Source organism: Xiphias gladius, chromosome 21 (assembly GCF_016859285.1).
Source record: "Xiphias gladius isolate SHS-SW01 ecotype Sanya breed wild chromosome 21, ASM1685928v1, whole genome shotgun sequence".
Lineage (NCBI taxonomy): Eukaryota > Metazoa > Chordata > Actinopteri > Istiophoriformes > Xiphiidae > Xiphias > Xiphias gladius.
Window position 1 is genome coordinate 1 of NC_053420.1, and position 71,405 is coordinate 71,405.

The 71,405-nt window shown below is 40.4% G+C and overlaps 4 protein-coding genes across 17 annotated transcripts in view; 2 read left to right on the forward strand and 2 right to left on the reverse strand.

Moving 5' to 3' along the window:
- The first annotated feature begins 130 nt into the window (after positions 1-130).
- khk (ketohexokinase) lies at positions 131-10,599 on the forward strand. 2 transcript variants are annotated; one of them, XM_040115448.1, is made up of 8 exons: positions 131-297; positions 1,422-1,538; positions 2,680-2,814; positions 5,324-5,396; positions 5,824-5,970; positions 9,259-9,347; positions 9,551-9,708; positions 10,022-10,599. In XM_040115448.1, the coding sequence occupies exons 1-8, from the start codon at positions 203-205 to the stop codon at positions 10,123-10,125; spliced, it is 918 nt and encodes a 305-aa protein (XP_039971382.1). In that variant the 5' UTR covers positions 131-202; the 3' UTR covers positions 10,126-10,599. The 2 variants fall into 2 exon arrangements, with proteins under 2 accessions (XP_039971382.1, XP_039971383.1); XM_040115449.1 differs by lacking the exon at positions 2,680-2,814 and adding an exon at positions 2,993-3,127.
- A 1,765-nt stretch (positions 10,600-12,364) lies between these two features.
- Positions 12,365-41,209, reverse strand: LOC120807518 (phospholipid transfer protein). 8 transcript variants are annotated; one of them, XM_040159673.1, is made up of 17 exons: positions 38,095-38,192; positions 36,971-37,147; positions 35,818-36,815; positions 35,384-35,641; positions 35,075-35,174; positions 34,856-34,984; positions 28,378-28,533; positions 27,878-27,941; positions 20,557-20,712; positions 20,295-20,471; positions 19,887-19,946; positions 18,805-18,969; positions 17,650-17,717; positions 15,446-15,488; positions 15,137-15,200; positions 14,959-15,035; positions 12,365-13,493 (listed from the first exon to the last, which is right to left on the reverse strand). In XM_040159673.1, coding segments are annotated over exons 4-17 (1,365 nt in total). In that variant the 5' UTR covers positions 35,385-35,641; positions 35,818-36,815; positions 36,971-37,147; positions 38,095-38,192; the 3' UTR covers positions 12,365-13,388. The 8 variants fall into 8 exon arrangements, with proteins under 8 accessions (XP_040015607.1, XP_040015609.1, XP_040015604.1 ...); XM_040159675.1 differs by having other exon boundaries at positions 35,475-36,815; XM_040159670.1 differs by having other exon boundaries at positions 35,384-36,815.
- Positions 41,210-44,037: 2,828 nt separating this feature from the next.
- On the forward strand, positions 44,038-57,552 carry ddx27 (DEAD (Asp-Glu-Ala-Asp) box polypeptide 27). Of its 2 annotated transcripts, none has more exons than XM_040159667.1 (21): positions 44,038-44,317; positions 45,120-45,269; positions 45,657-45,716; positions 45,800-45,983; positions 46,273-46,325; positions 46,400-46,486; positions 47,566-47,671; positions 47,751-47,924; positions 48,045-48,195; positions 48,320-48,419; positions 48,825-48,966; positions 49,074-49,227; positions 50,357-50,438; positions 50,903-51,080; positions 51,320-51,426; positions 53,534-53,630; positions 53,865-53,956; positions 54,937-55,057; positions 57,102-57,195; positions 57,284-57,343; positions 57,418-57,552. In XM_040159667.1, the coding sequence occupies exons 1-21, from the start codon at positions 44,234-44,236 to the stop codon at positions 57,446-57,448; spliced, it is 2,307 nt and encodes a 768-aa protein (XP_040015601.1). In that variant the 5' UTR covers positions 44,038-44,233; the 3' UTR covers positions 57,449-57,552. The 2 variants fall into 2 exon arrangements, with proteins under 2 accessions (XP_040015601.1, XP_040015600.1); XM_040159666.1 differs by having other exon boundaries at positions 44,039-44,317; positions 57,099-57,195.
- Positions 57,553-57,742: 190 nt separating this feature from the next.
- The window catches only part of LOC120807516 (potassium voltage-gated channel subfamily KQT member 2), a 44,867-nt gene continuing 31,204 nt past the window's right edge, over positions 57,743-71,405 (reverse strand). For 4 of the 5 annotated variants that reach the window (XM_040159661.1, XM_040159660.1, XM_040159665.1 and 1 more), the window contains 6 exons: positions 65,239-65,286; positions 64,009-64,117; positions 61,952-62,083; positions 61,661-61,781; positions 61,352-61,527; positions 57,743-60,850 (listed from right to left, as the gene is read on the reverse strand). In XM_040159661.1, the coding sequence (XP_040015595.1) occupies positions 60,211-60,850; positions 61,352-61,527; positions 61,661-61,781; positions 61,952-62,083; positions 64,009-64,117; positions 65,239-65,286 (1,226 nt within the window). In that variant the 3' untranslated portion in view covers positions 57,743-60,210. The remainder of the gene's footprint in view (positions 60,851-61,351; positions 61,528-61,660; positions 61,782-61,951; positions 62,084-64,008; positions 64,118-65,238; positions 65,287-71,405) is intronic. The other variant, XM_040159663.1, reaches the window with a different exon arrangement.

Sequence of the window (71,405 nt, forward strand, 5' to 3'; positions counted from 1 at the left end):
GCATTTGGCAGTAATGCGTTTTGTTAAAAAGAAGAAAGATGAACGCAGGCATTACTGGGGTACCGAACAGCTACTGTCTGTAAGGCTCTTATTTTATAATGTCTAATGACAGGAAGTGGTGCGTCTTATAGCTGTGAGACGACTCGGTGGAGATGACGTCTGTGTGTCAAAGTCCAGACTACAGCTGAGTGTATGGATCAACATGGAGCAAAAGAAGAAGGTTCTTTGTGTAGGCCTGGTTTGTCTGGACATCATCAACGTAGTTGACAAATATCCCGAAGAAGATACCGATAACAGGTTAGCACTAACACATGATGCTAACACAAGCTGATGCTAACACAGACTGAAATTAACACAGGTTTATGCTAACACAGGCTGATGATAAGTGACATGGTCAGGCTGGAGCTGATAAACAGTGTTTGTATTAGATAATCGATAATATGAATACAGAAACAGAAATATCTGATCAGTTACTGATTCTCGTCAAACTTTTTAATTTTACTTTGCTTATCTGAGCTCACAAACACACTGACTGATCCACTGTTTACTGACTGTGTTCCTGTACTTGTTCTCCTGGTTCTGCTGCAGAACAAAGAACTGTTCTGACAGCTGCATTGCTGTTCAGAGACGGAGAGATTTTTAAGGAAAACTTCCTTTACTACCTTCACCTGAAGAACAATGTTTAGATTTTAAAATGGTAACATTAGTAAAGATAATCCTCTGGGAAAGATATAATATTGCAACATAAACTCCTGCACTTTATTGATCTTTGATGCTGATCTGCAGTATTGAGTGTATGAATGAGGAAACGAAATGTGTCTGACCGCTGCTCCAGTATCTGCAGGACAAGACACAGCTCAAGTTTCCATCAAATTACATTTTCACCTACAGTCTGACTTTCTATTTGTTTCATGTATAAATGTGAGGAAGACTATAGTCTCTTTATTTACTGTGTTTACACTCTCCTTTTTGCTCATTTGTATGTTTTTTCTTTTACTTTGTTTACACTAGTTTTTTTAAGAGCAAATTGAAAATGTTAATAAAAATAGGAGGATGAAACTCACTTGAGGTTTGTTGAAGAAAATCATTCTCCTCGTTTTTTTACTGCTGAAACACAGCAGTAGAAAGAGGATTTTCTTCCGTCAGTCAAGTTTGTGGTGGCAGGGCCTCAGTTTACATCTGGAACACTGATTGGACCTTTTAAATGTGTCAAAGTCGAACATCATCCATGTTTAAAGTCAATTCAATTCAATTCTGTTTTATTTATATAGTGCCAAATCATAACAGAGGATATCTCAGGAATCTTCAGAGGATTTAAAAAATGTGACGACTTTGTAACATGTTTCTGATATTGAACATTAATAAATGACATTAGATATTGAACAATGGTACAGTTTCATCATCAGTCTCTGTACTTGCAGGTGTTTATCACAGCGCTGGCAGCGAGGAGGAAACGCTTCAAATTCCTGCACGGTACTGTCGCTGCTCGGAGCTTCCTGCGCCTTCATGGGCTCACTGTCTGCTGGACCTGTGGCTGAGTGAGTACCGATCAATACATTCATCAATAGGTTCATCAGTACATTCATCAATATATTCATTAATATGTCCATCAATATGTTTATTACTGCATTCATCGATACATTCAGCAATACATTTATCGCATAGTGATATACGTTTGTTAATAGATTTATAGGTAAATTCATCAATATATTCATCAATACATCATCATTACGTTAATCGAAATGTTCATCAATAGATTCATCAATATGTTCAACAATAAGTTCATCAATACGTTCATTAGTAGATTCATCAATACATTCAATGCGTTCATCAATACATTCATCAATATGTGAATCAGTACATTCATCAATATATTCACCAATAGGTTAATCAATACGTTCATCAATAACTGACAGTGCTAGTATCATGTACACTTTAATCAGACTGTTTATTTTTCCTGTGATAGTTTAATAATGTTCACTCACAAATGTATAACATAAACACTGTTAATGTAAATAGTTATGTTTAAAGCAGGTAACGCCGATCATTATTGATTGTATCCAAGGAAACAGCTGAAGCCTCATTGATCATGTTTATCAGAGTAAAGTCCACAAGTTTTGAAGAGACAAAACATCGACGTCAAAGTCAGGATGAGAGGAAACGCTGTCATCTCCTCATCTCCTGGGTCCTCATCTCCTCTCTCCTTGTCTCTTCGTCACATTGTCTCCTTGTATCCTTGTCTCCTGTGTCTTTTCTCTTCATTTCTTCGTCTCCTATCTCCTCGTCTCCTTGTATATTTGCTTCCTGTCGCTTTTCTCTTCATCTGCTCATCTCCTGTCTCCTCATTTCCTCTCACCTTGTCTCCTCGTATCCTGTCTTCTTGTTCCTGTCTCTTCATCTCCTGTCTCCTATCTCCTTGTGTTCTTTTCTACTCGTTTCATGTCTCCTCATCTCCTGTTTCCTCACTCCTCGTCTCCTGTCTCCTCTCTCCTTGCTCCTCATCTCCTGTCTTCTTGTCTCTTGTCTTCTCTCTCCTCATCTCTCCTTGTTTATGCATCTCCTCTGCATACTTAATGTCCTTCATTTGGAAGAATCTGATTAGTTTAAAGTTCAGGTGATGACAGACTGTTTGTAGTTTTATTTTGGAGAACAGAGATATAAACAGTTTCCTGTCTGTAGTTTTATTATGGAGGATTTTCAGAAGTTCCACATTGACGTGTCTCTGGTGTCTGAACACACTCAGTGTGCCCTTCCATCCTCTGTGGTCATCAGCAACATCAGCACAGGAAGCCGCACCATCCTCCACATGAACAGGTGTGAACAGATGTGTGTGTGTGTGTAAATAACTGCCTCTGTTTCAGGAACTCCATCGTCGTAGTCCTGGAGCTGCTCGGCCCCGCTTCTGTTCCACCAATCAGACCACAGCCTCCTGTGCGTCTTTTGTTCTATGTTGAAGGACAGAGCTGATGTGTTTTCTGTCTCTCTGGTTTAGTTTCATCATGGCCGACTTTGCGTGCCATGCAGTTGACATGTCAGCAGTGGTCTGGCAGGTCAAAGGTGAAACCCCTTGTGCATGTTGTGTGGTTTGTCCGTCCAGCGGATCTCGAACTGTCATTCTCTCCGACACGTAAGATGAACCAACGACCGGCCAGCGTAAAACAATGTTCACTAAATACCTCTTTAGCAGTCAGACCTTGTTACCATGAAGATGGGCATGTCACTAATCTCATACATCCGATAGAAAATCAATCAATAAGCAGATCTCTATTTGACCATATTTAAATTCAAAACCTCACAGAAAAAAGTACACATTTTTCTGGTCCTGTTAACCATTTAAACTGGGCTGTTTTAATAGATGCTGCGAATGCTTGATAGTTATGTATTTATTATCTCTTTCTTGACCGTAAATCAAACATAAGATCTACAGTTACATTACCAACGTGTCTCCAGGAAGCTACGCTACAGCAGTATACCTGTTTAATCAAGCAGATTGGAACTATCAGGACCATCTGCACCCTGTAGTAACAGGCATTACTTCTCACTTTGTACCCATCTAAACAATAAGGATAGAGAGACTGTGCTCAAATTAATATGATTACATATTGATAAATCTTCCTTGAACTAAACTTTTAATGTTTGAGCTCTTTTTAATTAGTTTAAAATTTGTTCAGGGTTTCGTTTTGCTTCTTTGTCTCAGCAGCAAGTTTCTGCTCATCAGTTAAAATACAAAATCTTTAATTGAAGTTCCGCATTATCGACAAACAGTACGTTGCTCCAAGCGCCGAAATCAGTGTTTCAGGTGAACCTTGTTTGGTCTGAAAGTAAAATATGTTCACTCTGATAGGCCACAGCCCCTCCACCAATCAAAGAAAAAAAAACCAATGTGGTGTAAGATCCTCTCATCTACTGCTGCAAGTCTATAAAATAAACACTCTGAGGTGTTTAGTGAACATTGTGTGACCGCCTGGAGGAAGCATGAACACCTGATCCTGATCCTGAATCTGATGTAATCGCAGCTGGTTACATGAGCCACTGCAGAGTGAGACACTGAGGCCCTGAGCCTGAATGGGTCCACCAAACACACTGAGTGGAGGTTAAGAAGAGGAGAGGAACTACATGAATGCTAACAAAATACAATTCTATTAATGGGTTTATTAAAAGATGAAGGTGTTTTTTTACTGAGGAGTCCTGGGATGCAACGGTCACAGTTTTAATCAGTTCTCAATTTTAGATCTGTGTTAGTACATTTACAGAAAACTGACAACAGTTAAACCATTGTGTGTGTTGTTTTTTTTTAAAGAGTTTCAGTTCAGTTAAATTGATATATTCGGGTTTATATTCTGTTCAGTCTGAGATATGACTATTTTCACTGATTCTCTCCTGAACACTTTGGCTGTTGTCACTGAGATCTCTTGGTTTAAATTATCATTATTTATCATTTAAAGAGACAGTTCAGCACATTTTCAGGGAGTGAGATGTTCAGATCTTGTGCTTGTGTTTGTCTGTGTGTTCAGTACAGATGTATGTGGTTATCTTAGCTTAGTTTAAAGACTGGGAACAGGGAGAAAAAGTTAGCTTAGCTTGGCATAAAGACTGGAAATGGGGAAACTGTTCACTAGGCTTCATCACAAACTCATTGGTTTATTTTCAGTAGGTTTGAGTCTCTGCAGTGGTTTTACTTTAATTCATCTTCATCGATTGAGTTAATTTCCCTGATGTTAAACAACCACATTCACACTGAGATGTAATGAAATTTGTTCAGTATTTACACTGTTAATCTGCAGTCTCTGACAAGTTTACTTCCAAAATAATCAAAACACATTTAATAAACACACCTGTCCAGGTGTTTCATAAACTTCTGTTTCAACTTCACAGATACTGATAAGAATAAAAGACAAAAATAATAATTTCAGTTTTCTTCTGAATCTCGCAACAAATAAATGTTATTTACAAATGTTCCTAAATCCCCCCTGTAGATATTGAAAGTTTATTTTTCTTTTGGTAATTTTGGAAGTCAACTTTTCGTAATAAAACTCTGTGAATGTTTGATTCGCAAAAAAATTGATTTAATTGTTTCATGGTGAATGTTAAATAAGCGGCTAATTTTTACATTTTCGTTTCAGTCTTAACTGATATAAAGTATACATAAAACAAAAATATTATTCATAAAAACCACATTCAGATCAAATAAAAAGGATCTACTCCTCATAATTCAGTCTGATCGATTGTGAGTATGATTGATCGTTCATCAGTCTGATCAATCATTCATCAGTCCGATGGATTAAACAGAGATACAAACTCATCATCACTACCTATTCATCAGGAACCTTCCTGATGTCACAGTGGAGGATTTTTCCAAAGTCGACCTCAATCAGTTCAAGTGGATCCACTGGGAGGTGAGCAAGGAACCACACCACCAAACCAAAGCACAACAAACCTGACAAACTAAACTAAAACCAACAAACATGACTGAACCCGAAAAACTAAACAAACACTACTGAACCCAAAAGACTAAATTAAACCCGACAAACTAAAAGCAAACTCAACTAAACCTGACAAAGTTGACAAAGCCACACTAATCTGACTAACCAACTTGACCAGACTAACTCCTCTTTCTTGATCTGAATTTACCCTGTCAAAGATGCCTTATTTCAAAGGGCTGTAAAAAAACATCTACATTAATTTCCAAAACTAACATAACAGTTTTTACCACAGGATGTGAACTGTGTCATTACTAGATTACAGCACACAGAAATATACCAGTATTATCTGGTGTATTAGTTCTTATATGTTTTAGAGTTGTACTTTTTTTAACAACTGCAGGGCCGAAATGCTGAGGAGCAGGTGAAGATGATCCAGCAGGTAGTGATATATAACAGCACATTACCAGAGCAACAGAGAATCACCATCTCCGTGGAGATAGAGAAGACCAGAGAGCCACTGTATCAGCTGTTTCCTCACGGCGACGTGGTACGAGTCTCTACGAGTAGTTTTTAAGCTGGTTTAACTTTAACATACAGTTCATGTCTTTAACATGATTAAAGAACTTTAATTTGCGTCTTTAACATGATAAAGACCTTTAAAGTATATGTGTTTAGCTTATGATTAAAAGATACACTTGGACATACAATTTCCAGTGCGCTGCTCAGCTGTTCTCTGCATCCCAGTATGCTCCGTATCCTCCATTTGTGTTTCTGTTTAAAAGTTGTTTAAAGTAGTCTAACTTGTCGCGTCTGAAAATTCTCTTGGTGTAAAGTGTGAGATGAGTGTCCTGAAAACTGTGCTTCCGATTCTGTGGATTATGACCTACGTGGACTGTGTCTGTCAGTGCAACTTCCAGCATTACACCTAATTTGCAACATGGTAACAGACATGTGGGGTGAGGAGCCATGGCCTGTGTGCTCCTGCAGCTGAGAAATTCTGTTTGAGCTGCCATCCAAACTGACTAAGGAGATGACATCAAGCCACTTCTACTGTTTGATGTTGGATAATATCCCCCGGGGAACTATTTAGAACTAAAAAGAAAATAAATGAGGAAGGAGAGGGGGCACCCAGAAGTGCCTACAGCAGAGATTCAATCAGCCACCCCTTCCATCTATTGTTCTTACTAATCTGCACTCATTGAGCAACAAAGTGAACACAATACGGACATCCACAAGGTACTGCAACGAATTTTCTGAAGCATTTTTGTTATGCTTCACGGAAAGCTAGCTACAATCTGCTTTGCGTCGCTCGCTTTCTAGTGTCCCTGGATATACCCTTTTGTAACCAGACAGGGAGGTAGATTCAGGGAAAACTAAGGGAGGCAGTATTTGCATGTTCATAAATGATCTATGGTAACAACTGTACTCAGTAAGATGTAAGATCTGTGATCCCAATGTAGAAATTTTCAGTATGACATTAAGACCTTTTTATTTACCAAGAGAATTTGCATATATTTTCTGTTCGTTGTGTACACGCCTCCAAACGGCAAAGCATCACAGGTCGCTGGCACCATAGCCTACTGTGTTCACAAGTTACAACTTAATTACTCTGATGCACTGACAATAGTGCTCGGGGATTTGAAACAGTGTCATTTGGAGACAATGTTACAGAAAAAACAATACTCTAGACGTGATTTGTAAATGTGAAAGGTACGTATGTGACTAAGTGTAAACCACCCATACTAAATTTTGATCATAATGTTTTGCACGTGATCCCAGTGTATAATACCAAGTTCAAGAGAAGTAAACCAGAAAAGAATGTGATAAAGACATGGACAAATGAAAGTAAAAAAAAATTGGAAAATCTTTCAGGAGGGTTCACTAGATGAAATAACTGCAGTTACAAATTACTACATTAATTTCTGTGTACAGTTGGTTGTCCCCACAAAGGAGATTAAACTCTATCCAAATAATAAACCATTTGTGACTACTACATGAAAAACAGTTACAAGTTAAATACAAGGAAAGTGCAGTTGAAAAAAATTAATCCTGAGTACTTAGACAGAATAAGAACTGAAAATTAGATTGAGGGAAGAAAAATTGGCACACAGACAGCATCTGAAAGATGCCTATAAAGCCAAAAACCTCAAAAGGGTGTGGGATACTGTGAAAACCATGACCGGAATATCTCATCCAAATAAACCTATCATGACAGACAATGAAATTTGTTTTGCCAATTATCTAAATGCTTTCTTTACCAGATTTGAACCTCTGTTATGGATGCTACCAGGTTGGATAGTTTAACTCTCACTAGGTGAATGGGCATTGTTGACTGGGCTTAGCTGACTTTACTTAGTGTCTGTTAGTAAGGGGTTTCGCTTGGTTATTTTGATATACCACCAAAGGTGATAATGTTTTTGTTTCTGCGGTTACTACATGTAACTCAGGGAATTATTGTTCCCAAGTAGGTTTGGTACCAGGGGAATGCGACCCTTTATGGCCTCAAATTTACCTTGGAAAGTTATTTGCTTTTATTTTTACTCCTTGCCCCCTCTTCTTTCATTTTCTAGCTTGTATATCCACAGGCAGAATCGTATTTAGCAGTAACATTTACTGTCTACCTGAGTCTTAACACTTTATTTGGTGACCTGTGCCATTTTTTGGCTGAGAACTGGTGCATTTTACACTTTCTTGCCGCTGACAGTGTTATTTCTATCACAATGCTTTACAGTTGGCTAGCGTCAATACAAATGGGCATAATAATCCAGTCAAGCGCACTGCTTGTTTAGACTTCTAGGCAGACATCAAGTGGATGGAGTTCATACAGGAACCTCATTTTAAAAGCAATGATGTCCATCAAAAAAGTAGAGATCTTTGCTGTTCTGTGGATGACATTTGCTGGTTAATAGTCTGGAACAATTTAGATGGTACTTCCAAAAAGCCCAACCACAAACTGATACACTTCAAATTTCTGCATAAAATGTACAGTATCTCATTTCCAGGAAGGTCTATCTGATGATAGAGCTGTGATGGAGACACAGGTTCTTTTCTATACATGTATTGGAATTGCACCAAAATCCTTCTTGCTTGGAGGAGGGAGAGAGAGAGAACTGGCATATCCGCCCCTGAAATAGAGGCTATCAATCAGGAGGAGTTGTTTCAGGTGTGGTTCATTCCGACACACCGTTGCCACTCTGACTGCATCCTGCACTAACAGGAAAAACACACACACAGGGAGCCCCAACAGAGTGATAGGGGTCATCACAGTGTGACAGCGGCACATTCTCTGTCCCGTAATCATTGGCTATAATCTTTATTAGATACAGCGTATATTGAGTTGACAGTTGCAAGAATGCATAATCCCAAACAATTAACCATCAGTGCCTGGAATTCCTTTAATGACAAAGTGAAAGCACTTCTATGAACATGTACCAGATCATAGACCCTATATGGTTATTGCTATGCAAATAATACCATAAATCTATCTTTGAATTTAAACTTCCTTGTCATATAGCCATCATATTTTTCCACTTTTTTTCTCCTAATTTCTTCTTTTTCTTCTCCATTTTGATCTACTAAAGCCAATTGTAATGTATATTGGGTTGCTGCAAGGTGTGGGAGTGGGGTTAATTGTTGTGTATTTCCTTGTGTATGTTTGTTTGTTTCCCATGTTGATGAGAAAGCTGATAAGAAAAAAACATGATAAAGAACTTTAAAATGTCCTTAACATGATGAAAAACCTTAACATGTTTTCAACATGATAAAGTCTGTGACAGTTTGTTCAGTCTGACAAATTTCAGAATATCGGGTGTTCTTGTGTCTTCCTTGGCTTCAGGTGTTTGTCAGTAAAGATGTAGCTCGTCACTTTGGCTTCCAGTCGGCTGAAGCTGCTCTGAGAGGACTCTACAGCCGGGTCAAACAGGGGTGAGTGGTCAAGGGTCAAAGGTCAGCAGTTCTTTGACCATTCTCTCTCTCTGACCTTTCTCTCTCTCTCTCTCTCTTTAGCCTGTATTTCTCTATCTGACCTGTCTCTCCGGCTGTCTCTCAGGACTGTTTGTCTCTCTCTCTGTCTCACCCCTCTCTCTCTCTCTCTCTCTCTCTCTCTCTCTCACCTGTCTGTCTCTCAGGGCTGTCCTGGTGTGTGCCTGGGGAGAAAAAGGAGCCGATGCTTTGGGTCCTGACGGTTTCATCGTTCATTCAGACGCTTTTCCTCCTGAAACTCTGGTCGACACTCTCGGAGCCGGAGACACTTTCAACGCCGCCGTCATCTACACACTATCCAATGGTGAGAAATTATAAATGTCCAGCTATGAGACATTATAATGTCCAATGGTGTGACATTATACTGTCCAACAGTGAGACCTAACACTGCCCACCACATTACTGTTCTTCATCACTCTTCATTGTTCTGTTTTCACTGGTCTTACATCTGATTCTGATCTTAAAAATCCCGAATGTTCTCAGATGTCAACCTGCAGACTTAACACGGATCAGATTTGTTTTGTGCTCTGAATTCTTTTGTAGTTCATTTATTTCCAAAATGTCTGTCTGTAATTTTTTTAAATAAGTGAATAAATAAATATATTTTCCATCTGTAGGTGGACGTTTGCAGGACGCTCTGACCTTCGGCTGCAGAGTTGCCGGCAGGAAGTGTGGTTTCCATGGTTACAGCAGCATCTGCAAAAATTTCGCAGACAAGTGACCAGAGAGTTAAAAACTGGTTTGTTTCAGCTCCTAACTGTGGCTGATTTACAGAACTGAAGCGAAACTCAGAGAAGAAACTTTTATTTTTAATGACTGAAATAATAACAAAGTATGACATTATGTTTAACAAAATCTAAATAATTATCAGTTTGAAAAGTTAAGCTAAATAAAAAACTGTGACAAATCTGTTTATCACATCAACTTGTGAAAGAGCTGTTTACAAGCATGAACTGATATATAACTGATTAATAAACTGATAATTAACTGATAGTTACCTGAGGTTAAGTGATAAATAGCTGTTAGTTTACTAATAGCAGTTGATTATCAACTGATATATTCATTGATTTTATTTGATAATTAACTATTATCAAGCTGCTAATTAAATGATACTGTTTTTACTTTTTGATGCAATTAGTTTAAATGAAGTAAAATGAGTTTGCTGCTGTATTTTTTTTACTAAATGAGAATAAAATCTGCCACTTTATCAAATCATTCAGTGGTCAATGAGCAGTGTTCATGTTGTTTAAAATGTTTATTAGTTTTAATCGACAAACACAAAAAACAGTCTCGTGTTCGTCTTGCATTTTTTATCTGTCTTTGTTGAGTATGGTTACCATGGTAGCTGATGTTTCAGTCTTTGTTGTGCATGCTTACCATGGTTACAAGTGTTTACTTGTTGTCACTACTCAGTAAGTGCAGTTCTCAGTGTAAACTCTGAACCTACCATTTGCATTAACATTAACATCAGCACAGCTACCTGTTCTCTGGTGAGAGAGAACAGGTAGCTGTTCTTAGCTGATCTTGCTTATGTTGATCTCCTGACCTCAGTCTGTTTTTAATCGATTTTTTTGATTGTTTCAGACTGTGGAGACACTTCAGTTTTAACTGAAACAAATCTTTATCGATCTTGCTCTGTAAGACCTTCCAGACTGAAAACTCACCTGTTACCATGACAACAAGCAACCATCAGCTGCATATATAACTCTTTTTAATACAGTGATGAATTAACTGTTTGTTGACAGTTAACAGTTACACGATGCTTGAACATACAATCACAATGATCAAATATAGGAGTCACATGACATGGCAACATGACACTTTAACCATGTTGCCATGGTTAAAGTGCAGTCTAACAGGTAATGATCATGAACAAATGTTTTCTAATGAGCCATTAGATCAGTGTTGTGTGATATCTGTAACATGTTTAACTCAAGCTAACAGTGTGGTTACATCACTGGTTTACTCTGGTTAAGTTCTGGTTAACACTGATTTACATTGGTTTACTCTGACCTGAGGTCATCACACTGGTTATCACACTGGTCCCAGTATAATTCTGGGGTTTAAGTTTATGTTCCACATAAACTTTCTGCTGGTAAAATGACAGAAGTCTGATTTATTTTAGAGTTCCTGAACACATCAGTTTTCTGCTGACTGTTACATTTCACTGAAGGACACACCTGAATAAGCCACAAGCCCAGAGACGGCAGAGAACAGGTGCTTTGACACAGGGTCACCATGTTATTTCGATTCAGTGTGTAAGTGTTGTGTTTATAGTTTGAACAGACCGTTATTGTCTCAGAGCAAATAATCACACTTTAAAATTCTTGTTGATCCAATAGTGTTTCTTTTCATTGGTGTGTCATTCAGATAAATCCGTATCTGTGAAATCTGTTCCTGCATCATTTCCCTGTCTGTAGGTTATATTACAAGCCACAGTGGCAAGTTTAAAAAGCTGAACCATCATGAATGCATAAATACCTATATTTCTGCAGCTTTCTTTACACACACAATTATATATATGCATATGTACTATATATATATATGACATTCATATATTCACACTGTCTCTGTAGCTTAGACAGCCTTAATCCACAGAAGATCTGTGGCAGTTTCCAAGATGCTTCGAACAGCCTACCTGCCAAGTTTCTTGACAAACTGTGCAGGTGTATCGAGGAGAACTGGTGTTGTTTTAAAGGCAAATGGGGTTCACAGCAAATGCTGATTTGATTTACGTGTTTTTTCTCTTTACTGCACTGTGGTTAAAGTGATCAATTAAAAAAAAAAAAATATATATATATATATACATATATATTTATAGATATATGTATATATATTTATAGATATATACATATATCTATAAATATAATCAAACAGTGTCAAAACATACTATATGTTTTGTATAAAAAATATGTATATATATATATATATATATATATATATACATACACTAAGTCCTCATTTTATTAGGAACAATAGAACTAATTCAGTCTAAAACAACAATCCTGTAATAAGTCCTCCTTTATCGGGTTATAATATTCAGTTTTTATTGATGTAGTTTGTGGTGCTGTTGAACTGTATTCCATCCTACAGAAAGGTATTACTATGGTTTAGCCTACCCTCATTGATTTGAATGGGATGGACAAAATAATAGAAACACCTGTCAACATAACACAATACAATTCAACAGCACCACAAACTACAACTTCCACAATGATGATATAAATGATTCAACACCGCTTTAACACAGTTTCAGTAAAAACTGAAAATTAAAACCTTCATGACGAAGGATTTATTACAGTACTGTTGTATTAGACTGCATTAATTTTAGCTAGGTGGACCTAATAAACTGCCAACTGAAGGTTTATATACACAGTCTGATCATGTCCTGCAGTGCAGTTCTTGTGTTGTTCTTCTTTCTTCCTTACATATTGACACTAATTCATGAGCATCACAGTCATCAAATGTGCGCTGATGACCACAGTTTCCAACCCTATTTATTGATATATTTCCCATAGATCTAAATGCAGATGTCACTTTAGACACTGCTCCCATTGGAACACTACCCAGCTGAGCAGCCTTTGTGATTGAAGCTCCTGCAATCGGCAGGAGCTTCAATCAATTATTTACATCTGTTCCTCTTGCCATCGTGATACAAAATCAGAATGAACTGGGTATGTTCAGCATTTTTATACATGCCACACAGCATGATTGCTTGTTACCTGCTTAATTGTACCATTGAGTGCACCTTTGGGGACGCATCAGCATTAAATATTTTTCTCCACTCATTTATTCAAGTCTTTCCTTTAATTTGTCACCCATCTGTGATGTATGTCTTTTTTATAAACATATCTCTATATTTATGATTCAGTGTCATATACATATTTATGCAGTGTTGTGTGTGTGTGTGTGTGTGTGTGTGTGTGTGTGTGTGTGTGTGTGTGTGTGTGTGTGTGTGTGTGTGTGTGTGTGTGGGTGTGTGAGCTAGATAGTGTTGGTATTGGTGTCTGGTTCTGTCTCCATGCGCCCTGCGATCATTTCTCTCAGTCCTTTGCTGAAGTGAAGATTAGCTCCGATCACGATAAAACCCTGCAGAGATCAACACAGCAGCTGTCAACACCAGGGGGCAACACTGAGTGGTTATATACATACACTCAACAAGCAATTTATTAGAAACACCTGTACCTGCTTATTCATGCAATTATCCATCAGCCAATCATGTGGCAGCAGTGCAATGCATAAAATCATGCAGATACAGGTCAGGACCTGGTCAGCGGAGGTCCTGACCACCTCCTGAGCATCCTCCTGACCATGGGGCGGCTGTGGCTCAGGAGATAAAGCAGGTCGTCCACTACCCGCAAAGTCGGTAGTTCGATCCTCAACTACTCATGTGGAACTGTCCTTAGGCGTGATATTGAATCGATGTATCATTGTTGTGTGAGTATGTACACAAAGCGCTGTATGTATAGAAAAGTGTGTGTGTGTGAAGCGCTTTGAGTGGTCAATAAGGCTAGAAAAGCTATATAAGTGCAGTCCATTTACATCAACATTGGTTTACATCAAACATCACAGTGTAAAAATGATTGTTGGTGCGAGACAGGCTGGTTTGAGCATTTCTGAAACTGCTGATCTTCTGGGATTTTCACCCAAAACTCTAGAGACAAGGGGCTCAACAGTTTACTCAGAATGATGCCAAAAGCAAAAAAAAACTCCCAGTGAGCAGCATTTTCGAGGACGGATTCATCTTGTTGCAACACGTCCAGAGGTGGATGGGCTACAACAGCAGAAGACCACATTGGGTGTCAGTCCTGTCAGCCAAGAAACAAAAATCTGAGGCTGAAGTGGGCACAGGCTCACCAAAACTGGACAGTTGAAGACTGGGAAAACATAATCTGGTCTGATGAATCTGGATTTTTGCTGAGGGACGCAGATGGTAGGGTCAGAATTTGGAAGTAAAAGCATGAATCCATGGACCCAACCTGCCTTGTGTCAACATCCCAGGCTGCTAGTGGTTGTGTAATGTTGTAGGGAATGTTTTCTTGGCTCACTTTGGGCCCCTTAATACCAACCAATCATGGTTTGAATGCCACAGCCCATCTGAGTAATGTTACTGATCATGTGCATCCCTTTATGGCCACAGTTTACCATATTCTAATAGCTACGTCCAGCATGATAATGCTCCGTGTCACAAAGCAAAAGTTGTCTCAAACTGGTTTCATGAACATGACAATGAGTTCAGTGAACTTTAGTGGCCTCCCAAGTCACCAGATCTAAATCCAGTAAAACACATCTTTGGGATTTGATGGAACAGGAGACTGGCAGCATGAATGTGCAGCTGACAAAATTCATCAGAAATTATGTGATGTTATCATGTCAACAGGGACCAGAATCTCAAAGGAAAGTTGCTCTGCGACTATACATACATACACACACACACAAACACATACACACACATATATATATATATATATATATATATATATATATATATATATATATATATATATATATATATATATATACACGTTCTTTTTTAATGTATAAATAGACTTACATTGTGATATTCAACCACCTCCTCAATGAAATCCATCCCATCAGCCAAAGGGATCCGAACTCCTCTCTTGGTCCAGTCTGAGCATACACACATGCAAATGCAGTCAGTAAAACATCATTACAGCAGTCAGTGTCACAGTGGGTTCATGTTTTACATTTTTGATGAATCAGATTCTTACTGTTGATTAAAGGAACCACAGACATCTGCAGCATCGTCTTTAGAGGAGCCTGCAAAGGAATCAACTGACAGACAGACAGACAGACAGGAATTAAGAGAGAGAGACGGGCCAGGAAGAGACACAGGTTCTTAATGTGGTGTATTGTGATTAATAGTCTCTTTCTGACCCCTGTTTTTAGAAACACCACATTACACATAAAAGTCACTAAGGGAACGCTTGGTGTGTTAAGTCAGATTAAAAACTCACATCTCTGCTGCCATTTGTAAATGTGATAACTTGTAGTAAAAGATGAAACACAACGACACTTACTGCCAGAGACTCCAGAGCTGATTGGTTGGAGAAGATTTTAAACCTGAAAGGTGAAAATAGTTTCACTCTGACTGTGATGTGATCAATAACAAACAAAAATATAGTCAGAAGAAGAACATTGCTGCACATATACACATTATACAATGAGAGGAGCAGGGAGACACACACTTAAGTTGCTGGGCTGGATTCAATCCATTCACACAATCACAGGGCATGTGTTTAGATCACTAGACCATAAGGACAGGCAGTTTACATTGACAGCAATGAACACTAAAAAGTAACTGAGTTGTACGCACAATCAGTAAGTTCTGCATTGAAGTCAAAGAGAGTGAATAACGTAATGACCTGTAACACTTATGAATTATTGTGTTGGTGACCAGTACATCGTACTGAGTTTGGAAAAGGGTGAATTATTTTATCAGCCTCTTGTGCCTTTAACATCAAGTCAACAGCAGCAGAAGTTAAGGGATAGAGTGGAGGACAGGTCCCCCTTCTGGATTTGAACCCTGGACTTTGTTCAGTCTCATATTCAGTTCAGTCAGTAAACCGAGTGTCTTTGGTTTTCACAACCTGAAAATTAACAATAACATAGGCCTATGAAAATTAATGCAGTTGATGTTTAAATATTCACCAAAAATTCAATTTTACAGATAAAGAGCTGAAAGAAATGTTCTCTGAGAGTTTCATTATATTTACAATTGGCAAGTTAGGGCATGTTGTTTGTACATTACATATTACACTAAAACATTTATAGTCACTGCATTACAACTACTCTATTGTTATACAGATTTCAAAACTTTCTAACAACATTTCACACTCAGACTCTAAACAATCTGTGACTCAATTTTGGTACATTTGAACTCAGTTCTGGTACATTTTGGTACATTTGAACAAATACTTTGGGAGTTTTGACAGTTAATGGATTATGCAATTTTTTTTTTAAAATAGCGGACTCTGTAATTGACCATTGGTTGTGGTGAAGTGAAGTTTCATCATATATTGCAAGATGTGTTGCAAAAAGAAACAAGTTTCTCCAATCTTTTGGTGATTTCTAACAATTTTTTGACATGAAACCACCACAAACAGACTCAAAACCACCACAAGCAGGTTGAAAACTAGCACAAAGAGCGTCAAAACCACCACAAATAGGCTCAAAACCACCACAAAGAAATCCTGGGACTAAATTTGGGTTGTGATCAGGAGGTGCTGTGCTGGCAGTGACCAAGCTCATGTGTTGTAACTTTGCACAACTTGTGAATGAATGAATTTGTGCATGTATGTGTACTGGGTGAAGAGGCTGCAGCTACTATTTGGGTTACGAGTGCAGCAGTTTGTTTGCAAAGAGCAACATGAACAAATGCTACATCACTATATTTTAATGTAATGGAAACAGTGTTCAAGCAAACATATTTCCACCGTGATATCTGAGCTCTCTACCCAGTTTGTTATTCCTGCGCTCCATCTGACCCTCACTGGTAAACCTGACCCTGAGATACCTGAACTCCTTCACCTGGAGTAGTGACTCCCTCCCAACCTTAAGGGAGCAATCCACTGGTTTCAAGCAGAGTACCAGGATCTCAGACTGGGAGGTGACTGTAAACTGTCCCAGCGCTCACTGGAGGTCCCAGTCTGATGAAACCAACAGAACCACAACATCTGCAAAGAGCAAAGATACAATCCGGAGGTCACCATACTGACTCACTCCACACCTCAATTGCACCTTCAGATCCTGTCCGTGAAAACCAAAAACTGAATCTTTGACAGGAACTCCACTGGTGGAGTCCAAAAACCCACTGATAATGTTGGACTACCTGCTGAGAACACAGACACTCTGGTCCTTTATTAATAATCATCAGGGTCCAGTATGATTGATCCTTTTTTTGAGTCCTGCTATGGCTGAAGAGACCAGGTATAGAACCACAATCTGTGCTACTAGCTGCAGATGGGTAGACTTACTGTCTTGTCAGAGATCCACTTCAAGTTCAGATCCTTCAAAAACTCTGGTCATTCAAATGGTTCTAATTTGAGCAGTATTCCTCCTGTTAGGGGACTTTTTGTGGTTGACTCTGATATTGTCCTTCTTTTCTGACATCCAGGTGTCGTCATTCCAGTTAAACAAGTACTGGATAGCTCATAGAAACAAAACCAGCCCCCCACAGTCCCACAGCCCCCCAAACCCTGTGTGTGTGTGTATGTGTGTGTACCTGCGGAGGTCAGCATGAACAGCCAGACGTTTTCCTTTCATAGAAACTTTGGCATTAAACTTTGCTTCCTACAAGGGGGAGAAATTAAAAACAGCATATTTTCAGTTTCAATCTTTACACTTGTTTAAACTCATGAACTGGTGGTTAAACTGGAATGAAAGCTGCAGTTTATAATCAGGAGTTGTCTGACACCTGAACCATGTACTGAAGTAAACAGTTGTTTGAACGGTTGGATTGACTAGTTTGCCTGGGCAAAAATTTACTAGATCAAATTAAGTCCAGTTCAATCAGACCCCCCTGCACTGAAACACTACTTCATATGTCTCAGTTTGTGGTGATTTGATCGGACACAAATGTACATGTATTTAGGAATATCCTCCATGAAGAAACTATAAACTAAAATAATAAGTCTTAAAAGTCAAGTGAGTCGAGTGACAAAGGGCCCCTCCACACCACAGGGCAAGATAATTATCTATTAATGCAGGACTCATGTTAGCTGATATTGTACTACAGTGGTGCAGATAACTAAACACATTTATAAACAGTCAAATTACCAAAACCAGGGAAGATGGAGGAACCTGGGGCCCCTCATAGTCTGGGGCCCCTGGGCAGTTTCCCATTTTCCCCAGCTGGTAATTGAGCTTTGGTTATTTAAATCAGGAAGAACTGAAATCCTAAAAAGATTATTTTAAACCACTTTAAAATGTCAGTATGTTGTTGAGAATGTCGAGAACATCTTTGGAATCACCAGCTGATATTAAAATTGTTAATCAGTGTGACAACTGCAGGAAAACATGTGACAGACAGAAGACACAAAAAAGTGAGAGTCAGCTGCTAACCAATCAGAGCTGAAGATTTACTGTGGCTCATACTGTGTGTTTAGGTTTGCATGTTTCTCTGTGTGTGTGTGTGTGTGTGTGTGTGTGTGTGTGTGTGTGTGTGTGTGTGTGTGTGTGTGTGTGTGTGTGTGTGTGTGTGTGTGTGTGTGTGTGTGTGTCTACAGGTCTTACTATGGTTGTGTGGACAAATTTTAGAAAAGGGGCTGTTTGAGGGTGAAGTCCTGGTTTTAGGGTTCAGGTTAGTCAGGTAAGGGTAAAGGGCTGGGGAAGGCATTGTGTGTTTGTATGTGTCTCTGTGTCCTTTGTCTGTGTATACCATGGTCATGCTGCTGAGCTGGACCGGAGGCTGACCTGGAGGCAGCACCATCACCTTGACAATGGCCGTCATGACAACTGTCGCTCCAGATGTCTTGATGGAAGTTTTTGGAGGTGAATTGACGGCAAACTGAAGTGAGAGTGGAGCGTCCACCAGAGCCGGGTTCTACCCACAGGGAGAAAATGAAGTACAGTAATAATACACATTACTAAAGTACTGCACCAGGCTTTACCCAGAACAAACAGGGAGAACATGAAGCACAATTGGTACTACACAGTTACACAGTATTAAACTGGGTTCTTCCAAGAACACACAAGAAGAAAATGAAGGGCAACAGGTACCACACAGTACTACATTAATACAGAGTACTAGACCAGGCTCTACCCAGACTAAACAGGGAGAACATGATGGACAGCAGGTACTATACAGTACTACAATATCACACAGTACTACACAAGGTTTTATCCAGAACAGACAGAGAGACCATTAAGTACAGTTATAATACACAATACTAAAGTACTATACTGGGTTCAACCGTGAGCACACATGGAGAACATGAAGTACCGTAACTGACTACAGTACTATGGTAGGTTTTACCCAAAACACACAGGGAGAACATGGAGGCCAGCAGGTACTGAAGTACTACAATAATAAACAGTACTACACCAGGTTCTACGCAGAGCACACAGAGAGCTTGAACAACAACTGACACAATACATTACTACAGTGATATACTGAATCTCACAGACCGATACAGTGGATATTAAACTTGTCTTACTGGTCCCATATAGTAAATATTAAACTGGTCTGTATAGCCCCAAAGAGTAAAGATTAAACTGGTCAGACTAGTCTCCTAGACCTCCAGGTGTTTTAATGAGCAGTGCTGATCAATAAAAATAACTACAGTAGATAACAGTAAAGACTAGCCATGACTATGACTATAACTTCTACTGTGTTTCTACTGTATTTCTACTTGGTGACCATCTCCATTGTGTTTCTGCTGTCTCTACTATGTTTCAACAGTCTTTATTGTAGCTCTACTGTGTTTCTACTGTATGGCTGTCTCCACTTTTTCTACTCACCAGCATCATGATGGCTCCAAAGTAGGTGGTTCTCAACAACATTTCCAGATCTTTGGACATCTGCAGGACGAGAGAGCAAAAAAACGAAGGTCAGTTCAGTTCTCTGAGAAACAGTCTGTTTGGTTGTTGATGGTTTCAGGATTACAGGGTGTCTATAGTGGTTTTGAGAAACCTTGGTGGCCTTGAGGGTCTATCATAGTTGTGGTGGTTTTGGGGGTCTGTGATGGTTTGGGGTATCTGTAATGCTTTGTAGTGGTTTTGACAGTCTGTGATGGTTTTGAGGGTATATGATGGTTTTCTGGTGCTTTGATGAGTCTGTAGTGGTTTTGGGAGTCTGTAATGGTTTTGACAGACTGTTGTGGTTTTATGGGTCTTTTTTTGTTTGGGGGGTTTTGTGTTGATTGTGACCTTCTCATTGACGATGTGCATTTGGAAGATTCCTGCTCTGTAGTACGAGAACATTCCACTGTCGAAGAAGAATTCGGACAAAGCAAGGTAAACCATCCTGTCATACTCTCTGATGATGGGGTCGACAGCGTAGTTCACCAATGTGTCGTTCTGATGAGACAGGTCAAAAAACATCCCCTACAGACACAAAATACATTGAGTTCATGTCATAATATATCATATAAAATAGAATGATATGATCAAATATGTGTCTGAGTCTCACCCTGAAGTGCATGTCGAGGCTCCTGGACGTCACCACTGGATCATCAATCAGAGAATAATCAATTCCAATAAATTGATCAACCTCCGTCCTTACTGGTATTGTCTCCAACATCGAGTTCACATGAACCAGAGCAGCGTGATTCAGAGCTGGACAGATCTGAGAAACAGACAGGTCAGAGACAGAGACTGGTCATAAAGAGAGAGAGAAATTCCAAGAGCAGCTGCAGCAAAAAAAAAAAAAAAATCTAAACAATACTTCAACTTTTTGATAAAGGGACAGAAACAAAATACAGAAATAATCCGATAAATAGGTGGTTAAAGGTACATAGAGGATACTGACAAAAGGATATATCTGAACCTCAAGATTTTGAAGAAAAGGAAAACTACAAGCTAAAGCTAGCTGACCAACTGACAGATTGGATCTGCCTAAGTGGACCGCTATTAACAACTGGAATAAGTCTGAAGAACAAAGGACTGGTAAGCCTTCCGTTCCTGTTTTAGAAAACTGATACCTTTTCTGGGAAAAGAAGGACTTTACCTTTTTATGCCTATTTAAAATAGAACGTCTTTAAACATATTAATAAAATTAAGAGCTTAAGTAATGAGCTAGCTACCAGTGACAGTTGGTAGCATCAGTCTCCATGAAGACCACCACACACACATCAGAGTGCAGAGAAATTGATTAACCTGCTAAGTGTAAAAGTGTGCATGCCAAGAAGAAACACAAAGAAAAGTCCCTATAAGAAAACCCTGAGTGCCTGAATGCAAATTACATCCTCCTCAATAGCAAGAAAATTAAAAACAACCTGATATTCCATACCAAACATCCAGAGTTTTGGAGGAACGCTGTCTATAACTACAGACCATCTTGCGGTAGGATCACACCCACTACGATGCCCGTCAACATGTTGATGTTTCAGCCTATGAGTACTTAGTACTCCTGTAATCAGTAGTAGCAGTACTCATGAGTTGGACCACACCTATCTTTGAATTACACCTTCATTTTGATTTAAACTATAAACCTGTAAAATTTTGTGAGTGCATATTGCACGGTTATGATGCTATCATGGAGATAAAATCTCTCCACAGACAGATAGACAGACATATAAACACTTGCCAAATTACTCAAAGTTGCCTCTGTGGTAGTTCCCGCTACAGTAGTTGTCTTCAGGACCACATTTTGCAATGATGACACACAGACTCACCAGGTGGAAACCATTCCAGCCACACTGTCGTAGCTGGTAATGACTGCTGAGTACTCATGGATCGGAACGTCGAAATGTTAACTGCCGTTGCAGGTGCTGTGATCCCACTGTAAGATGGTCTGTAATTTTACCTAATGTCTTAGAGTGGATAAAAATGATTGAAACTGGGATACAGTGAGCCATGACTTACATTGACTGTAGGCCAGGGGCATAAAGTGTGTGTGTGTGTGTGTGTGGGGGGGGGGGGGTTGCCCCTTCCCTACTTCCAACCCCCCTACTTCGGGCGCCCTTGCTCAGATTATACTCATCTTCGAACTCAGCCTTCATTTTGATATAAATTACATACCTGTAAAGTTTTGTGACTCTATCGTGCACTGTTGTGACATTATTGCAGTGACAAAATCTGTCCACAGACAGACATATAAAAGACACACACACACACACACACACACACACACACACACACACACACACATACACATACACACACAAGGTGAAAATAGGCTGTCGTGGCTAGTAATAACTACCCGCACACTTTCAAAGAGGGAATTGGCCATGGTGGCAAAATAGATCATCTGTAAGGATGTGAGTCTGGACACTGAGAATTCTATGTTGACCCTAACTTATTATAAAACTAAAGGAACAGTGCTGCTCCAGGGAAACCAGACTAGTCTCAACTTGTTTGAGAAGATATTTCACTAGCTGAAAACAGAAGTGGACAGGAACAGACCCAGCTCAGCAGTTAACCCCAAAGATACCTCTGACCCAGCAGACACAGAGGAGTTAGAACAAGAGTAGGAGAGAGAACCACCACAAAAGAAAGACCCTGACTGCATTCACCCCTCAACCCTGACTGAGAAAATGAGAGAAAACCTGTCTTCACTGGAACTAGATTTCACCAAGTTCAGAGACCTGGTACTGACCAGGCTCAACGAACTCAAGAACATCCAGCAACTGAGAGAGTGCTCAAGCAGATGAAAGAAAACCATCAAAAGAGCATTGATAACCTCAGGCAGACCTCCTATGCCCTCCGGGAAGAGAACACCAGTCTACTGGCCAGATGGCCAAGATGAAGGAGGACACAGAGAGCAGAGAGAATAGCCTCAGGAGACAGTTAGAACACATGAAAAGCCAGGTACAGGACAAGAACTCTTGCTCTTCTCTCTCCTCAGCCCATATTCCTAAAGCTAGCCCACAGACACAGCCTCTCAACCCCACACCCACCCCCGACCCCTCAGCCTTGGCTAGAGAGGTGCCCCAACACCCTTTCCCACACCCACTCAACTGACCCCTCCTCTACACCATTACCCACTGTACCAGCAAAGCCAGAGCCACATGTAGTGCTACTGATGGACTCCAGCAGGAAGAATGTGGAGCCCAGACAACTCCCTCCTGGCCAACATGTAGTCTCCCTGCGCTGCAAGAACACTGGGCATGCATTAGAGCTGCTACAACAAGACTCCCTTGGCTGTCCCCAGATCATTGTTCACACAGGCACAAATTATCTGGACTCCCTGTGCTGAGACACAGCCCAGGTAGTCACCAAGGTGGCAGAGAGAGCCTGCAGTCACAGTTTGTGATCTCCACCCCCCTGGCCTGTACAGACAACCCACCTCATGTCATACATAACATTAACATGGAGATCAATTCAACCACCACAGCAGGCCACTATTGGGCCTCCAGTTGCCCAAGAAACACACCATCATGGCCCAGCACTCATCACCCTGTTCCACCTCACCGTCCTCACCCACATCCTCCTCAGCCCCACACCCAGAGAGCTCATACTGTCAGCAGAGACCAATTGAGACCAAATTGGAATGACTCTAAAATAGAATTTTATTGTCACAGATCAAGGCTGAACCCTAATGCAGACGACGGACATACAGGTGAGGTGAAAAGTCAGTCTTTTATTTTAACACAGGTGGAGATTGTCGCAGGTGGCTTTTGCAGGAGGGGCCTAGCAGTGGGGATGACAAGGACATGGGCTGGCTGGCAGGCCTGACAGACTGCCATCCAGCTTGACAAGCGGGCAGGCAGGTGATCCTGCAGACAAGGAAGACAGGCTTCAGATAAGTCTGGCAAGCAGGCAAACAAAAAAACAGGAAAAGGAAAGTGGATTCTCCAGTGTAAGAGCTAGAAGAATGGTGAATCGACAAACAGTGGACTGCACAACAATCCAGTCGGTGCAGGGTTCTTATAGTAGTTTGGTGATGGCAAGGCAGGTGTGTAGATTAGCAATGATGGGCAGGTGTGTAGAGAGAGGAAGAGAGAGAGATAGAGGGCAAAGGGGGAGTGAGGAGACCAACAGACAAAATCAAAACAAACCAAGCACACCTCACTCATATTGAAAAAGCAGAAAATAACAGAAACACACTCACATAAAAGGCAGGACATAGTGACATTCATGTTCTTCAATTAAAACAGTTAGGTTCAATGTCAATTTTCTTATGTAGGTATTTTTTTTTTTTAAAGAAAAAAATCTCTATTTAACAATTTAGACCATCTTTCAAATGAAGCAAATCTTAATTTGATAAGAAAATATTTAGAATTTAGAATATCTTCAGAAATAAATGCAAATTAAACAATTTTGTGTAATCAAACTATTTTAATCAAACTATTTCAAACTACTTGGTTTAGTGTGGAGCGTATGGTACAGGCTGAAAACACCACTCCAGATTGCTCCAGGTTAGCCTGAAGTTCTTCAGATGTCTTGCGTGGTGTTTTTTCTACAATCTGCATCAACCTTAACAGACTTTTCTCATGGAGTTTCTTCCTAGTACCACATCCTGGAAATGTGTGGTACTAGGAAGAAACCTCCAGTTCTATGGCTGTGAAACTTTGTGATAACATTATAAACTTTTGAAACAGGGATTTCAAGATCTTTAACGATTGCCTGGTAGCCTTTGGAATTGTTGTGTTTTTTGATAATAGCATTTCTGATGCTCTCTAGTCTTCGCCATTGTAAATAAGGAACTGGAAACAATCAGCCCCTTTTTATGAATTAAAACCATCATTCTTTGGTTAATTCAAGTCATGTGAACACTGAAAATTAAGTGATCAGGTCTTTTGTTTGTTATCTTGTTTGAGGAACTAATTTAAATTCATCAAAAGGGTACCAATAATTGTGTCAAGCGTACATGTTTTACATTTTTTTAATTTTCTTTTGTTCAGTAACCTTGGATATTTTATTAAAATATTTTGATTACACAAAATTGGTTAATTTGTATTTATTTCTGAAGATATTCTAAATCTGTACATAAAATTCAGGGGTGCCAATAATTTCAACCAAGTCTGTATTCCACTCTAACAGGTTCTTAAGGTCACCTGTGTAAAAGTTGATTCCGTGTGTCTTTCGTTTCATTTCATCTTCTACTGAGTATTTCAATGAGTTCATTTAAAATAAGTTGTTGGAATATCAGAGGTATTTACTCTTCAGTCTTTTGTCTGAAGAGTAAAACCTCTGAGTAGTATAAATAGTTATGATATCACAATGCTATCAAAAACATGGTGTAGAGCTGACGTACCCAATCACTGCCCTGCAAACTACAGAGAGGTTATTGACCTTTCCCAGAAATTACTTACTGTTAATCAAGGCAGAGACTCAGGAGGACTCATTATGCAGTATGGTACAAGTCAAAATTTAAACAATTTTACACAATTTACTATGACATGAAGCTGGCAGCTCCCCTCTTTTAAAACAATCCATGAAATCCTGTTGAAGATCTGGGCCAAGAGTGCTCCAGAAATGCTGGTAGAAATCAGTGGATAAACTATCTATTGGCTGGTTGCTTCACTGCAGTGTTCAGTTCATCCAGGCTCAGTTCGCTGTCCATGTCAGCTTTCTCTCCATCATTAAGATTTGGAAGTCCTTTTAAAGCTCTTCAACACAGCACTGGTCATACTCCTCAACCCCAAACAGAGTGGAATAAAAATCCACTGCATGCACTCTCATTTGAGTCAGATCAGTTGATATTCTTCCATCAGGAAAACACAGACATGCCATAAGCTTCAGCCTTGCCTCTTTCTTTTCAAGATTAAAAAATAAAGCGCTTGGAGCATCTATGTCCTGAAGTCATCGTCGAGGCAGACGGCCATCCACAATGAGCCGGGTACTGTCCAAGGTTTCCTCCTGTTAAAAAGGATTTTTTCCTCGCCAATTTCGCCAGGTGCTTGCTTATGGGGGAATGTTGGGTATCTGTAAATATAACTATAACGATTACAGTCTAGACCTGCTCTATATGAAAAGTGCCCTGATTTATTAACTTTAAATCATAAAGCATGAAAATGGTACATGAATGCTCTCCTTCTGGGGAAAGCTGTAGCTTTTCTTAATGCAGTAACATGCTTCCTTAGCCTGAACATTTCTTCTCATTCAGTAACTCATAACCAAACAGCTTCTGTAACATAACGAACTTCCTAGAGGATGGCACTGCCTCATCAGTGATGTCTCTATTTGTGACACAGTCAGTGGACACACCCCTCTCTGCAGCCCCAGCAGATATACACTGATCACTCACAGCTGGCTACTGACTATCCTGTCCTCCATCTATGTCCTGCCCCCTGAGCCCCATTTACCACTGTTATCTGGGGCCACCTCAGGCGCTTCAGCGCCTGCCCCCGCACCACTAAAATCAGCGACGGCACTGGAGGCCAGGCCAGTGGCGATCCAGCAACCAGCAACTGAGGAAGCATCTGCGGCCCTCCTCCCAGTGTTCCCCACAGCCAAAACAGCAGCATTAACCTCAGTCAGTCTGTGCAGACACAAAACCGTTTTGCCTCCGACACTTCCACATTCAGAACACTTCATCTGGACAGAGCTAGTGTACACCTTGTAAAAATAATTTTCATGCTTGACTCTGAACGGAACATCCAGAGTCTTTGTGGGCAAGTCCAGGCACATGACGACCTGGCATCTGAGCAACAAAACATGCTTAAGTTTGGGATATTTACAGCCCCAACCGACTAACAAACTCCACTGGCAAACTTTCCAAACCTCTGCAACTCTTTCTCCAGCAGTTCATTTGGGATGAAAGGCGAGACACCAGGCACAGGGACTCTGGTGGGCAGTACCGCCAGAGGAGACACGTGGACGAACATGTCCTCTAATACCATACCGCTCTACATCAGTTTATGAACAAACTGCTCCTTCTTTATGAACACCACCACCGTCTTGTTCATACAAGAGACATAGTCCAGACTGTCATGACCCACAACTTCTCCCACAACCAAGCAACACTGCAACACAGCACATCGGGGCCAGGTCAGAGAGAGAGAGACAAGTCAGAGATAGAGAGAGAGAGATAGATGGGTCAGAGACAGACAGGTCAGAGAGAGAGAGAGAGAGAGAAAAATGGGTCAGAAAAGGGATAGGTCAGAGAGAGAGATACCTTTTTACACCAAATTAGCGCGTATATGCAAGTTTCTTAAGCACAGGTAAAACTGTTAAAATAAAAGGCAACTGACTCCCATTGCCAATAGATGAGTTCAACTTTCTGTTTTTTTTTTTGGTTTGTCATGTTCGTGCCAGAAAACTGGGTTATTAAACAGCAGAAAACAGCATGGAAGCCAGTGACTATGTTACAGCAGTTACTTTTTAAAAAATATCTTTTACTTCAGTCTCTTCAAATTCAACGTATGCACTGTTGCATACAAAAAACAAAATCGCCGTTGCAAGTTATTCCCATTGACTGTAAAAAACAATACATGTTAATGGTTATTTATGTGCCAATGGACGGAACTTGGTCACGCACAATAGCGACATGTTGGAAACAGGGTAAAAAATAACATGTTCACCTGGGTGTCATGATTCCATCACTGCTGATCAGAGCTGGAGCCAATAAATACCCGTGACTACTGCTAAGTCATTTGACCCAGGAATGAATGGCGATTGTACTGTTTTCCACTGAAGGCAAAAGATATTAGCGGGTTTTTTGTCTAGTGTGAAATGGGCTAGAGAGTGAGATGGAGTGAGATAGAGACGAGTCAGAGATAGACAGAGAGAGAGGTCCGAGAGAGAGACAGATCAATGAGAGAGAGAAAGAGAGAGAGAGAGAGAGAGAGAGAGTGAGTGTTCAGAGAGAGAGACTGGTGAGACGGACAGACAGACAGGTAACAGACCTTTTGGTTAAGGAGGAAGTGCATGCCTGTTGTCAGAAAGTTGGCCAAAAAGTCGTAAACTCTCCTGAAAAAAGAAAGAATGTAATGACAGATATTTCCTGATTGACCAGGTAACATGAAAGCATGGTGAAATATGATTAATTGTTCATCAGTGATTAATTGTAATTGATCAGTGATTCCTGGGACATTATGAATAAAAAAGAATCAGGTCGGTTCATTATTTTCTAATCAGCTGATGGTTTCCTCATAAATTCATATCAGACCCATTAACAGTAATTAATAATGATTATTGATTACTATCAGATCTATATACAGTAATTATTGCTATATCAGTCCTATTAATTAATCAATAATGCTTATCAGTCTTATTAATGGTGATTATTAATTACTACATCAGTCAAATTAAATATGTGAGCCCTAGTAATCAATAATATTGGATAATCACATCAATCCTATTAAAATTAACAATCATGATTGATAACTACATCAGTGTGTTTTACCCGAGCGTTCCGCTAAAATTTGCTCTCATTTTGGAAATTTTGGCATCACAAGTGATATTATTGATCTTCAGGCGTCCTTCATCATCTTTGATCAGATGCAGAGCTGTGTTGATGTCCACTCCTTCAGCTGAAGCATTGATGTTTCCTGTGTCGTAACTGAGACACAAAAGCAACAAAAAACTTTCTCAATGACAGGAAAAAAACTACTGTTATTATCATCATCATCAACATTGTCATCATCTTCAGCTTCATCTTAATCAGTGATGACTGTTCTTGTCAACATATCCAAGTGTCCTACAGTGAGACACTGAACCCAAACTGCTTCTGATGGTTGGACCAAAGTAATTTTATACATGAAGTCCTTTACAACTATCATCATCATGAATCATCATCATCATCAACAACTACCATCATCATTGTCATCATGATTAATGGCAGTTATCATCATCTTCTTTTTCTTCTTGAACATTTTGATCATTTTCATTACTGTTGTTATACATGTTATATTATAAATGTAAATCAGTCATATTAGATGAATGTTGTTCAGTAGGAGAATTATTACAATAAAATTAGCGTTCTGTAGAGAAACCATTAGAGTGATATTAATGTTCTGTAGGAGAACTATCAGAGCTAAACCAGTGTTCTGTAGAAGCGGTCTGTAGAAGAACCATCAGAGTTAGTGTTCTGTAGAAGAACTATTCAAAACAGTGTTCTGTAGGAGAACTATCAGAGTGAATCAGTGTACTGTACAAGTGTTCTGTAGGAGAACTACCAGAGTTAAATCAGTGTTCTGTAGAAGTGTTCTGTAGGAATCTGTATATGATATTTCTTTAGGAGAACTATCAAAGTTGCATTGGTGTTCTGTACAAGTGGTCTGTAGGCAAACTAATAGAGTTCTATTAAAGTTCTGTAGAAAAACTATCAGAGTAAAATCAGTTATGTCCAGTGGAAGTGTTCTGTAGGATTACTATTAGAGTTAAATTAGTGTTCTGTAGGAGAACTATTAGAGTTACACTCATTTTCTGTAAGAGAACTATAGAGTTAAATCAGTGTTTTTAGAAGTGTTCTGTAGGACAACTAATAGAATTCTATTAAAGTTCTGTAGAAAAACTATCAGAGTAAAATCAATGTTATGTCCAGTGGAACTGTTCTATGAGATAAGGGTTAGGGTTAGAGTTAAATCAGTGTTTTTAGAAGGCTAAATGCTAAATGGACTGCACTACTTTTCCAGTCTTGTCGACCATTCAAAGCTCTTTACACTACAGGCCACATTCGGCCATTCACACATGTATGCATACTTTGCATTAAACACATACTCACACATACTGATGGCACAGCCATCAGGGCATTTTGGTGTTCAGTATCTTGCCCAAGGACACTTCAATACTTTGGATCAAACCACCAACTTTCCAGTTAGTTGACTACCCTCCTCTACCTCCTGAGCCACAGAGGGCGGGTGTGGCTCAGGAGGTAGAGTATTCTTTAGAAGTTTTCTGTAGGAGGAACTATCAGTTATATTAGTGTCTGTAAAAGAATAATCAGAGTTAAATCAGTGTTCTGTAGCATTGTTCTGTAGTAGAACTGTCGTTTATATTGGTGTTATATTGGTTAATTCAACCAAATTCAGTTCAATTTTATTTATATAGCATCAAATCCTAACATACATCATCTCAAGGCACTTCACAGAGTAAGGTCAGGTCACAGACTGGGGGAGGCTGTAGCTCAGGAGGTAGAGCAGGTCCTTCACTAACCAGAAGAGCAGTCGGTTCAGTCCCCGGTTCCTCCAGTCCTCAAGATACTGGACAAAATACTGATACTGAACTCCAAATTCGCCAATTTGTATGTGTGTGGATGTGATGTATGCATGTGTGTGAGAATGGCTGAATGTGGCATGTAGTGTAAAGAGCTTTGAGTGTTCAATAAAATTAAAAAAGTATGATGTAAGTGCAGTCCATTTAGCATTCATCTTACAGTGTTACAGACAGGAACCCAACAGTTCCCACCATGAGCAAGCATTTGGCAACAGTGAAGAGGAAAAACTCCCTTTTAACAGGAAGAAACCTCCGACAGAACCAGACTCAGGATGGGTGGTCGTCTGCCTCGACCAGTTGGGTTGAGAGGAGAGAAATGGGGGAGTGAGGAGAAAGAGGGGCAAGAGAGAAAGCAGGAACAGCTCTATATACTGTTGTATTCAAGCACTGTTAGACTGGTTGTTATAATGATAATAAGAAACAGTGACACTTATATGTGTAATAATGTTATTAATAACTGCAGCAATGGTAGCAGCGCAAATTAATCAGAATCAGGAGGAAGAGGACACAAATAATTGGAATCTATTATTTACAGTATATTACAGATGTTAATGGATGATGTACAGTTGTGCAAAGATGCATTTGGTACATGAAAGCTGGGCCACAGTAAGAGAGCTCAATGATGCTTTGTTTAAAGTAGAGAGTGTCTGTTGCAGTTGATGAGTGGCACAGCTTTGAAGAAAAAAGCTGTTGGCATGTCCTGTTGTGCTGGCTTTTGATGACCCAGAGTCTTTTACCAGATGTAAGTGGCTGGAAGAAGATGTCCAGGATGAGAGAGGTCAGTTATAATCTCGCCAGCACGCTTTGTGACCCTGCTATTGTAGATCTCCTGAAGAATTGGCAGTCTACAGCCAAAGATGCACTCTGATTTCCTGACTATGCACTAGAGTTTGGCTCACTCCTGTGAAGTGGAGATTCAGACCAGATAGTTTTTGATAAAGTCAGGATGGACTCAATGATCACTTGGTAGAACTACATCATCAGGGTCTGTGGCAGGTTGAATTTCTCAGCTGCCGCAGAAATAACCTCCTCTGCTGTGCCCTCTTAGTGATGGAGACCATCTTCCTCCCACTTAAAGTCACTGAATTTGGTGGTATCAAGGAACTTGAGTGATTCTTGCTTCAGAAGTTCACCAACATCTCCACAGTCTTTTGTGCAATTAGCAGCAGATGGTTGTGACTGCACTAGGAGGCCAGCTGTTAAATTTCATTTCTCTAGGCAGACTCATTACTGTAAGTTATGAGACCGACGACAGTGTTTTCATCTGCAAACTTCAGGATGTTTGAGCTCAGCTCTCTGGAGCCATAGTCATTAGTGTAGAAACTAAAGTGAAGGGGTGAGAGAACAAAACCTGGTGGTACTCCAATACTGACAGTCCGGATGTCTGACATGTTTTCGCCGCACCTGCTGACTTCTGTTTGTCCTGAAATCTGTGATCCACTAGTAAATGGAATCTTGCACAGATAGCTGGGACAGTTTCACCTGCCTAATAATAATAATAATTATAATAAAAACAATATAAAAATAACAGTGATTATGATCATTGATACTTGCAGAATGAGGACAGGGATAGAGAGGAAAGAGAGGAAAAGCACCAACTATGGGAGAAAGAAGACAAAGTTAATGATATACAGTAGTGTGATATAAATGCATGGGGAGAGCAAGAGAGAGAAGAAGAAGTGCTCAGTTCATCATGGGAGTTCCCCCAGCAGCCTCGGTTGATAGTAGCATAAAGAAGTGATGGTTCAGGGCTCACTTGAACCACCCCTAACTTTATTGGTGGTCCCCAAACGGGGTAACAGGATACCTTGGAATCATGGTAGATAATAACCTTAAATATTCAGTTTCTTTAAAATCCTTAATAAACATATATGACAATTCATATGGAACAGTAAGACTCCAACGGTCTCCATGGAAAAACTTTCATGAGTCTATAAACTGGGTGGTATTCAACTGCTTAGTTTTAAAATATTATTTGGCTGCATAGATGCGACTTGTTTCTTTTCTTTTTGAGAATCACAATGTTCCCTCATGGGATCTTATTGTAAGGTATGCCCTAAAAGAGAAAGTGCGTGGTGATTCCATTTACAAATGGACCCCATAGATCATAATTACTAGGACTGATAAACCAGTTTTGATACATATAATCAAAATATTGTATGAGGTCCACAAGAGTCTTGGAGTAGAAGCTAGTCTGTCACCCAAGACACCTTTGAGACAGAATGAACTCATACCTGTGACTCTGGACAGCAAGGTTTTGGAAATGTGGCATCAGAAAGGGATTCACCATCCAGAGGACGGTTATGAAATGGATCCCTGATGTCTTTTGAACAACTAAAGGGAAAATATGATTTGTCAAGTAAAATTATATTTTGTTATCTACAACTAAGATCCTTTGTTACAACCACTCTGGGATCCAAAATGACTTTATCTGTGCTCACTGATGTAGAAAAGCTGCTTCATGAGGGAAATGTACTTGGATTCATTTCAAAAATGTATTTTTTATTGATGGATGGACCCTCAAAGCCAGGGTTGCATAGATCTGGAGAGGGGTGGGATTCTGACTTTGATGTAACAATTGATACAGTGTTTTGGTCGGAAATGTGTGAAAAAGGTTTGTCAGCCATTATTAATGCTAAAGATAGATTGGTCCTTTATAATTTTCTTCACCAACTCTATTTTACATTACAGAGACTGCATAAATATAAACCTAAGTTATCAAATGTGTGTTTGATGTGTGTGTTAGATGAAGGCTCCTTTTTACAACGCACCTGGTCATGTACAAAACTTAGTTCTTTTAGGTATGAATGCTGTGACATTATGACCAAATTTACAGGATTTAACCTCCCACTGGACCCACAAGTTTGTTTATTAGGGAATCTCAAAACCATTAATGTACATTTAAGAAACTTTCAAAAAGGGTTTTTAAGGATAGCTTTATGCATTCCCAGGAAGTGTATAGCACTGATTTTGAAGTCTGATTACCATCTCCTCATATAGCTGGATGGTTTTTAGAAATTAATAGTTGCATTCCACTCAAATGACCATATATCATCTCAGAAATGTAAACAACACCTTTCTATAAATTTGGCAACCCTATTTGACCTATATGGACACCTTGCCAATGGCTGTATCAGATTTGATGTAAAAACGTTACCAGGATTGATACACCATTAGTCATATGAATATGCCAGGATTGTTTAGATAGTCTCTGGATATTTTTTATGTGGTATTTTGTTTGTTTGTTTGTTTTTTGTTTTTTACCACTATCTACTCCTTTTGAGTAAGGTCCTCATTTAGTTTGTATGTGGGTGGGACAGAGAAGGGATTTGGGGCCATGTTTGTGTGAGTTTTTTCGCGTGTGTATTGTATGTTTTGTTAAATCTAAAATTTCACAATAAAATATTCAAAAAAATGTTGCACAGGTGGAAGAAGACTGTCCTAGAGACTTCTTTTATGTGAGAAGCAAAGGGAATGTCCTGGTCAAAAATGACTTCAAGATTCCTTAGAGTAGAACTGGAGGCCAAGGTAATGCCATCCAAAGTACCTATATGATTGGATAATGTATTTCTGAGGCATTGAGCACCATGTGCAATAACTTTAGTTTTGTCTGAATTTAGAAGTAAAAAGTCACAGGTCGTCCAGGCCTTTATGTCTTTACGACATGTCTGAAGTTTGACTACCTGATTAGTTTTATCTGGCTTCATAGATAAATACAGCTGGATGTCATCTGCGTAGCAATGGAAACTGATGTGATACTTCCTGATAATATTGGCTAAAGGAAGAATATATTGGTCCTAGCAAAGAACCCTGTGGAACTCCATGACTAACTTTTGTGTGCATGGAAGTCATTGTTAACATGAACAAACTGGAATATATCCAATAAATATCACTTAAACCAGCAAAGTGTGGTTCCTTAACTGCCAATGATATGTTCCAGTCTCTGTTAAAAACAAATGTGGTTGATGGTGTCAAATGCAGCACCAAGATCTCCCAGGACAAGTATAGAGAAAAGTCTCATGTCTGAGGCCATTAGAAGATTGTTGGTAACTTTTACCAGTGCTGTTTCTGTGCTATGATGTACTGTAAATCCTGAAAATCTTCAAACACACCATTCCTATGCAAATAATCACATAATTGGTTTGCAACAGCTTTTTTCAAAGATTTTAGAAATAAAGTGGACGCTGGATATACAGTAGGTCTATAGTTGGCTAAAACATATGGATCAACAGTAGGCTTTTTATGTAGAGGTTTAATTACTGTCACCTGTAAAATTGGAAGTGGTAATTAAACGTACAGCATCCTTGAATAGCGTAGTTGTAGTAAGGTCTAAAAGACAGGTTGATGTTTTAGACAAAGAAACTGTTGAAGTTAGCTCAAAGAGCTCTATAGGAGAAAGCAGTCTAAACATAAAATTAGGCGTTACAGTCGATTCTAAGGCCACTGTACTGGACAATACATCAATACAATACATCTGTGCCAGTTTTGGGAAAGAGGTGATGAATTTTTTCTCTAATAGCTACATTTTTTTGTAATGTTCTGTAAGTGAACTGTTAGAGTTGAACTAGTGTTCTATCGAAGTATTGTGTGGGATAACTACTGGAGTTATATTAGTGTTCTGTAGGAAAACTATTAGAGTTAAATCAGTGTTGTTAAGGAGAACTTACAAAAACCAATAAAGGATCCTTCGGTTGAAACTCAGTGAGATTGAAGAGTTCTGAACATCGAACAACAAGCCAACTTCGGGGATGAATTGCAGGTCTGCGTGAGTCAGATTCAACTCTGTAATCTTCACACTGACGACAGACCAGGGAGAGAGACAGTATAAATACACGTGGAATATTAAATATTAAAGTATCACTCCAAATATTATGTAACTCTCTTACTCAGTGATGGTGTATTGGAAGCGTCCATCTTTTCTCTCAATCTCTGGCATACTGATGTTACTGAGCTCCTCTTCAACAAACTTCTGAGTCTCAAACTTCACTGAGAGCACAAAACACAAGCTGTTAGCAGTGATTGTACTTCAATAACTATTAATACTGTTAGTACTTTGACAAAAATACAGAAAACGCAGAAAAATAGTTAGTACTATAAAAAAAATGTCAAATGTAGGTGTTTCAAATAGACCAAATGCTACTAGTACTGCACTGCAAACAAATCATACTACTTCACTGAACACAGAGATGACTTACTGTTATTACTGAGTACTTCAAAAACTATAAATATAAGTGGCTGCTCAGGGTTGTGGTCAAAAGATTATTGGTGCTTATTGTGGCACACAACCTGAGAACCTGCTGGTGGACACCAGTGTCGAAGGAGGCCTTTCAAGGGCTGGTTGGTCAGGAGATCAGAGGGAAGAAGCAAACACCCAAGTGTTGGATGCGTTTGTGGAGGCCATGGAGGAGGACTTTCAGTCAACCTCAAGGACGTTCTGGAAAACCATCAGACCCCTTCAGGAAAGGGAAGCAGGGCTTAGCCAAGTCTGTTTTCACCAAGAAGAAGAACTGCTGAACCTGACTGAGGATATTGTCAGTTGATGGAAAGTGCACTTCGATGAACCTCCTGAACCTGACTGACACATCCTCCATAGAACAGACAGAGTTGGAAGACTCAGGAATAGCCTTACCTATACCATTGGTACTAAGTGTAGATCAGATTCACCCTAAGATGCTGAAAGCTCTGGACATTGCTGAACTGTCTTGGTTGACTCCTTGGTTAATGAAGTCAGGGACAGTACCTATGGACTAGCAGATCAGGATGGTGGTACCTATTTTTAAAAATGACCAGAGACTGGGCTCCATCTATTAGGATCTCACACTGCTCAGCCTTCCTGAGAAGGCTAATGTCAGGCTGCTGAAATGAGACTCTGGATGACTGTTGAATCTCTGATTCAGGACTAATGTGTATTCTGTCCTGGATCAGAGGACCAGCTGTTTATTGTTGTGAGGACTGTGGAGGTGTCATGGGAATTTGTCCATCCACTCTACATGTGTTTTGTTCCCTAGATATTATGTGGGGGGTAATGTGGGAGTCTGGGGTACCAGGGCCGTTACTATGAATCCTTCAGTCCTTGTATAACCAAAGTGAGAGCTGAGTCTGTCATCTCAACAGGTAGTCAAACAAGTTCTCAGTGGGTGTTGGACTCCACCAGGATTGTTCCTTTGACAGATTCAGTTTGTTGTTTTTATGAACAGGATCTGAAGGTGCAGTTCAGGTGTGGAGTGTCAGTATAGTGACCTCAGGATTGTATCTTTGCTATTTTCAGATCAAATGGTTCTGTTGGTTTCATCAGACTGGGGGCTGCAGTGAGCACTAGGACAGTTAACAGTCATCTCCCAGTCTGAGCTCCTGGTACTCTGCTGGAAACCGGTGGATTTTTCCCTTAAGGTTGGAAGGGAGTAACTGCTCCAGTTGATAGAGTTCAGGTATCTTAGGGTCTGGTTCACCAGTGAGGGTCAGATGGAAGTCAGATCAACAGGTGGAGTGATGCAGAGTCAGCAGTGATGTGGACTCTGTAACAGGCTGTGGTGGTTCAGAGGGAGCTGATCCTGAAAGTGAAGCTCTGGATTCACCAGTGGATCTCTGTTCCAGTCCTCAGCTGTGGTACTGGTCCTAACCCTTACTCTAATGGGGTTGACAAAATAATAGAAACACCTGAATACCACGGTGGGTGCAACCAACCAACACAGACAAAATGCTGTGTTGCTAGGCAATGCAGTAGTTATTGATGCTCTCCTCTGTATAGTGAATTACAAAAGTCAGTCATTTGTTGCACTCACCTGTTTGAACGTGACTGTGAGTCTTGTGCACCGGCAAGTCCTCCACAATCTGCTCTAATTTCTACTTCTCTGCTTGTGGCGGCTGTGGCTCAGCAGGTAGAGCGGGTTGTCCACTAACCAGAAGGTCGGTGGCTCGATCCCCAGCTACTCATGATCGAAGTGTCCTTGGGCAAGATACTGAACCCCAAATTGCCCTCAATATATCATTGGTATATGAGTGCTGTATGTATAGAAAATTGCTGTATGAATATGCGCGTGAATGTGGTATGTGGTGTAAAGCACTTTGAGATTCAACTAAATGGTAAATGGACTGCACTTATATAGCGCTTTTCTAGTCTTATCGACCACTCACTGTGAAATAGAACCAGTCTACTCAGCCTCTGTCTCACTGCGCTCCTCCAAGATTTCAGACACTGAGCTGAATGAGCTCTGCCATCACGTCACGGATCATCAGAAAAAAGCAGAAAGGTGGTGCACACCTCACTGACAGTAGAGTGAACGAGGAAGTTCCAGCTGAAGGACCACCATTAGTATTTTAGCATTTAGTGTTTGGCTAGTCCCAGCATTGACCTGTTGGTCACATAGCAGGCCAGGTGTGTTTGATTTGGAACACTTGCTGCGCTTGCCAGGTGGTGCATTGAATCAGTGATTAATTATGGCAGATGCGACCTTTTTGTATATATCCGGCGGTAAGGCTAATCTTAACCATGGCTGCATAATGAGGCCATCCTTAATTTTATTGCATAGTTATACCCAGCCCAGGTGCGAATGCACCCCTCGCATCCCCTGACCCTTGGTCAGTGAATGTAAACATTTAGAACATGTATGTAGACCGTGAGCTGAGAGCGACTCCACTCTGAACATGGAGTTCTGCCATCCAGTGGCCACAGACCAGGATGTTGCAGACTCACCAGACGCTTCTTCTCCACTGCAGCTGCTGATTTGGCTCTTTTCATTTGTTGTGTCCTCACACATAAATCATAACTTCATCATTTGTTTTTACTCTAACAATTTCGACTTTAAATGTACTGAAGTAAAATACTTGAGTTAAAAAATACTTAAGTAAGAATGAAATTATTGATTTTTAAAAATCCTCCAAATACTCAACCCCTCAATATACTCACACATCTCCAGTCCTTTGTCAGTGATGCGGATTTTGCAGCCAGCAGGTTCAGCAGCAGCCATGATGGAGGACACCAAAGGGAGGAGGAAGAGGAGGGACAAAAGACAGGAAGTCATCCTGAACCAGAACATGTCAACCTCAAACACAGAAGAAGAAACATTTAAATTAAAAATTAAAATCAGGAACAAAGTGTTGATGAGATGCTGTATTGAGTCAGTGTGTTTTCTGTAGTGTCAGGTTGGTTCAGAGGTTCTGTTTCTGGTTCAGATTCTGGTCAGTCTGGGTTTAGTTCAGATCATTTTTCTGTATGTTCAGGATTATGAACCTAGTTCGTTCTTATGAAAAAAAAATTGTGAACACACTTGTGATGACCTTATAGAAACTTTAAGATACGATGGAGCTTGGTAAAATCCAGAATATAATTCAAATGCTTCAGTTCTGAATGGAATAAGCCTTTCAGATGAGAGGTTTGTGGACAGAAAACTGTCCACAGACAAAATGTTCACAGATAAACTGAAAAACTGTGAAAATTGTCCAGAGATAAAGTGTGAAACTGTCCACAGATAAACTGTCAAGCTGTCCACAGACAAACTGTAAAAACAGTCCGTGAACAAAGTGTCCAACAAGTGTCCACATATAAACTATCAAACTGTCCACAGAAAAAGTGTGAAAACTGTTGGCAGACAAATTCTCCACAAACTGTCCACAGACAAACTGTCCACAGACAGTGTCCACAGAAAATCTCATCTGGTGTGAACAAGAAGCTGCAGCAGTGTCCTGAGGTTAGAGATGACGCTGAACAGACTGATCTGAGTTGAACTTATTCAGACTATGTCTTCCGTATAAACACTATTCAATTTGAACTGCAGTAACCTCTTTTTCACAACATGCAACCACCCACCCCACCCCCCCACCTCCATCTCTTTTCTTTTCCAACAGCCTCCTGACCCTGTTTTTCTCACTAACAAACTGAGCTGATGAATCTGTGAGAAACAACATATGGGAAGAAAAGCTGACTGACTGAGTAGTCTGTTTACCTTCTGATCACAAGTTCAAACTCCTCTGTGAATCTGCCACTCTGATTTATTTGTCTGTTTGTTCACTTTGTTGGCTTCTTTCTATAAAATGTATGTGTAAACTATTTTTAAACATCAGCTGAACTTTGACAGTTGTCTCATTAACTTAGACTCTCTATGACACTTCAACTACTTTGTATGTCACCAACGCAATTTTTATGTTTCAACCACAGTTGAACTGCTTCTACTTACAGATCTTATGGTTCAGCAGATACTGGAACTGATGTCAGTCCTTTCATAACCAACTGACACTTCAACTACTTACCGTCAGTGTTTACACTTCTACCAACAGTTTCACTGCTTCCATCTGACTTCATCTGTTTTCAGTGTTTGCACTCAAATACGACATCTTTTAGTTTTCAACATCACTTCAGGTGTAGAAACTGTGTAAAAGTGAATGAAACAGTGAAAACCAGCAGGGTCTGAGCTTCTACACAACTGCTGCTGACTTTACTACACACACCCACAAACACACACACACACATACACACACACACACACACATAAACAGAAGCACACAGTAGCACACACACATTAATCATCAGGTCTGAAACCTTTGAAGAGCAGAAAGTCCGCACAAATACAGACATCCTGGACCACACACATGCACAGTCTGTAATCTGTGTGTTTAATTACAGCTCAGTGACGACAGCCAATCAGAATCATCCAGCTGCTGCTGCACCCATATCTGGACATCTGGCCAACTGCTAACCTTTAATTAAGAAGCTTCATTTCAAAGAAAGTCAAAGCTTTCGACTCCACACCCAGCCTGACCTCTGACCACTGACAAAACGATATTCTTTAGCACTGGTTTTGTACTAAAGTGTTTAAATACACAAACAGATGCTTTTTTATGGTAAGTTAAAGAAGACTTTAACTTAAGAAGACTACAACACATTTAAATTTTATCCTTAGCATCAAAAAGGAGTCTGGAGATATGTTTGCATCTGACACTCTGTATGAGAACTGTGAACTGATGAGGTCAAAATTTACTAAATAAATCTATTCCATCTACTGTACTTTAATGCTTTTCCTGGGTATTTCTACTTTATATTACTTTATACTTTTACTGCAGTAAATGATCTGAGTACTTCATCCACTGCTGACATAAAGTAATCACATCAGTCATGAAGTATCTCAACATGACAATATTTCAAAATAAAATGACAGAAAAATGACAGAGTTTTAAGATTAAATTAAAGATGAGAGATACTGTGTGAGGTGAATTAAAGTCTTAGTCAGATCTGAACACACAGACGTGAAATACGTGTTGATATGATTCAGAGTGATTTCCACTGAGGACATCATTATCTCTAATGTCCCTCCAGAATAAGCCTCCAGATATCCACTTAGAAACCAGAGGAAAAAGAGGGTGCAGAACTTCATTCAGAATCTTTATGTTTTTAAGTTTCCTTCTGTATCACAGTGATCCAGTGATAGTTGTCTGAACATCCACGGCTACACTGCAAACAGGAGCTGATCACAGCTGATTCAGCAGCTTTTAATGGGACAGTTTGACTGAATGGAAACAACAATAGGATGAAAAATTGATCTCAAAGAGAACAGCAGAACCAACCTGTAGCTGACAGTACAACGTGTGATTAACTTTTACGGGGTCTTGTTCTCCGGATGGCTTTAAATTTTTCTGTTGTCATGTTGTTGCCCAAAACAGGCCTATATGTTGGTGTTAGCATGTTTCCATCTATCAGATCCCTAGAAATATGTTTAACCTCCTCAATTTTCACACAAAATTGGTAACCATCGGATACACTTTAATATACTTTAATATACTACTCACCTGTCCATGATGAGTCACTCTGTTTACCTGTCTGTCTCTCTGTCTGTCTTCATCTGGCTTTCTCTCTGTCTGTCTCTGTCTGGTTTCAGTAATAGTTGAACTCTACTCTGAAAGTCTGAATGATGAAAATGATGAAACTCACAGATCAGCAGACTGAATGAGGAGGAGCTCAGATCTGATGGTTCCTATTCAGGTTCTGGTTCTGTTTTCTGTAGTTGATGTATCCTTTTCTTTTGTCTCTGTTCACACTGACTGTCTTTCTCTCTGTGGGGATTTTTATCCTTAGGGACTGACTCCTCCCCCCTCCTCATCCCCATTCCTCCTCCCCATTTGTGGGAGACAGAGTGTATTTTCTTGTTCTTCTATCTTTGTGAGCACCAGGTCAGGTTTGGTTTCACAAATGAGGGGGACACAGAGAAATGTACATATATATATATATATATATATATAATGTATGTAACTGAAAAATGTATTGTAACTAAGTACACTTAAATCAATCAAGTAAATAAGAAAAGATTAACTGTGCGTTCCATAATAATTTTAGTATTACGAAAACTATATAAATGCAGTAATTTTAAATGCACTAACTTTATGTTTTGTTACATTGTCTGATACGTAATAGATAATGTTTTTGCATCTTCACTAAAGGTTTTCTGCTTTCTTGCCAAGGTTCAAGATTTCTTTTTATTGTCTCCCCTGAGACAATGTCTGAACAACAGTTTTTATTTTTCTTTGATCACTTTATTTCTTCAAGATATTTTCTGTTCTCTGTGTTCTTTAAGTTTGTCTTTAAGTTTTCTTTCTGTTTCCTGTTTGATGACCTCATCCAGGAAAATCAAAACTTTCCAGCAAGCTCGAGTGTTTAAGGGTCAGTCTGAGAGTCCTCACATATACAGTTACTGTGTGTGTGTGTGTGTGTGTGTGTGTGTGTGTGTGTGTGTGTGTGTGTGTGTGTTCTGGCTATTTGCGGTCAGAATAAATCAGATGTTTTAGTTCAACAGAGACAGCCTGAAACGATCATCACACACACACACACACACACACACACACACACACACACACACACACACACACACACATTTTTCTTTCTATACTTGTGACGACCCAGGAAAATGTCTTCCCAGCCCGTAACCCATAACATAAACCTGATTCCAACATAAACCTTAAAAACAAAGTCTAAACCTTCAAACAGTCATTTGAGGTAGTGATAATGGCCAAAAAATTTTCACAGTGCAGAGGTGTCCTGATTATGAAGGTTTAAAGTTGAAATTGGTCCTCACAAAGATAGCAATACCAGCAAGTGTTTTATAAGCTGCAATTTTATGTTTGTAGAAAAGAGTTAGAAAGAAAGAAAGCCTATGTTCATCTTATCCAGTTTTATTTTTGATACGTGTTGGGACAGAGTTTGGCTATGACCTCAGATGTTTGTTTCTGCAAGATATTTCCTTAAATATGTTTTACAGGTTTTATCATCTGTCATTATTGACACAAACTGAAGAAAGGTGTTAATGTAGCCGCAGTTTTTGTGGAGCCTAGAGAAACATCAGTATTTAACTAGAATATTTGCATTCCTGAAAAAAATGCATGTGATCGCTGCCTCTACTGCTGTTGCCTTATTTTCTGACACACTGAGCGAACAATTCCCATCTTATCATTTCACTTTTCTGCATTATTGATGCAGGAATGCAGCTCATATCCCTCTGAACAGCCATAATAGGAGCAAATTTATTCTAAATGACATACAAAATAGTTTTGTGACGGGCCAAATGGCAGCGACAGTATTTGACAATTTGAAGCATTTAACGAGTGGTCCACCCTCTGTCAAGTTTAATTTCTGTAGCCTTTACAGTTTTTCAGATATGAGGGATTTTATGCACTCCTCATTAAAACTCATTAACTATGAAAGATATCAACAGGCTGCTTAAAAGCCAATATAGCCTTGTCATTCTTGACATTTTAAAAATAGAACAATTTTTCTAGCAATCACTATCTGGGAGTAGTAGCGATTTGTATTAAGCAGCTTTTTAAACTGTAGCGCCCCATAGTGGTGAAACTGTATGAAACTCAGTAGTCTTATTCACGGTGTCGATCTATACACTAGAGCAAAAGTTGATTGCAATTGGATGAAACCATTCAAAAGTTATAGCAGTTTGAATTGATTTGACCACACCCAGAAAAGTTTGTTAGCCAATCATGTAAAAACAATACGTGATATCTTAAATCAAACATGTGGGCAGTGTTCGGGGCTGTCCAAACACGGTATGTCACAAGTTTGGTGTAGGTTGGATGAAGGATGTAGGATAGGGAGTCAAAAGTATGTCTAGCAAATAATTCAAAATGGAGGAATTTTTAATATGACGAAAAGGGGTGTATCCTATATCAGTCTTTTCAGCATCATCCACAGAATGAATGGACACCAGAATTTTTCTTCTATGCCTCACGGTTGCTGAGATATTAGCCAAAAAAAATTGCAATAATTTTAACCACGTTGTGGCGCTATCAATACCATTTTGCGTATGTAAAGCACTGAAATATGGGGAAGCAGTTCACCAAGTTTCAGTCTTGTAGCCTTTATAGTTTTTGAAATATCCACCGTTTTTCATCATGTTTCGCTTATTCCCCAAAGAAAATCATTCAATAAAAAAATTCATTTAAAAAATACATAAAATCAACCGTAACAAAAATCTGCACCACAAGTCACAGCACATTTCTCCTAAAAATGCTAAACATTTAGCCTCGGAACCATGTTTCTAGCTGAAAGCTTGCAGGATTGGCAGTGTGACAAAAAACGGACGGAAGAAAATAGTGAAGAAAGAATAAAGAGCGAAGATAACTAACGTGTGATCGCTACGTTGGCAGAAATAACACAATAGTTATTTTCGTGTAGTGTAACTATAGTTATAGTAAGACTATTATTCATTTATTTTCGTTTGGAACAAAACAAGTGTGGAAAAAACTTTTATTTGATGGGTTTTTGTTGCATTATCGTTATGTTCTTTAACCTAGTTCCTCTGCTGTGCTTACCAACGATACTCATTTCAATAAAGTTCATTTAAAAACAACAAAAAAAAGGTCCGTGAACCGGAAACAAACTGCACTTACTTCCTGTTTCCGTCAACACACGTGTGTATTTGTGTGAAGAGAAAACTGCAGAGAAGCTCCACAGAACCTGTTTAGAACTCGTTTAGACCTTTAGACCTTTAGACACAGTTCCGGTCTACAGTCTGTCCACAGCCCGGTGATCTGGTACCGCTGTGTGGTCTGCCATGTTGGAACAACTGGGTCTGATCGGGACGATCCTGGACGAGGATCAGAGCCCGGCGGAGCCCGACACCGAGTCCGACCAGGAGGTGAGTCAGTCCATCCACGCAGCTGGAGCGCCTTCGAGGCTGTTGAGGTCGCGCGAGGTAAACCGGATTTCGGCTGGGGAGAAAAGCAGATATATTGCCGTTTCATCTGGTAGTTTTTAACTTTAAATAAAAAAGCAAAATACAAAACACAAAATGAAGTGATAAAGTTCTAGAAGAAAGGTCAACAGTTCAGACTGCTGAAGTCTATAAATAACGAAATAGAATCTGAATGATCTTTACAACATTTAGTTTACAGAGAATCTCATTCTGAATCGTTATGAATCCCTGTTAAGAAAACTTTTGACGGTAAAGCGGCTTCTCTGAAAAGTAAATTTGGCCAATAAAATAATAGAAATATACAGCTGAGACTTTGTTTTATGGTATTGACATTTTTGGGTTAGGGTAAAATGTTTCAGAAAAGGACTAAATAAACTAATCTTTTTCAGGGATAAGAAACTGGATTACTTACAACTTTTTCCTGCAGCAATGGAAGGAAATGAAGCCTTGAAAGTTGATGCAGACGATTCCTACAGGAGCCACAACTTTAGTTGATGAACGAGAAACCCTCAAAGTTGGAACAAACTGTGTTACTACACCCTCCGATACATTATTAGGACAACACTGTACTATAGGAAGTAGGACTGTATGTTGTTTGGAATAGAGGAAGACAGTCTGCGATTCAATCACATCTTGATGGCTTTGTGTAAATCCATCATGGTGTTGAGCCTGTTTCCTTGTGAACTCAACTCAACTTTATATGTGTATGTGTGTGTGCGTGTTTTTTTTTTGTTTTTTTTTTCAGGAGGAGCAGATCATCCTGAACAGGAAGAAGAAGTTCAAGAGTTCTGGGTCGAGAGACTTTAACACTGACTTTGAGTTTGGAGAGAGAGACAGCCTGAACCATGATGAGGACTGGGTCATGGCCGATGTCCTAAAGCAGCTCAAGAACAAGGTAGAACCTGCAGCAGTATGATGTTCTACAGTCAGTGTGGGACAGATCACACGGAAAGAGAAGTTTAGATGAATAAAAACCGACAGAAGAACATTTAAATTAAAACTGAGTCTCAAATTAAATCCAGATTTTATAACAATCCTTTTAATTTCACTTCATATCAATGGATTAATCATATATCAACTGTGTGATAGTGTTTCATTACTTTACCATTCTCTTGCAGTGTTTTGGTTCTCTACCCTTCTCTGACACTGTTTCAGTCCTCCAATATTCTTTGGTTCTTTAAGGTTCTCTGGCACTGTTTCCATTATCTATTGTTCTCCAGTACCGTTTTGGTTCTATAATGTTCTTCATTGGTTATATATTAACAGTGTTCTGTGTTTGCAGAGAACTATAACGACTCTAGACCAGAAAATAGAGAAAATCAGAAAAAAGAGGAAAGCAGAGGTGAGTCCTCTGGACAGGTTTCACTTCCTCTCTGGCCAGGTTCTACTTCCTGTGTGTAAGGTAAAGTTTGTTTTGATATGCAGGAGAAATTAGTTCAGAGTGACGCTGCTGAAGGTTCTGCTGGGAAAAACCAGGAGGAGGAGGATGAAGAGCAGGATGTTAAGCCTGCTGCAGGAGAGGCTGATGGAGATGAGGAGGAGGAGGAGGGGGAAGAGGACGATGAAGATGAGTTTGACTCGAGTGATGAGGAGATTCTGACCAAATCAGGTGAGTTCAGGAGAGGCTTTTATTGTGATGGTTGACAGGAAGCAGAAACGTTTTACTTCTTGTGATTGATCCAACTGTTTTAATAACCTGATAATCAATAAAGTAAAACTTTAAATGTCACTGAAATATAATTCAGTCCAATAAAACAAACTGCAGCTCTGAACAGAAATTCCTGATTAAAAATTAATCTTAAAAATTAAACTCTTATTTTGATAAGTTTTAGAATTAAAATGTTAAAAATGTGACTGATGTTCAGTGTTTGTTTGTGTTTTTGAATTCCTGTTTCCAGACATCCTGAGAGAGAGAGACCAACGGGGGAGGAAGAGGAAGGCAGGAGAGGAGGTGAGGATGAGGAACTGATGATGTCACAGGTTGATGGACCATGTCACCATGGTAAGAACTGTGTTTGTGTTCAGGCTGCGGAGTCTTTCTATGAAGATGCGTCTCAGTACGATGATCAGCTGACCTTTGATGATATGAACCTGTCCAGACCCATCCTAAAGGTAAAACCTCTGGTTGTCTGTTAAGTAAGTAGAAAAATGACTGCAGTTCTGTACGATATAACATTATGAAGCCCCTCAGTTAGGTAAACACTGTCTCTTAAATCAGTAGTAGAATGACTGGAGTTCTGTTGATGCGGGATGTAACATGGTTAAAAAAAAACTTCAGTGACCTCTGTTAGAGAACCAGACACAGCAGAGTCTTTCAGCTCTGCCTCCTGTATGAAGGACAAGTCACCTGGGTTTAGGAGTGTTTGTTCCATCATCTAACATTATCTTCAGTCCAGGTCAGCAGTTCGTTTGTCAGAACCTCTTTGAGATGACTTAAAATCTTTCTCCGTGGCCCCTATGAACTCCTCCCTCACCTGATACCTGTCTGCTGCTTCAGGACTCACCTGGACAAACCAGCCTGAAAGGACTTCTTCAGATTGATGGTCTCCTTCACCACTGGAGTCCACCAGTAGGTTCTTTGGTTGTCACAACAACAGGCACCAACAACTTTCTGTCGGAAACTGAGCGGCCACCTCCACAATGGAGGTTTTGAATATGACCCACTCTAACTCCATGTCCCCAACCTCCACGGAGGTAGCAATAATCCTCTTGAGGGGGGAGTTGAACACCTCGCGGACAGGAGCCCCAACCAGACATTCATAGTTCACCCTCACTACCAGTTTGGGTTTAACAGGTCTGTGCTTCATATCAGGCAGGCTGGTTTTCCAGCTCACTCCCTCCTGGTTTGTCCATCGTTGCTGACATGAGTGTTGAAGTCCCCCAGAAGAACATCAAAGTCCAGAGGCAGTCCCCCATCCAGGATCCCACCTAGAGACTCAAAGAAGACTGGATACTCTGGACAGGTGTTTAGATTTAGCATTCACAGTCTTCCTTCTTGTGACCCTTCTTGTCCTGAGGCAAAACTCCAGCAGAGCAGTGCTCAGCCTCTTTGGGCTTAGTCTTACATGTAACCATGGATGTAGACTTGTCGACCAGGTGTTAACTGGGAGCCCCCTTCCTTGGTCTGGCTCGAGCAGGGGCTCTGGTTTTGTTGTTGTAGATGTTTGTGACCTTCTGTTGTGTCCCTGCAGGCCATCACAGCTCTGGGCTTCAAACAGCCGACTCCCATCCAGAAGGCCTGTGTTCCTGTCGGCATGCTGGGCAGAGACCTCTGTGCCTGCGCTGCTACTGGGACAGGTAACCCTGATATTTTGGAACCAGTTCATCATACTGGGACCAGAAGAATTAGTATATAAAATTCCTCTTGTCTCTTCAGGGAAGACGGCAGCCTTCATGCTGCCGGTGTTGGAGCGTTTGGTTTATAAGCCAAAGATGTCCCAGGTGACCAGGGTCTTGGTTCTAGTTCCTACCAGGGAGTTGGGGATCCAGGTTCACTCTGTGGCCCGTCAGCTCGCCCAGTTCACCTCCATCACCACCTGCCTGGCTGTTGGTACGACTGGTTACTGGTTACTGGCTGACTGAACTCCGCCTGAATCGGAACTCACTCAGTTTGACTCCAAATTCTGGACTGTGTGTGGTCTTCGGGTAACCTGCCTTGTTCTGTCTCTAGGTGGGTTGGACCTGAAGTCTCAGGAGACAGCTTTGAGGGCGGGGCCAGACATCCTGATTGCTACACCTGGTCGGCTAATCGATCACCTCCACAACACGCCAAGCTTCGAGCTCACTCAGATTGAGATCTTGATCCTGGATGAGGCTGACAGGTAAACACGGACACCTTCATTCAAAGGGGAGTCACAGGCTTAAAATCTATCAACAAACACAGTTGGGAAACAAAAACTCACCTGTTTGATCTCACCTGTGTGGTTCTCTGCAATTGTCTCTCAGGATGTTGGATGAGTACTTTGAGGAACAGATGAAGGAGATCATCAGGTTGTGTTCTTACAACAGACAGACCATGTTGTTCTCTGCCACAATGACAGACGAGGTACACACTCATACCTGTGTCATTTGACACAGGTTAAATGACACAGTCATGTCCGGGGGGCTGTTCAGCTCTGACAAAATTTAGTAAAACGTTTAAACACAAATTGGTGGCGCATTGAACACCCTGTTCTGTTATGCGTGTGCACTGCTTTTCGCATAGACAGGCTTTATAAACACCTTGCTGCTGATTGGGTAACACCCCTGACATACCTACTAAATGAGAAAATATGTACCTCAAAGCCAGTTGCACACTGTTTCACATTGTTTCAAGGAAACATGTCATTCAACACAGAAACCATAGCCAAAAAATGCACACTGTTTTCAGACTGAACGTGCCCCAGGTGAGTCAATGTGTGTCATGTGTCTCCAGGTTTGTCTGTATATGTCATGTGACCTGTATCTCCAGGTTAAGGACCTAGCGGCAGTTTCGTTGAAGCAGCCAATCAGGATCTTCGTTAACAGTAACACTGACGTGGCTCCGTTCCTGCGACAAGAGTTTGTCAGAATCCGACCGAACAGAGAGGGAGACAGAGAGGCTGTGGTGGCTGGTATGTACTGATAATACAGCAGTACTACTGCAGTACCACTGCTAGTAGTATGGTAGTGGTACTACTAATACTGCAGTACTATTACTGACTGTTGTATGTCTCGTTAGCTCTGCTGACTCGGACGTTCCAGGATCACGTGATGTTGTTCACTCAGACAAGGAAACAGGCTCACAGACTTCACATCCTGCTGGGTCTGATCGGACTGAAGGTCGGAGAACTCCACGGAGAACTGAGCCAAAACCAGAGACTGGAGAACCTCAGGTACCCACACACAGAACAACAGACTGGAGAACCTCAGGTACACAGACACACAGACACACACACACAGAACAAGAGACTGGAGAACCTCAGGTACCCACACACAGAACAACAGACTAGAGAACCTCAGGTACACAGACACACAGACACACACACAGACACACACACACACACACACACACACACACACACACAGAACAAGAGACTGGAGAACCTCAGGTACCCACACACAGAACAACAGAATGGAGAACCTCAGGTACACACACACACACACACAGACACACACAGACACACACACACACAGAACAAGAGACCGGAGAACCTCAGGTACCCACACACAGAACAACAGACTGGAGAACCTCAGGTACCAGCACACACACACACACACACACAGAACAACAGACTGGAGAACCTCAGGTACACACACAGACACACACACACAGGCACACACAGAACAAGAGACCGGAGAACCTCAGGTACCCACACACAGAACAACAGACTGGAGAACCTCAGGTACCCACACACACACACACAGACACACACAGAACAAGAGACTGGAGAACCTCAGTGTCAGATTCAAACAACCTAAAACAGATATGAACACAATAATGAGGCAGGACACAGAGTGGTGAGGTTATATACTTGCAAGGAGAACGGACAGAGAGTGCTCAGTTACAGTCTCCAACCCGCTCTGAGTTTCTCAGCCGTCTACCTCGCTCTTTTATTTCCATAGGGTGGTTCTTTGTCACATAATCATATGTCAGCATAGTTGCACAATCTCATCTTAGAAGCAGGGTGCCTCCTGCTTGTGTCAGAGACAGAACAATCTGTCTTGTCTTGATTTGGGGAGTAGCTGCTTCGCAGCTGCAGATACTCCCGTGCGCATAGCCTTCAAGAGTGCAGATAAAAACAGATAATGATTGCTTACAGTTACTTGAGCAAAGCATGGGATAACTTATGTACATTTTTCTAACACTCAGGTACACACACACACACACACACAGACACACACAGAACAAGAAACCGGAGAACCTCAGGTACACACACACACACTCAGCCAGACACTAGACAATTTTCAGAATCTTGTTTGTATGTATTAACCCTTTTCATTCTTGTTTTCCATGTTCTCCAGGCGTTTTAAAGATGAACAGATTGATATCTTGGTGGCGACAGATGTAGCAGCCAGAGGTCTGGACATCGACGGAGTCAAAACAGTAGGAATTACGTCTCCTAATGGTTACAACAATTGTACCATAAAGTTACTCCTGAGTTCCCATTCGTTTACTGGAGAGTTATGATAGAGTCACTATAAGGTTACAACTGAATAATTAAAGCTTCACTATATGGTTTAGTTATTCTACAGTTATTAAAGTGTTATCTACTAGTTGCTTCATATGGAGGTCTTACAGGGTTCAATAATTGAGTTACTACAAAGTTACTGGAGAGTTATTGTGGAGCACTAGTGTTACTAATATTACTGTAGTTATGGGTTGTAACTGTAGATACCTTAGTAACAAATTGTTGTAAATCTACGTTTATAAGCTGCGTTTTTTATAAAAACTAAGTCGGATTTGAACTTTTAGAAACTCGACATGTTTTCTGGCTGTTACTCCAACACATCTTAAGATGTCTTTCTCTCTCTCATGGCACTGTCTATCTCTACCTGTCTTTCACCCAGGTGATAAACTTCACCATGCCGTCCACAGTCAAACATTACGTCCACCGTGTTGGCCGGACGGCGAGAGCCGGTCGTTCAGGACGTTCAGTGTCTCTGGTTGGAGAGTCTGAGAGGAAAATACTGAAGGAGGTGGTGAAGTCTGCCAAGAACAGCGTGAAGGCTCGAGTCCTGCCGCCAGGTACACACGCCTTATAGACAGACAGTTGGTTAGATCGATGGCAGTTTGTCCAGGAAATGGACAGAGCCCATGGGTAGTTCAGGGAACCTGGGAGAGTTGTTGAAGCAGAAAGGTAACAACAGTGAAGTAATGATTAACTAGTGATTCTGAACAGAAATAGTAAAAAGATATCATTGTCGTAATTTCTCACAGGTGTGCTGTGAATAAACTCTCGCTGTCTCTGTGTGTCTTTCACCCAGAGGTCATCCTGAAGTTTAGAGATCTTATCTCTAAACTAGAGAAAGACGTCGACGCTGTGATGAAGCTGGAGAGAGAGGAGAGAGAGCTGGCTGCATCTGAGGCCAAGGTACACCTGCGCACCTGAACAACAGTACACCTGCTCACCTGCAAACCTGTACCCAAATGAAATGTCTGAATCACAAATGTGAAGCTCTTGAGTAAAACTGCTGAAGTTTCTTTAGTTTTAAAACTCTTAATGTTAATAGAATGTAATGTTTGAATTGGATTCTGGATTTGATGGGGAGCCAGTGAAAAGTTATTAGAATCGGTGTCACGTGACCTTTTGGAGGACCTGGTCAACAGTTTATGTGGTCGACCTGATGTCATTAATTTTGCCCACAAAGAAAGAAGGGAATTTGTTACATTCCTCAGTTGAAAAAAATCGGAACAGTAGGTTATGTAGTAGTAACAATTTTACTAATGGTGTCAAATAAAACTTTAGGATTATGCCCATTATACGAATATAAGATTAGAAAAGTAAATTTCTCTGGCATCCTTTAACACATAGTTGAAAGACATTAAAAGTTCTTTTAAATGAAGATAATGAACGTGTATTCGGGTGGATTTCCATAGGCGTTCCACTCTCCAATAGTCTCTCTTTAGAGAGCAAATGTCATTTATCCAAGGGGAGGACTTGATCAAAGGAGCTGATCTAGTTTCAATATCGGCCACTTTATCCAATCCTAAAGACAGTGTTCATTGAAAGAATGCATCAAGTAGTCGACACCACTGTGCATATCAGAGTTAAAGTGGAAAGTGGCAGAAAATTTTGTAGTAGAAAGGTGATTAAGGAAGCGAGAGCTAATGATAAAATAATAATAAAACATAGTTCTGATCAGTAATAAGCAAATTCTCAGAGAATAAAGAATCAATATTCAAACCCAGAATAAACCAAGATCCAGAGTATGCCCTCTGTTGTGTGTAGGCCCTGATACAGTCTGCGTGAGATTAAAAGACTAACTATATAAAACTAGAGGCAAAATTGTCAGTAACATCATCAACATGAATGTTAAAATCAGCAGCAATGATAAATCTGCGTCCTCCACCGTGACAAGAAAGTCTGGGCAAGCTCATAAAAGTAATGTCCTTCCGGCGGAGCTCGATGGGAGGACCAAGTTCCATCACCTCTGCCATGTTGCATTCAGGAACAGAGAGTCTAATTTCTTAGATGAGATCCTTCAGCACAAACCACTTGTATGCTATGGAGCGCCATTTTGACAGGTGTTAGAGCCCCGCCTGCCAACAGGGGAATCCTGGGGCTCACCCCAGAGCAGGCTGTGTAGTGATGCAGATGATGGGGAGACGCTCCATCGCGCAGGTAGGTTCAACTCACCATGGAGGGGGAAGCAATCCTCTCACTGGGATAGTCGGGGGAAGACAGGTTGGAGAAAGGAGAGTCTGACCTTCACAGCCACGGATATGAGGAAATCATTCCACAGAGTAATAGGAAAAAAGCTCAACAGAAGTAAACGGCACCTTTTTCTGATGACACCTTGCCTCCAGAGCTGTCTTTTATTCACCTGGAACCCAGCCCTTCTCCCACTCCTCCTCCCGTATTTGTGAAAGCTCTGGTGCTGCAAACCACCCCGGATGATGCCAGCCACTTGCACAAATGGCGGCAAGAAAGGTTGGAGGAAACTAATCCATGGAGTGGAAACACCATGATCCACCATAGACTCTCTGAAGAGTAAAGTCTGGCGATCATACACCCAAGTGGTAAGTTTATCATTGACAAACAGGAGAGTGAACGGATCAAAAGGCGGAACAGATAGGATACATTGAGACAGCTGGGCAGCGGCATGGCTGAACACAGGTGCCATCATAATCAGAACAAACACCTGCTCTCCACAGGTGTCAAACAGCTGTCATTTTGGTGGAGGGATGGTCCATAGGCTAGGGAAGAACCCATTAAATTTTGGGGCCGATCCAGATTAATCATTTACTATGAATTTTTCCTCTGAAGTCTTTTGTATGTTGTTTGACACGGGCCTGTGCATACAACATATCACATTTTAAGAGAAATGATTCAAACTCTAAATCACTGAAAATATTCATAATTCAAAGACACAGACTTTCATTGAAAAATATTCAAAAATGAATAAAATCGTGTGTGTGTGTGTGTGTGTGTGTGTGTGTGTGTGTGTGTGTGTGTGTGTGTGTGTGTGTGTGTGTAGTTGAGCGTGGCGCAGAAGCGTCTTGATGGCTCCGCCTCTTCATGTCAATCACAGAGAGTCTGGTTTCAAACTCAACAGGAGAGAAAACAGAGTCGCAGTGAGTATTATTACTCACTATACTGCACTAATACACACTGCTAAACTAATACACGCTGTACCGCTCTAATACTCACTGTAATGCACTTACTACAGTTTACTGAACTCTGCTGTACTATGACATACCTGCAGTACTGACATACCTGACTTTTTAATTTACACAGTACTTTGTAGATGTCTGCAGTATTCTGCAGTACACAGCATTATTTGAACTCCTCATCCTTCTCTTTGTCAGTGTCGAAGGCTCTGCAGGAGTTTGATCTCGCTCTGAGAGGGAAGAAGAAGAGAGAAAAGTTCCTGAAGGACAGCAGAAAGAAGGAGCTGACAGTAATAACACATTAGATATGTTACATAAATCGATCGATGAATAATCAGTCAGTGTGACAGAGTTGGTGCATAGTATCACCAATGCTCTTTGTTCCCTGAACGTTGTTTTATAAATTTGTAATTGGTATGAGGTTTGGTGGTGGCAGCATTTAGTTCAGAGCTGTGGGCTACATCAACACCAGCCATATGTAAAGTATTTTTCTTATGTAATTAGTCCTTCTGAGTTGCACTGTCAAAATTGGCCAAAAATTACTTTCAATTATTCCTTCTAAAAACACATAGTTTCAAACCTGCCTAGCGAGTGCTTTTACAATCGAATATTAATGTTAACAATCGAATGTTTGTTTTGTTTTTTTACAATTCAGTTATATAATCAAATTTAAAATGTTTGACAGCCCTACTCCAGAGTCAAACACATCAGTGGAGATCATCTAAAGTTTTCCTTTTTAGTACAAAGTTCCCTCTTGTGACTGCCCTTCCTCTGCAGCTCAAGAAGGAAATACGTGGAACATCCATCTGATGTGTCGAACGCAGACTGATGAAGTTTTATGCTAACTTTAGGATATATTCCACACAGAATGAGAACTGTGGATTTCGTCTTCCATCACTTCAGAGATCTGTTGGTGTCCAGTATGAACCAGAGGAAAACCCTATGCACATGTTCATACTGGACACATGACTGTTGGTTTAACACAGTGTGATTTTGTGTTTTTCTCTCCCTTTTTTACCTGAATGCCACACAGAATGAATAGTGTTTTTACAGTTGACTGAGCTCAGTTTTAGTGTCAGAACAAAGTAAGTTTACGATGAGCATCTGATTTGGCTGATGTTTGTTATTTAAGTCAAAGTAAGAGGTCTACTTTACAATCAATGATCTTTGGTCTCTGCTGATCAGGTGGAGCGGAAACATCACAGTGTCTCATTATCTTTAATGTGTCTTTGTCTGTATGTCTGTCTTATTATCTTTGTCTGTATGTCAGTCTGAGGAGCGCGCTCAGTTCGAGATCTTGAAGGCTCAGATGTTTGCTGAGCGGTCGGCCAAGAGAGAAAGACGACCAAAGAGAGCAAGAGCGATGCCCGAGGACGAGATGCTGACTAAAGGTCAGAAACACAAACGTACATAAAAATATACTGAGACATACTGATAAATACATAAACGTACAGCGCATTCAGAAAGCATTCAGACCCCTTCACTTTTTTCACGTTATGTTGCAGGCTTATGGTTAAATCATTTAAATTGATTTTTTTTTCCCTCATCAATCTACACTCAGTATCCCATAATGACAAAGAAAAAAATCGAATTTTAGAAATTTCTCCAAATTATTACAAAGGAAAAAGAGTAATGTCACACTGACAAATATTCAGACCCTTTACTCAGTAATTAGTTGAAATACCTCCCACAGTGACTACAGCCTCGAGTCTTCTTGGGTCTGACACGACAAGCTTTGCACACCTGGATTTGGAGATTTTCTGCTGTTTTTCTCTGCAGATCCTCTCAAGCTCTGTCAAGTTGGATGGGGATTGTTGGTGGGCAGCCATTTTCAAGTCTCTCCAGACATGTTCAATCAGTTTCATGTCGGGGCTCTGGCTTGGCCACTCAAGGACATTCACAGAGTTGTCCCTAAGCGACTCCTGCATTGTCACAGCTGTATGCTTAGCATAAGGCTACAACATAAGAAAATATGAACAAAGTGAAGGGGTCCGAATACTTTCTAAATGACCTATATACTGAAAAATACTTATAAATGTATTTTAAAACATACTAATAAATATTTAAACATACTAATAAACCTAGTGAAACATACTTATGAATTCAAATAGATACATTGAAACAACTAAGCGATACATAAACTGATCAGCCACAACATTTAAACCAACGTTTTAACGTTGTGGCTGATCGGTGTATACAATGGCCTCAGAAAGTATGCACACCCCTTTGCTTTTTGCACAATTAATTGTGTTGTAGATTTAATTTGAATTGATCAAATGGCCATTTTGGTCCATGACTCTGCTTTTAGAAATTTTAGCAAATTTCTCCAAAATCAGAAAATGAAATCTCTCACTTACAAGTGTATTCAGCCCCTTTGCTGTGGCACCTCAAATTGTGGCCAGGTGCATCCTATTTTCTTTAATTATCCTTGATGTGTCTAGTACGTGATTGGAGTTCACCTGTGGCAAACTGAACTGATTGGACATAGTTTAGAAAGGCACACGGTTGTGTCTATGAAGTCCCACAATTCACACTGCATGTCAGGACAAAAACCATGAAGTCCAAGGAACTGTTGTAGACCTCTGTGATAAAATTGTGATGAGGCTTAAATGGGAGCAGAGGTATAAAACCATTTCTAAACCATTGAGTGTTTCAAGGAGCACAGTGGCCTCTAACTGTGAAATAGAAGAAGTTTCTAACCACCAGGACTCCTAGAGTTGGCCGTCTGGCAAGGCAGGGACAGGGAAACAGATTAGAACTGAGGGAAGGATGAATGCAGCCGTACACAGAGGTCCTTGATGAAAACCTGCTACAGAGCACAGGTGATGAGAGACTGGGGAGACAGCTCACCTTTCAGCACAACAATGACCCAAAGTATACAGCCAAGACAATTCTGGACTGGCTTTGGGAAAAGTCTTTGACTGACTTAAGGGGCCCAGCCAAAGCCCAGACTTAATTCCCATAGAACATCTGGGGAGAGACTTGAAGATGGCAGTTCACAGACGCTTCCCATCTAATCAGACGGAGCCTGAGAGGGTCTGCTGGGGAGAATGAGAGAAACTGCCCAAATCCAGGTGTGCAAAGTTTGTAGAGACTCACACAAGAAGACTCAAAGCTGTAATTGTTGCCAAAGGGGCTTCTACAAAGTACTGAATTAAGGGTCTGAATACTTTTGTAAAAGAGATTTCAGTTTTTGATTTTTTTTTTTTAAATATACATTTGCAAAAATTTCTTAAAAGATGTTTCCAATTTGTCATTATGGGTTATTGAGCATGGATTGTTGGGCAAAAATGCCAATTTTATCCAATTACTGTACAATTAAATCTAAGGGGACTGAATACTTTCTGAAGCCACTGTACAATCTACTGATAAAACATATGGATAGACTATACTGTAAACAGTCACAGTAAACTAAACTGTCTCCCTGTGCAGCAGCCAATCAGAAAGCAGAAAAAGGAGGCAAGAAGTCAGTGTTTGATAAAGAGCTGACAAACACCAGCAGCAAGGCTCTGAAACACTACAGAGCTGGGTGAGACTGTCTATCAGCACGCTGTCTGTCTGTCTGTGTACACCTGTCTCACCTATCTGTACACTCCTAACTGTCTGTCCTGTTATAGACCATCCTTTGCTGACAGGAAACGGCTCGGTTTGGACAGGAAGGGTCCTGGCGGCTCCCGGTGAGTTTCAACTTCCCCATCCCCACATAGTGTAAACAGAATTAAGATGGCTGACGCTCTGTTCTCTCCATCAGGTTCAAGAAGAAGAAGGGACAGCCAAGATAGCCGCCTGGATCAGCAGTCCTCTCCTGCATGAATTTGTCATGTTGTCTCTGTTTAAACTGTCTAAATCTTTTCCAGTTGTGTTCATTAAAGAACTTTTAAATAAAGTTAGTCTGATTTAAAAACAAAAACATTTCTGTAGTTTCCAGAGTTTAGACCAGAACAGTGACTTTTTTAAATGTGTTTTTATTTGGAAAAGAAAATGTCAAAGAACGTGCAAACATTCGGGGGGTTTTTTCTCTCCAATCTACAGAGTTAGATGAGGACCATTGAAAACTGCAATTTTTTTTTTTTTTTTTTTTTTTGAGGGTAAAGGTGTTTTCATTTTTAGCATGAAAGAGCATTGTACAATCCAGAGATCGACTCACTTGGTACTGAACTGTAAGCCCATTTCAGGACTTCAAGAACTCCAATTCTGCTGTTCCTAAGTCTGTAGATATACAATTTTGATTAAAATAATGTCATACTTGAAGGTATCTAAAAAGTAATTGTGCACTAGAGATGAAAACTTTAAATGCATACTGTGATGCACTTTTGTGTGTGAATGACAGATACTTTAGAAATGATGTTTTTGCAAACCAAAGTAACATCCTTAGAAACCACAGCAACGCTCTTACAAACCACGGCGATGTTTTTACAAACCAAAGCGAAGTCCTAACAAAACCAGAGCAACATCCTTATAAACCATGGCGATGTTTTTACAAACCACAGCCACGTTCTTACAAACCACAATTATTTCCTCACAAACCACAATGATGTCGTTACAAACCATATAGAAAAGACTGACAGTGGTTCAGGTCACATCACGTTTGTTGTAGTTCAAGGTTTTTTTTTTAATTATATTGAAATACAATCAAACAAGCAATGTTCTGTACAAAGATACAGTTTGTGTTTTACAGCCTCAGCTGCAGAAACAATAGTATAAAGATTTAGTCATACAGCTTTTTCTCCAGAACATTCAGATGTTAATGGGCCGGTCAGCAGGCAGCAGGTCAGTGAATAATGAGTCAATTTCTTCAGCCATTTACAGTTTATCTTCATCTTACTGATGAAACCTCATAACTACACAATGTCACGTTTAAACCTTGTGTCGTTCCTAGGTAGGGGACTTAATGACAACTGCAGTGTCCCCCAGGGCTAAGTTTATGTTTTATTTTCACTTCTGGTCATAAATGTCAAGCTCTTCATCCCGAGCTTAGGCAGTAAAATAGACTTTTATTTTGGTAAGTTTGTCTTATTTTGGTTTCCTGTAGTGACTGATTGTCCTGACTGCCCCCTGCTGGACAGATTCACAAATTCATCCTACAGACATCCTCAGTATTATGTTACCATTCTTGTTGCTGTTATTTAATGAACTGTTGGGATTAATTAATGAATATTGATTATAAAAATATCCAAACAGTTAGTTATGACATCATGATTGTGTAAAAAAGCTGTGTTCAGGTTATGTGGGAGTTATCCTAATTATCAGTTTGTGATTTTTTTAATACTGTTTATGTCACCATCTGAGTCTTAACTGACCATTTACTAAACTCCTCCCTGAACAGCGACTGTCCATTCACAGCTTAGCAACTGTAAACTAGGCAGCAGGACTGTCAGATGATGGATTTTTGGATGGTCATGTCTTTGGATCAACTTTCCAGAAATACAAGGAAAAGTGTGAGGACAGTGTTTCCAAGGTAAGCTCAGACCTGTTAGCCATAGCCTCAGTCTGTTAGCATTGGTATCATGTATGGAGCCATCATAGACAACTTTTACAGGCTTCTCATTTTCAAACAAATCAGTTGGAAAATTCTAAAAAATTGGCTGAAGATTTAAGTTTTCAAGTAACTCATGGTGGTAATGTTAGCTTAATTAGTAAGCGGGCTACAGAAATCTGCCAGTGACAAGACTATTCAGAGTGCCTATTAACATTTTTTTTTTAAATAAATCCTGGGTCTATGACAGTGAATTTTTGGAGTAAAATAATCAGAATTAAAAGACATTAAATGGAAACATCACCACCTTTTGATCCCATCTGAATTTGCCTATAGAGGGCAAAGTTAACAAATAAATCCCACAGAGTGAGTTCAATAGTTTCCTTCAGAGAAGTCCAGGTTTCCACTGAAAGCTCAGGATGATTTGTTTGAGCTCTGGACAGTAAATAGAGACAACAACAGGTGTGTATGTTGCCATGGTGATGTGTAAGTCAGTTGTTCCTTTGATGCTTTGTGTCAAGTTTTTTAAAACGTAATGAATAAATGGAACAGTTGATAATAAATAAAAAGTGTCTATTAACATGGACACAAGCAACCAACCAGGTGAGAGCATATCCCAACAGTGAACCAATGAGGTGTGAGCTTGTCCCAGCAGCGAACCAATCAGGTGTGAGTACGTCATAGCAGTGAACCATTCAGGTGCGAGTACGTCATAGCAGTGAACCATTCAGGTGCGGGTACGTCATAGCAGTGAACCATTCAGGTGCGGGTACGTCATAGCAGTGAACCCTTCAGGTGCGGGTACGTCATAGCAGTGAACCATTCAGGTTCAGGTACGTCATAGCAGTGAACCATTCAGGTGCGGGTACGTCATAGCAGTGAACCATTCAGGTGCGAGCGTGTCCCAACAGTGACAGTGATACTTAACTCTGAACTTCCAGCTGGTGTTTAAAGTCTTTGACTACATACGTTAACTTGGACCTGTTTCACATCATCGTTTCATAGTTTTCATTCACATTTTAATTACTATAAGGGTTCTTCTGGTTCTGCTCACATCTACCTTCAGCTCTACTTGGTTCCGGTCCAGGCACCGTCTGAGTGCGGTGAGGGGGCACAGAGCTCCGAGTCAGAGTCCGACTCACCCTCAGCGATGTAGGGCCGGACGGTGGCACAGCGGGTGCCGCCTCCTCGGTGGTCCCCCAGGTTGGTGGAGGAGTAGAAGCCGTTGTTGAGGAAGTCCAAGTTCTCTCTGGACTGGGAGATGGAGAAGCCACTGAAGGACCGCTCCAGCTCCTCGTGGTCCACCGACGGGATTGAGATGGAAGTGTCGCTGTCTAGCTTCACCTCCTCCCCTTCTTCTCCTCCTCCTACCCCAGTCCCATTGGCCCTGTCTCCTTCCCTCTCCGGTCTCTCTGCCCCCCCTCGCTCTGCGGTGCTGTGCCGGATTGATCGGTTCCCACCATGTCTCTCTCCGGCTGGAGGAGGTGGGAGTCGAACCAGTGACGTGTCTCCCACCGGACTCGGACTGTTGGCATGGCTACGCTGAGGAGGGGGCGGGGCCTGCTGGTGAAGCTGGGTGCTGATTGGCTGCCAGGAGGTGGAGGGGGGGCAGGTGGGGATGTTGTAGTTTCTGTGTCCAGTGGAGCTGCTGGAGCGGACCATCTTTGTCACAAAACGAGTTTTCTCTACATGGTCACTCGGCAACGCCCTGCACAACATGTTAACATGTTAACAACACGTAAACAACATGTTAACAACACGTAAACAACAAGTTAACATGTGAACACGTTAATAACGTCTTAACAACACGTAAACAACGTGTAAATCGACATGTTAAGGTGCTAATGACACCTTAACGTTACCAACATGTCAACTATGGTGTAAGCAACATGTTAAAAAAAGGGTCAAGACCCTGCACAATGACAACAACATTTTATGAACAAGTACTGTTGTGTGCCTGATTCTGATGTGCTACAGGTCTGACACTGGTCTTGGTATTTTGCTGGTTCTGGTATGTTACTAGTTGTAGTGTGTTCCTGGGTCTGTTATTTTACTGGTCTAGGTCTGATACTGGTTCTTTAGTGGTCCTGGTTTTGTTGCATTACTGGTCCTGGACTGATAATGGTTCTGTTGTGTTCCTGGTTCTGTTGTGTTACTTGTCCTGGTCTGATAATGGTTCTGTGGTTTCCCAGTAACAAGAGACACTGACTGCAGGTTTTTGGAGATCGACTGGCTCTTCTCCAGCTGATCCACTGGACTGTGGTAGGGCGGGGCGGGGTCTGGCTCCTTGGATCCAAAGTAGGCATCGGTCTCAGCCTGAGGGATTCCCATTCGCTGGATGTAGATGTTAACCAGGAAGTCCAACTTTCTCTCCATGGACAGGACCTGAGGGACACAAGACCAGCAGAGGACCAATCAGAATCAACGCTAAAGAAAACCAGCAGGATCAGAGTTAATGAGTTTTCATTACTGCTCCGCTCAAAGCATTTTTGATAACAGACTGGTTGCTATTGGTTACCTGCTTCTCCACCTTCCCCAGCCGTCCCATCATGCTCGGATCATCAGGAAGCTCCTCACTGGCTGCTTTGGGACGGTCTTTATCTGCAATTGGTGTTCCTCTGCCGACTATCTGATCCACTCTGCCAATCGGGAGACAGTGTTGGTATGAAAACAGTGTGAAACTTTATGATATTAAGAGAATAGATTGAACAGGGAAAACATTTAGTAGATGCTAACGCCACCTCAGATATATATGCAAGGGGTCGGAGGTCAGAGTCAGAGGTCTGGGTTCAGAACTCAGGGGTCTTACCTTGACTGGAGGTTCTTAATGCGGGCGAGCATGTCCAGGTGTCCAGCTGAATACTGTTCAATCACGTCCATGACATCATAGGGACGAAGACTCTCCTTAAACTTCCTCTTAGACACCATGAAACGCATGATGCTGAGAGAGAAAGACAACAGGAAGTCAGATATCACCCAACCTCTGCTGGCAGGGAGGACCTCTGGTGGTCTCAGAGTCCTCTTGCAGTAGGTCTGGACTGGTCTCTTAAGACTAGATTCATTCCATATACGTATGGAGTCCTCTGACAGTGGGTCTTGACCGGTCTCTGTAGATTAGATTCATCTCACAGACCTACAAAGTCTTCTGACAGTGGGTCTGGACTGGTCTCCATAGACTAAATTCATCTCACAGAAGTACGGAGTCCTCTGACAGTGGATCTGGACTGGTCTCTGTAGACAAAATTAATCTCATAGACCTACAAAGTCTTCTGACAGTGGGTCTAGACTAGTGTCTGTAGACTAGATTCAACCCACCAACCTGCTGCTTCTTCATGTTCAAAGAAGTCACTTGAGGTGGTTGAACATCTAATCAGGATCCTCCTTGAGGAGGTATCCTATATACATCCAACAGGCAGGAGACCCTGGGGTGGACCCAGAACATATCAGAGGAATTATATGTCGCATCAGGCCTGGGAACTCCAGGAGAAGCTGGAGGTTGTGGCTGTGGGGAAGTATGTACCTTACATAAGCTTGGAACAAAGCTGAAAACCAGCTGAAACCTACAAAGAGAAACCAACATAAAGATCATTTCATAGATGTTTTAGTCTCCGATAGTCATGAAGGAGCTTAAAGCTCACAACTGAGTAAATGCACCAGATAACACGCTGAACCACTGCTCCGTAACCACTGGAATTTTGGAGGTCGACAACCCCACAAATGCACCGGGAATACCAACTGTTGCATGTTCTTTTACCAAAACAGACACGGGTGACACCAGCTGCTTATTCTGTTTCTGTGCAGAAACATTTTAGGAAAAAAGCTCAGTTTGGTAAGATCCTGGATGGATAGGTGTTTAGGACTGTTGAACCTACAAAAGGGACCTGGAGCTGACTGAACTTTATAAAAGAAAGACAACTTCAGGTAAAGCTGTTTATTTACTTATACATCTCCCTTGGCAAAACATAGGTTGCATAATCTGTCAGAGAGATAAGTCGCATATATCAAACATAATAAAAAAAAAATTTATGAGTCTTTACATATCACACACTATAGGGAGTTATCTGCAGTCTTACAACCCACTGACTAGACTGGAACAGACTCGATCTAGCTTGGTCCCATCAGCTGTCACACCAAATCAGATTCATCATCGGAGGTAAAGTCCTGATTTGGGTTGCCGCCTTTAGTCTGCAGTTTAGTCACTTAATCCTGGACCAGGATCAGAATAGATGAAACCAAGGGGTCGAGCCAAAACAAGGAAACACAGACCAAGACCAGAAGGCCACTAACACTTTACTTTTGGACATCTGGTGTATGTACTGAGAGTTGCTGGTCTTTGGTTTGGAGCAACTGCTGTCGAGCTAATCCAGAATCCAGTTCTGATAACAGACTGTATAGATCAATTTCACAGAATTTGACAGCTATTGGAGAAGAACCCCTACAGGTCTGAAACTTTATCTTCAAATAACCAACAGGAGATGAGCTGTGGACTGTAGGATGCCAACACCACCACCACCAATAATAATAATAATAATAATAATAATAATAATAATAATAATAATGACTGTCTTACCAAACAGCACAACAGAACAACTATAGTGGCAGAAAACAGAAAACAGTGAAAGAACAGAAAACAATGAAGCTAACTGAAGGTCAGACTAACTGGTCTTACCCAACAGCTGATGGTGAACTTTGACCCTGGGGTGAGCACAAATAAATAAAAAAAAATAATAATAATGTGAATAAAAAGCAGACTGATTCAGTGCATAATAACCAGCAAACAAAGGTGAGTAAAGCAATGAATGATGCGCAGATAAACTGATAAAATAAAATTTTCTGATTAAAATAATTTAAAAAAAGGGTTCATACCAGATGGCTCTGATGGTGACCTTTAACCCCGGGGTCAGATCCTGAGGGACAAACTCACAGTGGCAGCTCTTGTTGTCGTCGGCCATGTCTTCTCCTGGCAGGCTGGCCTCTGAAAACACAACAACAACAACAACAACAACAACATCATCATCATCACAGTGTCTGCACCTCCCACCTGAAATCTGACACTGCAGCACTGATGGACCAAAAATTTCATCATGTAACAGCAGGAGGACACCAGAGACCTGAAACAAGTTCAGCTAAGACATGTCCCAATCAGGGCCACATTAACCTGTTCAGGGGCCCCTGGGCAAACATTTACTGTGGAAACCCACTGACCCCCCACCTATCACCCTCTGAATATGCACCCTGCTGCCTCAAAGTTCCCATTAAATACAGTTCATCAAGAACTCCTGTAGTGGAACAATACCTAACATGTTTTATATGTGTTGTTTAGTTTATTTAGAAATATGCTCCACGTGAAGAAACTAAAAACTAAAATAATAAAGGTCTTAAAACTAGAGTTTGACACAGGACTCTACAACACAGGGCCTGATAATGATCTAATAATGCAGAATTCACCTTAGCTAATACTGTACTTCACTGGTTCAGATAACCTAACACATTAGTAACAAATCTAACTGCCAAATGGATATGGGGGCACCTGGGGCTTTGGGGGCCCCTCAGGGTCTGGGATGCCTGGGCAGTTGTCCATTTTGCCTGGCTGGTTATTGAGCTTTGGTACTGATCATAATCAGATCATATTTTAGAGGTTAGTGGGTCATAATCCAAACACATATGCAAACTGTGACCACTGGTCTGACCAGTTATTCTTTTAAAAGGGTTAGGAGCTGGACAAAGATTTTTTAAAAACTGAGGTAAATACTAGTTGAGTTTTTCTATGGAAGGGGTTGGCCATGTCGAGCTGAGCGGGAACTCTACGGCAGCACACAGTGAGGTTTACCTGGATGAGTTGTTGGAGTTGAGCTGGTCTGCACTTCATCTAAAAGTGATATTTAAGCGTGATCCACTGAATGAACAGAGCAAAAGATGTTAATGTGTCTTGACTGGACCTGGTTTTATTGAAGAAAGAGCCTCCGCTGACTCTGTGACATGCAGCTGTAACCAGACCTCTCTAGTCCCCAGACAGGGAGGACACTGACCCTGATGCCAAATCAGACCAGAGCAGCTCGGCTTGGTGTGTGGGTGTGTCAGTGTGTTTGTGCTGACCTGGGGAACTCTTCTGTCTGAACTCTTCGTCCTGCATCTCTATCAGCACTACAGGAGGAGACATAGGAGACAAAGACCATAGTCAGTCAGTCAGATCCAGTATAAACCAGTCCGGTCCAGTGTAAACTAGTTGTCCCAGATGATGAGAGTTGGTCTGTTTCCTCTCTTTCTCCTCCTTTCCTCCTCATTCCCTTCCCTATCTCCTTACTTCCTGTCCTCCCTTAAATCCTCTTTTAATGACTCAGAAACAATCAGGTCTGTAATGTAACGTTTATATTCTTCAATGACTTGGTAACAATGAGGTCTATGGGCTATAATAAAGCGTTTACTGTTTAACGACTCAGTAACAATCAGGTCTGTATTATAACATTTTTACTCTTTAACAACTCAGCAACAATCAGGTCTGTAGGCTGTGATAAAGCATTTTTACTCTAATGACTGTAACAAAAAGGTTGTTAACACCATTTTTCCCAAACTGCAGTTCATGTGTCTTTGTTATGTGTGTTTTTCACGTGTCCCAGTCTAACAGCCCTTTGTCTTGTAATCCATCCACAGGTCGGGTCTTAAATTAACAGTTCACGTCAGAAAATTATTTTGAGATAACTGTGGGTAATGGATCGTTGTGTTTGTTTGGTTCATGTTGTGTTTTGCAGGTGTAGGGTGGGTTTGGGTTTGTAAACTGGACTCTTTCAGGACTCTTGTGGGAGATAAAATACAACCTTGCATGTCTGAACTTGATTTAAAATGTTTTCACTGACATGTTTTGTGTTGTGTTGGTTATGTTGGTGTATGTGATGTCTAATTATGTGGCATTCACGGCTTTGAATGAGGCTATTTCACACACTGCAAATGATGAACAAAAATATAATTTACTATGAAATATCTTCCTCCAAAACACTTGAGCAGACCTCAAACCTCTCAATGCTGCCTGAGTCCATGGGTGTATTATTAGGATCTGTATATTGGACTTCAAGATGGCGCCCTGTCACTTGAATGAAAATCATTCACTGATACTGGGAGTCCTAAGAGTCTTTGAGTAATAATAGATCTTGTTTGCAGTTGGATGTGTCCTGTCAACAGCTTTACAGAAGTCTCTTTCATAGTGGAGGACTTTGGGAAAATTATTTTTGGCCGACTGGGGATTTTTAGTGCAAAACCGTGAGTGACCGCTGGGACAAACTGCATCACATTAATTAATTGTTTTTTTAGTATCACTTAGATTTCATTAGTTCTTTATTTTGACAAACACAACAGCACAATACAACAACACTGTTGCCAGGCACCATGACATCCACAAAATACAGATACCAAACATTATACAGTATGTTATGGATTATAACCAGGGGGGTCTTTCTACAGCACTACATAATTTGTCTAAAAGTTTCCATGATTGACAGAGCATACAGCAGGAGGAACGTAACTGACGTTTTAAAAAGTGAGGACAAGTGGAGAAAAGCCACCAAGCATGTTCCTTATTCCAACAAATATATTTCTTGGTCTCATTAGAAAAGTCAGTCTTTCCATCTCGTGAATCTATTTGACAATTTCAAGCCAATTAGTGTATCTACTGTAGATGGGTCAGTCTAACCGTTGACAAGTGATTGCGTTTTTTTGCTTCTGGATTCAATATTTTCAGTAGGTATCTGTCCTTTCCTGTTATTCCTTCTGTCAGATCAACCAAATAAAGTGAAATTCATGTAAATAATAATGCCGTTTAAGAATATGTTGCATGATTTGCCAAATAATTTCCCCAGAAAAGTTGGTGGTGATTTGCCTCATCATTTCCACAATTTCTCCATCATGCCCCTCAATCCCTCGATATTAGATATGTTTTAATTTTAGGATTGTGAAAAACAAAAAAGATTCTTCCGACAGAATTTACGCCAATACATAGAACAATTAGTAGAGAAAATAGTTTCACATATGTTCTCCCATTGTTGACTGATTATTTTATCATTTAATTCCCTCTCCCATCTCTCTTTCCCTGGTAAAGTTTTGAAACTACTGATTTAGAACTACCACTGTATGCCTGTACTGTTAATTGTATTATTTCATTAGATTCCACAATTGCCGAATTTTTCCCAATTTCTTTTAAGAAGTATTGGCGTAACTGTAAATATCTGGAAAAGTCTTTTCCAAATCGTATTTCTCTCCTACCATCTGAAAGTTTTGTACTGTTTTCTTCTCCATTATGCAACATTACAGTAAGCAGTGATATATTTATTCCTCCAGTACTTAAATCTAGAATACAAACAAATTGGTTTAAATTCTGTATCGTGTGTAACCCAACTCAGTTTTTGTAGCTGGACCCAAAAATTTAATTGCTTTTTAATGTCAAACCAAGTGTGTAAGGTAAATGAGGTGAGGGGGCTCAAGTGGTTTTGATATTTTACAGTTTCATAGTTTGTTATAGAAGTCACTTGGACAGTGTGTTAACCAAACTACCAGCTATTTGATTGCTTTTTTGAGACCAGTCAATGCGGAGTCGTTGCTTAAGCTCAAGTGATGAGCTGTAATTAAATGTCAATATTTGCCTCTTTTGTATATTGGCTTTTTTATTCTGAACATTTGCCAAATATGTCAAAGAAAATCATCATCAGTGTACGCTATTTTGTATTCCCTGATATTGCACAGAAATCCCTGTATATTACAGTTTTCACTTATTGCTTGTACCAAAGGTTTTTTGTAAAGTGCAAAGGGGGCATCCCTGAAGTGTGGATCTTCCCAAGTTTATGCAATCAATATGACGTCCATTTATCTTGAATCTTGCTGTATGGGCAGAGTATATGGTTTTAATGCTGTTAATTTACTTTTCGGCAAAGCCAAAACGCTCCAAGACCAAAAACAAATGAATCCCGAAAAATTCAGTCAAAAGCTTTCTCAGCATCTGGACTGACTAAAACAACATTTGTTATTGTTTTTCTGATGTTTTGTATTAAATGAATAGGGTGTCTAACATTATCTGGTGTTGCCATCCCTGGACAAAACTGGTTTGGTCACTGTCAATTAGTTCAGGAATAAAGGAGTCCCGTCTCCTGGACATGATGGATGCATACAATTTATAATGCTGTCCATTTAAAGGAATTTAAGAGTAGGTAACCTGAGTCAAATCTTCTCTAAAGATATTATACCACTCAGCTGCTAGACATCACTTCCTGGTGTCTTATTATTTTTAATTTATTCAGCACAGTCTTTTTTCCTGATGTGTGACATTAGGCACTCATTTTGATGCTCTCCAACTGAGGGCAGGTCGAGGGAATGTGAAAATGTTTTTATATTTGCTTTACCTTTTTGCTTTGGTTGTGAATAGAGTCTTGTGATATGTTTTAAGGACAGTATTGGTTTAATCTAAGTTATTATATGTTTGTGCTGTTTTAGGATGTAACACTTTATATACTGTTGTGGGATCTCTTTTTTCTGTATTTCTTTGCTAGTAATTTCTTAGCATTAGGAACTACCTCATAATACAATTGTTTTAGGAAATTATATTTTTTTTTCTCTAATTCCTCTTTCTAAATGTCTAAGATCTGATTTCTACTTACTTTCATTTTAATCATCATTTGGGGGCTCTGATTCTCGTGTTGCCTTTCAAATTCTTTTAGATTATTTTGGGCTGTCTTAGTTTGTTTTACTTTACTCTCTTGATTGCTGTACTGAGGGATATCAGATTACTCCTGTCGAGTGCCTTTAAGGTATCCCATAGTATATTTAGGTTTACTTCCCTATTGTCATTAAGGTCGAGGAAGGTCTTGATTTCAGATTTTACGTGTTGTATGACTGTATTGTTGTTAAGTAAACTTGTATTGAGTCTCCAAATTGTTTTCTCTAGTACCAGTATCACAATTCAGAATCCTATGTTTTAGAACATAAAGAAATAGTCTGTTCTTAAATACACTGCATGGGGAGCAGAGTAAAAAGTATATATATGTCCATTGGATGTATGTCCCTCCAAATAACCAATAAGCCCATATCAACCCGTCCCTTTCTCGGTAATTTAGTCTGGGGAGACACATTTCTCTTATTATTAGATGTATCCCATTTACCATTTATTACTGTATTAAAGTCTCCTGCACAGATTAATGTGCCTTGTGATTCTGAAGCAATCCGTTCAAGAATCATTTCATAATATTTTGATGGCTTTGTGGAGGCAGATAAACACAAAGAAGAGTAATCAATTTATTTTCTATTTTGCCTTGCGCTAGGATATATATGTATCTGCCCGCATTATCCCTGATCTCCCTAACTAATTCAAACTTAACAGAATCATGTATTAATATTGCAACTCCTATTTTGTGAGCTGTTTTAAAGGTGCTGTAGAATGCTTTCTTATACCTATTTTTTTTTAATTGTCATGTTCATTTTGAGATAGATGTGTTTCCTGTAGGAAAATGATTTGGTTATTTTCCCTCCTCATTTTTGTCATTACTCTGCTCTCCTGAACTAGATTATTTAAGCCACTTACAAGAAGCTACTCTAAAGTTATTGTACCCCATAACAATAGTTCAATCTACATGTGTTGGCAACATAAACATATGGATAGTAACAGTAACAAATAATATTAACAAGAACATTAGAAACCAGTGTAACAATGCCTCACAGCGAACACTAACCTGCCATCTTCACCAACCTGTTCATATGCTGGTGGATAAAGTCCTACCTCATGTAGGGGCTTCCTCTTTGCAAAAAATGAAGTCTGTTTTTCCTCTTGAGCAGTCATTTAGTGTCTTCCCGGTCAGTTATGTTCTTTTGTTTATACATCAGGTTTCAAGGAAAGAATAGAATAAGGTAAAAGATAAAAAGGGGGGAAATGGAGATAATGGGGAAATAAAGGTGTGTGTGTATATGTGTCTACCTGTTTGAACATGGATTAGCAGTTGGAAGGTATTGTATGTATGCCTATCTTTAACGCATGTGAAAAAAGACCAACTTATACCTTGTGATTTCTGCTAAAACAGTGCTATCTCCATCCTTTTTGCTCCAGTGTGTGTCTGGAGTGAGTCTCTGTTCCCAGTTGGTGTCTGTCATTTGCCACCAGTCCAGTGGGTAGCCTCTCCTTCTCATGTCCTCATAAGCTTCAGTTGCGCTGTTGTAGAGGCGGGCCCTGTTTTGCCATGTGAATCCTCATCTTGTCAATATGGTGTCTGGAATTGAATCTGTTTCTCCTTGAGAATTTTCTTTATGTCTTTGTAGTCTCTTATTGTTCACCTAACTAAGAAAGTCATGTGCAAACACAATCGCTTTTCCTTCACACAAGTGATCCTCTTTGCCTTGACTGTTTTAAGTATTTTACTTTTGATGTCATATCTCTGGATTTGAACCACAATGGTTCTTGAGACAGATTCACCCTGAGGTTTAGGGCCGAATGACCATTGGGCTTGCTGGATTTGCAGGTCAGTATTCCTGAGCGTCAGCTCCATCTTCAGAAAGTTGTCAATGAATGTTAGCTTTGAACTTCCTCCCGTGCCTTCCTTATAGGTACAGTAAGCGATGCTAATCTAATACACTTTTTGCCAAATTCGGTAAATATCTCCTCACAGTCTGCTAGCCGTCCTTTATGTGTGTGGGCTGAAAAAATTTCCAGCGTTCCTACACAGCCCTTGCTCTGTTAATGGAAAATAAACAGAGGCTCACTTGACAGGTGTGAAAAAAAAAGTTTTGCTATGTTTCACAGAGTCAATAGGTCAGTATTGTTTTGTCTGTTTGCTAATGTTTATGATAGCTAATGCCAGCTGGTTAGTTAGGAAGCAGGTGACCTGCACATTTGTGTAATGGTAAATGCACTGCTCAAATTGCTTTACAGTACATAATACATATACCCATTCACACAGCGCTTTTTCTATCACTTACACACCAATGATACATCGGGGGCAATTTGGGGTTCAGTCTCTTGTCCAAGGACACTTTGACAAGCGGATTGGAGGAGCTGTGAATTGAACCATCGACCTTCCAATTAGTTTTTGACCCACTCTACCTCATGAGCCACAGTCGCCCCAGCAGCTCATGCTGCAGAGAAGAGAGGGAGAACCAAAAAGAAGAGAAGAGAGGGAGACAAAGGAGCACTGGGGTTTTGTTGACCTAGTGACACCATGGGTCATAGGCCACACAGAGTCCGATGGCAGCTGATAGTTGGGTCCATTCGTGGAGTTCAGGTATAGGTGTGAGACCTG

Excerpts from the sequence above, each read along its gene's own strand:
- khk (XM_040115448.1), top strand. The coding sequence starts at position 203 with ATGGAGCAAAAGAAGAAGGTTCTTTGTGTAGGCCTGGTTTGTCTGGAC. Across the intron at positions 2,815-5,323 it reads ACCATCCTCCACATGAACAG|GAACCTTCCTGATGTCACAG; the intron begins GTGTGAACAGAT and ends CCTATTCATCAG. Across the intron at positions 5,971-9,258 it reads TGTTTCCTCACGGCGACGTG|GTGTTTGTCAGTAAAGATGT; the intron begins GTACGAGTCTCT and ends CCTTGGCTTCAG.
- LOC120807518 (XM_040159668.1), bottom strand. The coding sequence starts at position 38,224 with ATGTTCTGGTTCAGGATGACTTCCTGTCTTTTGTCCCTCCTCTTCCTC. Across the intron at positions 35,175-38,094 it reads TGACAAAGGACTGGAGATGT|TGAAGTTTGAGACTCAGAAG; the intron begins GTGAGTATATTG and ends TTGTGCTCTCAG. Across the intron at positions 19,947-20,294 it reads TGCACATCGTCAATGAGAAG|ATGTCCAAAGATCTGGAAAT; the intron begins GTCACAATCAAC and ends CTCGTCCTGCAG.
- ddx27 (XM_040159666.1), top strand. The coding sequence starts at position 44,234 with ATGTTGGAACAACTGGGTCTGATCGGGACGATCCTGGACGAGGATCAG. Across the intron at positions 46,326-46,399 it reads AGAGGAAGGCAGGAGAGGAG|GCTGCGGAGTCTTTCTATGA; the intron begins GTGAGGATGAGG and ends GTTTGTGTTCAG. Across the intron at positions 50,439-50,902 it reads ACATCGACGGAGTCAAAACA|GTGATAAACTTCACCATGCC; the intron begins GTAGGAATTACG and ends TCTTTCACCCAG.